Genomic DNA, 72,089 nt, shown 5'->3' on the forward strand with positions numbered 1-72,089 from the left:
TAGTTTAAGCAAAAAAAATTCGTGAAATGGAGGTGTTAGCGCGGAATCCCCTGTAACTGCGAAATCACCCCAACTGGTTGATTCTGGATGGCCCCCTATCAGCACTGCAGGAACCTGTATTTTTGTAACAGGTAATTATGTTAATGAGTGTTCTAATTGACAATCATTTATGCCAATCACAACGTTTCTTCAACTGACCTCTGACCAAGAAGACGTCGGCTGATTGTAGCAGCCGTTTTTTTCAATTCTATGGCTAGTGCGAGTCACGATTTTACACATTGTGATGAATTAGAAACGACGACTACGACAAACTCGAATTTGAACGTGCCGCCATGTTGGGTCTGCAGTGTGACCTTTAGCATGTTGACCTCATTATGCACATATTTCCACGCCCACCTAATTATAATATTTGCATCATGAATATTTAATAGCAATGAATTTCCTGCAGAATAAACCAGTCGGGTTGATTTCGCGCTAACACTTCCATTTCGCGTTTTTTTTCAAAGTACAAAAACAAATTAATCGCCCCAACTGCGCCAGTCTACCATCCCCCATGTATACCAAACACACAATGGAATTGATTCCCGAACCTCCGTGGAGCGAGAAGAATATGCTACTCATGCACCGTTACTTATATATACCACACCTACAATGGAGTTGATCTCTGAACCTTCCTGGTGTGAGGCGAAGACACTACTCACTGCACCGTTGCTCATATGTACCACACCTACAGTAAGATGAATATGTGTAGCATATTTATTATACTTACTAGGCTTGCTTCAGGAGCATCTTCTACAATTTCCTGTAAACGACATAAAAATGCATAAAAACATAAACTACTCTGCTCTATTTTTGTGATTTTTAATATATCAGGTATAAGGTTTTTTTTGACACATTGTTCGGATGTTTCTCATGTGGAAAAAATATACAGAGGACGAAAAGTAAGTTTAATACACTGACAAGGCAGTATTTGGATAGGCTACCTACTGCAACATCGTCCATATATACCACACCTAAAATGGAGTTGATCCCCGTACTTCTCTTGTGCGTGGCGAACATGCTACTCACTGCACCATCGCCCATATATACCACAGCTGCAATGGTATTGATCCCAGAACCTACGTGGGGCGAGGTAAAGACGCTACACGCTGCACCGTCGCCCATATATACCACATCTACAATGGAATTGATCCCTGAAGCTCTGGGGTGTGAGGCGGACATGCTACTCACTGTGTACCATCTCCCTAGACTGGTGCAGTCGGGCGATTATTTTGTTTTTGTAGTTTAAGTAAAAAAAAAATCGTGAAATGGAGGTGTTAGCGCGGAATCCCCTGTAACTGCGAAATCACCCCAACTGGTTGATTCTGGATGGCCCTCTATCAGCACTGCATGAACCTGTAGATTTTTCAACGGGTAATTATGTTAATGTGTGTTCTAATTGACAATCATCTAAACCAATCACAACGTTTCTTCAACTGTCCTCTGACCGAGAAGACGTCGGCTGATTGTAGCAGCCGTTTTTTTTCAATTCTATGACTAGTGCGAGTCACGTTTTTATACATTGTGATGAATTAGAAACAACGACTACGACAAACTCGAATTTGAACGTGCCGCCATGTTGGGTCTGCAGTGTGACCTTTAGCATGTTGACCTCATTATGGACATATTTCCGCGCCCACCTAATTATAATATTTGCATCATGAATATTAAATAGCAATGAATTTCCTGCAGAATAAACCAGTCGGGGTGATTTCGCGCTCACACCTCCATTTCGCGTTTTTTTTTTCAAACTACAAAAACAAATTAATCGTCCCAACTGCGCCAGTCTACCATCCCCCATGTATACCAAACACACAATGGAATTGATTCCCGAACCTCCGTGGAGCGAGACGAATATGCTACTCATGCACCATTACTTATATATACCACACCTACAATGGAGTTGATCTCTGAACCTTCCTGGTGTGAGGCGAAGACACTACTCGCTGCACCGTTGCCCATATGTACCACACCTACAGTAAGATGAATATGTGTAGCAAATTTATTATACTTACCAGGCTTGCTTCAGGAGCATCTTCTACAATTTCCTGTAAACGACATAAAAATGCATAAAAACATAAACTACTCTGCTCTATTTTTATGATTTTTAATATATGAGGTGTAAGGTTTTTTTGAATCATTGTTCGCATGTTTCTCATGTGGAAAAAATATACAGAGGACGAAAAGCAAGTTTAATACACTGGCAAGGCAGTATTTGGATAAGCTACCTACTGCAACATCGTCCATATATACCACACCTAAAATGGAGTTGATCCCCGTACTTCTCTTGTGCGTGGCGAACATGCTACTCACTGCACCATCGCCCATATATACCACAGCTGCAATGGTATTGATCCCAGAACCTACGTGGGGCGAGGTAAAGACGCTACACGCTGCACCGTCGCCCATATATACCACATCTACAATGGAATTGATCCCTGAAGCTCTGGGGTGTGAGGCGGACATGCTACTCACTGTACCATCTCCCTAGACTGGTGCAGTCGGGCGATTATTTTGTTTTTGTAGTTTAAGTAAAAAAAAAATCGTGAAATGGAGGTGTTAGCGCGGAATCCCCTGTAACTGCGAAATCACCCCAAATGGTTGATTCTGGATGGCCCTCTATCAGCACTGCATGAACCTGTAGATTTTTCAACGGGTAATTATGTTAATGTGTGTTCTAATTGACAATCATCTAAACCAATCACAACGTTTCTTCAACTGACCTCTGACCGAGAAGACGTCGGCTGATTGTAGCAGCCGTTTTTTTTCAATTCTATGACTAGTGCGAGTCACGTTTTTATACATTGTGATGAATTAGAAACAACGACTACGACAAACTCGAATTTGAACGTGCCGCCATGTTGGGTCTGCAGTGTGACCTTTAGCATGTTGACCTCATTATGGACATATTTCCGCGCCCACCTAATTATAATATTTGCATCATGAATATTAAATAGCAATGAATTTCCTGCAGAATAAACCAGTCGGGGTGATTTCGCGCTCAAACCTCCATTTCGCGTTTTTTTTTTCAAACTACAAATACAAATTAATCGTCCCAACTGCGCCAGTCTACCATCCCCCATGTATACCAAACACACAATGGAATTGATTCCCGAACCTCCGTGGAGCGAGACGAATATGCTACTCATGCACCATTACTTATATATACCACACCTACAATGGAGTTGATCTCTGAACCTTCCTGGTGTGAGGCGAAGACACTACTCACTGCACCGTTGCCCATATGTACCACACCTACAGTAAGATGAATATGTGTAGCAAATTTATTATACTTACCAGGCTTGCTTCAGGAGCATCTTCTACAATTTCCTGTAAACGACATAAAAATGCATAAAAACATAAACTACTCTGCTCTATTTTTGTGATTTTTAATATATGAGGTGTAAGGTTTTTTTGAATCATTGTTCGCATGTTTCTCATGTGGAAAAAATATACAGAGGACGAAAAGCAAGTTTAATACACTGGCAAGGCAGTATTTGGATAAGCTACCTACTGCAACATCGTCCATATATACCACACCTAAAATGGAGTTGATCCCCGTACTTCTCTTGTGCGTGGCGAACATGCTACTCACTGCACCATCGCCCATATATACCACAGCTGCAATGGTATTGATCCCAGAACCTACGTGGGGCGAGGTAAAGACGCTACACGCTGCACCGTCGCCCATATATACCACATCTACAATGGAATTGATCCCTGAAGCTCTGGGGTGTGAGGCGGACATGCTACTCACTGTACCATCTCCCTAGACTGGTGCAGTCGGGCGATTATTTTGTTTTTGTAGTTTAAGTAAAAAAAAAAATCGTGAAATGGAGGTGTTAGCGCGGAATCCCCTGTAACTGCGAAATCACCCCAACTGGTTGATTCTGGATGGCCCCCTATCAGCACTGCAGGAACCTGTAGATTTTGTAACAGGTAATTATGTTTATGAGTGTTCTAATTGACAATCATTTATGCCAATCACAACGTTTCTTCAACTGACCTCTGACCGAGAAGACGTCGGCTGATTGCAGCAGCCGTTTTTTTCAATTCTATGGCTAGTGCGAGTCACGATTTTACACATTGTGATGAATTAGAAACGACGACTACGACAAACTCGAATTTGAACGTGCCGGCATGTTGGGTCTGCAGTGTGACCTTTAGCATGTTGACCTCATTATGCACATGTTTCCGTGCCCACCTAATTATAACATTTGCATCATGAAAATTAAATAGCAATGAATTTCCTGCAGAATAAACCAGTCGGGGTGATTTCGCGCTAACACCTCCATTTCGCGTTTTTTTTCAAACTACAAAAACAAATTAATCGCCCCAACTGCGCCAGTCTACCATCCCCCATGTATACCAAACACACAATGGAATTGATTCCCGAACCTCCGTGGAGCGAGACGAATATGCTACTCATGCACCGTTACTTATATATACCACACCTACAATGGAGTTGATCTCTGAACCTTCCTGGTGTGAGGCGAAGACACTACTCACTGCACCGTTGCCCATATGTACCACACCTACAGTAAGATGAATATGTGTAGCATATTTATTATACTTACTAGGCTTGCTTCAGGAGCATCTTCTACAATTTCCTGTAAACGACATAAAAATGCATAAAAACATAAACTACTCTGCTCTATTTTTGTGATTTTTAATATATCAGATGTAAGGTTTTTTTGAATCATTGTTCGCATGTTTCTCATGTGGAAAAAATATACAGAGGACGAAAAGCAAGTTTAATACACTGACAAGGCAGTATTTGGATAAGCTACCTACAGCAACATCGTCCATATATACCACACCTAAAATGGAGTTGATCCCCGTACTTCTCTTGTGCGTGGCGAACATGCTACTCACTGCACCATCGCCCATATATACCACAGCTGCAATGGTATTGATCCCAGAACCTACGTGGGGCGAGGTAAAGACGCTACACGCTGCACCGTCGCCCTTATATACCACATCTACAATGGAATTGATCCCTGAAACTCTGGGGTATGAGGCGGACATGCTACTCACTGTACCATCCCCTAGACTGGTGCATACGGGCGATTATTTTGTTTTGTAGTTTAAGCAAAAAAAATTCGTGAAATGGAGGTGTTAGCACGGAATCCCCTGTAACTGCGAAATCACCCCAACTGGTTGATTCTGGATGGCCCCCTATCAGCACTGCAGGAACCTGTAGATTTTGTAACAGGTAATTATGTTAATGAGTGTTCTAATTGACAATCATCTAAGCCAATCACAACGTTTCTTCAACTTGCCTCTGACCGAGAAGACGTCGGCTGATTGTAGCAGCCGTTTTTTCAATTCTATGACTAGTGCGAGTCACGTTTTTACACATTGTGATGAATTAGAAACGACGACTACGACAAACTCGAATTTGAACGTGCCGCCATGTTGGGTCTGCAGTGTGACCTTTAGCATGTTGACCTCATTATGCACATATTTCCGCGCCCACCTAATTATAATATTTGCATCATGAATATTTAATAGCAATGAATTTCCTGCAGAATAAACCAGTCGGGGTGATTTCGCGCTAACACCTCCATTTCGCGTTTTTTTTCAAACTACAAAAACAAATTAATCGTCCCAACTGCGCCAGTCTACCATCCCCCATGTATACCAAACACACAATGGAATTGATTCCCGAACCTCCGTGGAGCGAGACGAATATGCTACTCATGCACCATTACTTATATATACCACACCTACAATGGAGTTGATCTCTGAACCTTCCTGGTGTGAGGCGAAGACACTACTCACTGCACCGTTGCCCATATGTACCACACCTACAGTAAGATGAATATGTGTAGCAAATTTATTATACTTACCAGGCTTGCTTCAGGAGCATCTTCTACAATTTCCTGTAAACGACATAAAAATGCATAAAAACATAAACTACTCTGCTCTATTTTTGTGATTTTTAATATATGAGGTGTAAGGTTTTTTTGAATCATTGTTCGCATGTTTCTCATGTGGAAAAAATATACAGAGGACGAAAAGCAAGTTTAATACACTGGCAAGGCAGTATTTGGATAAGCTACCTACTGCAACATCGTCCATATATACCACACCTAAAATGGAGTTGATCCCCGTACTTCTCTTGTGCGTGGCGAACATGCTACTCACTGCACCATCGCCCATATATACCACAGCTGCAATGGTATTGATCCCAGAACCTACGTGGGGCGAGGTAAAGACGCTACACGCTGCACCGTCGCCCATATATACCACATCTACAATGGAATTGATCCCTGAAGCTCTGGGGTGTGAGGCGGACATGCTACTCACTGTACCATCTCCCTAGACTGGTGCAGTCGGGCGATTATTTTGTTTTTGTAGTTTAAGTAAAAAAAAAAAATCGTGAAATGGAGGTGTTAGCGCGGAATCCCCTGTAACTGCGAAATCACCCCAACTGGTTGATTCTGGATGGCCCCCTATCAGCACTGCAGGAACCTGTAGATTTTGTAACAGGTAATTATTTTAATGAGTGTTCTAATTGACAATCATTTATGCCAATCACAACGTTTCTTCAACTGACCTCTGACCGAGAAGACGTCGGCTGATTGCAGCAGCCGTTTTTTTCAATTCTATGGCTAGTGCGAGTCACGATTTTACACATTGTGATGAATTAGAAACGACGACTACGACAAACTCGAATTTGAACGTGCCGCCATGTTGGGTCTGCAGTGTGACCTTTAGCATGTTGACCTCATTATGCACATGTTTCCGTGCCCACCTAATTATAACATTTGCATCATGAAAATTAAATAGCAATGAATTTCCTGCAGAATAAACCAGTCGGGGTGATTTCGCGCTAACACCTCCATTTCGCGTTTTTTTTCAAACTACAAAAACAAATTAATCGCCCCAACTGCGCCAGTCTACCATCCCCCATGTATACCAAACACACAATGGAATTGATTCCCGAACCTCCGTGGAGCGAGACGAATATGCTACTCATGCACCGTTACTTATATATACCACACCTACAATGGAGTTGATCTCTGAACCTTCCTGGTGTGAGGCGAAGACACTACTCACTGCACCGTTGCCCATATGTACCACACCTACAGTAAGATGAATATGTGTAGCATATTTATTATACTTACTAGGCTTGCTTCAGGAGCATCTTCTACAATTTCCTGTAAACGACATAAAAATGCATAAAAACATAAACTACTCTGCTCTATTTTTGTGATTTTTAATATATCAGATGTAAGGTTTTTTTGAATCATTGTTCGCATGTTTCTCATGTGGAAAAAATATACAGAGGACGAAAAGCAAGTTTAATACACTGACAAGGCAGTATTTGGATAAGCTACCTACAGCAACATCGTCCATATATACCACACCTAAAATGGAGTTGATCCCCGTACTTCTCTTGTGCGTGGCGAACATGCTACTCACTGCACCATCGCCCATATATACCACAGCTGCAATGGTATTGATCCCAGAACCTACGTGGGGCGAGGTAAAGACGCTACACGCTGCACCGTCGCCCTTATATACCACATCTACAATGGAATTGATCCCTGAAACTCTGGGGTATGAGGCGGACATGCTACTCACTGTACCATCCCCTAGACTGGTGCATACGGGCGATTATTTTGTTTTGTAGTTTAAGCAAAAAAAATTCGTGAAATGGAGGTGTTAGCACGGAATCCCCTGTAACTGCGAAATCACCCCAACTGGTTGATTCTGGATGGCCCCCTATCAGCACTGCAGGAACATGTAGATTTTGTAACAGGTAATTATGTTAATGAGTGTTCTAATTGACAATCATCTAAGCCAATCACAACGTTTCTTCAACTTGCCTCTGACCGAGAAGACGTCGGCTGATTGTAGCAGCCGTTTTTTTCAATTCTATGACTAGTGCGAGTCACGTTTTTACACATTGTGATGAATTAGAAACGACGACTACGACAAACTCGAATTTGAACGTGCCGCCATGTTGGGTCTGCAGTGTGACCTTTAGCATGTTGACCTCATTATGCACATATTTCCGCGCCCACCTAATTATAATATTTGCATCATGAATATTTAATAGCAATGAATTTCCTGCAGAATAAACCAGTCGGGGTGATTTCGCGCTAACACCTCCATTTCGCGTTTTTTTTCAAACTACAAAAACAAATTAATCGCCCCAACTGCGCCAGTCTACCATCCCCCATGTATACCAAACACACAATGGAATTGATTCCCGAACCTCCGTGGAGCGAGACGAATATGCTACTCATGCACCGTTACTTATATATACCACACCTACAATGGAGTTGATCTCTGAACCTTCCTGGTGTGAGGCGAAGACACTACTCACTGCACCGTTGCCCATATGTACCACACCTACAGTAAGATGAATATGTGTAGCATATTTATTATACTTACTAGGCTTGCTTCAGGAGCATCTTCTACAATTTCCTGTAAACGACATAAAAATGCATAAAAACATAAACTACTCTGCTCTATTTTTGTGATTTTTAATAAATCAGATGTAAGGTTTTTTTGAATCATTGTTCGCATGTTTCTCATGTGGACAAAATATACAGAGGACGAAAAGCAAGTTTAATACACTGACAAGGCAGTATTTGGATAGGCTACCTACTGCAACATCGTCCATATATACCACACCTAAAATGGAGTTGATCCCCGTACTTCTCTTGTGCGTGGCGAACATGCTACTCACTGCACCATCGCCCATATATACCACAGCTGCAATGGTATTGATCCCAGAACCTACGTGGGGCGAGGTAAAGACGCTACACGCTGCACCGTCGCCCTTATATACCACATCTACAATGGAATTGATCCCTGAAACTCTGGGGTGTGAGGCGGACATGCTACTCACTGTACCATCCCCCTAGACTGGTGCAGTCGGGCGATTATTTTGTTTTTGTAGTTTAAGTAAAAAAAATCGTGAAATGGAGGTGTTAGCGCGGAATCCCCTGTAACTGCGAAATCACCCCAACTGGTTGATTCTGGATGGCCCTCTATCAGCACTGCAGGAACCTGTAGATATTTCAACAGGTAATTATGTTAATGAGTGTTCTAATTGACAATCATCTAAGCCAATCACAACGTTTCTTCAACTTACCTCTGACCGAGAAGACGTCGGCTGATTGTAGCAGCCGTTTTTTTCAATTCTATGACTAGTGCGAGTCACGTTTTTACACATTGTGATGAATTAGAAACGACGACTACGACAAACTCGAATTTGAACGTGCCGCCATGTTGGGTCTGCAGTGTGACCTTTAGCATGTTGACCTCATTATGCACATATTTCCGCGCCCACCTAATTATAATATTTGCATCATGAATATTTAATAGCAATGAATTTCCTGCAGAATAAACCAGTCGGGGTGATTTCGCGCTAACACCTCCATTTCGCGTTTTTTTTTCAAAGTACAAAAACAAATTAATCGTCCCAACTGCGCCAGTCTACCATCCCCCATGTATACCAAACACACAATGGAATTGATTCCCGAACCTCCGTGGAGCGAGACGAATATGCTACTCATGCACCGTTACTTATATATACCACACCTACAATGGAGTTGATCTCTGAACCTTCCTGGTGTGAGGCGAAGACACTACTCACTGCACCGTTGCCCATATGTACCACACCTACAGTAAGATGAATATATGTGTATCATATTTATTATACTTACTAGGCTTGCTTCAGGAGCATCTTCTACAATTTCCTGTAAACGACATAAAAATGCATAAAAATATAAACTACTCTGCTCTATTTTTGTGATTTTTAATATATCAGATGTAAGGTTTTTTTGAATCATTGTTCGCATGTTTCTCATGTGGAAAAAATATACAGAGGACGAAAAGCAAGTTTAATACACTGACAAGGCAGTATTTGGATAAGCTACCTACTGCAACATCGTCCATATATACCACACCTAAAATGGAGTTGATCCCCGTACTTCTCTTGTGCGTGGCGAACATGCTACTCACTGCACCATCGCCCATATATACCACAGCTGCAATGGTATTGATCCCAGAACCTACGTGGGGCGAGGTAAAGACGCTACACGCTGCACCGTCGCCCTTATATACCACATCTACAATGGAATTGATCCCTGAAACTCTGGGGTATGAGGCGGACATGCTACTAACTGTACCATCCCCTAGACTGGTGCATACGGGCGATTATTTTGTTTTGTAGTTTAAGCAAAAAAAAATTCGTGAAATGGAGGTGTTAGCGCGGAATCCCCTGTAACTGCGAAATCACCCCAACTGGTTGATTCTGGATGGCCCCCTATCAGCACTGCAGGAACCTGTAGATTTTGTAACAGGTAATTATGTTAATGAGTGTTCTAATTGACAATCATTTATGCCAATCACAACGTTTCTTCAACTGACCTCTGACCGAGAAGACGTCGGCTGATTGTAGCAACCGTTTTTTTCAATTCTATGGCTAGTGCGAGTCACGATTTTACACATTGTGATGAATTAGAAACGACGACTACGACAAACTCGAATTTGAACGTGCCGCCATGTTAGGTCTGCAGTGTGACCTTTAGCATGTTGACCTCATTATGCACATATTTCCGCGCCCACCTAATTATAATATTTGCATCATGAATATTTAATAGCAATGAATTTCCTGCAGAATAAACCAGTCGGGGTGATTTCGCGCTAACACCTCCATTTCGCGTTTTTTTTTCAAAGTACAAAAACAAATTAATCGCCCCAACTGCGCCAGTCTACCATCCCCCATGTATACCAAACACACAATGGAATTGATTCCCGAACCTCCGTGGAGCGAGACGAATATGCTACTCATGCACCGTTACTTATATATACCACACCTACAATGGAGTTGATCTCTGAACCTTCCTGGTGTGAGGCGAAGACACTACTCACTGCACCGTTGCCCATATGTACCACACCTACAGTAAGATGAATATGTGTAGCATATTTATTATACTTACTAGGCTTGCTTCAGGAGCATCTTCTACAATTTCCTGTAAACGACATAAAAATGCATAAAAACATAAACTACTCTGCTCTATTTTTGTGATTTTTAATAAATCAGATGTAAGGTTTTTTTGAATCATTGTTCGCATGTTTCTCATGTGGACAAAATATACAGAGGACGAAAAGCAAGTTTAATACACTGACAAGGCAGTATTTGGATAGGCTACCTACTGCAACATCGTCCATATATACCACACCTAAAATGGAGTTGATCCCCGTACTTCTCTTGTGCGTGGCGAACATGCTACTCACTGCACCATCGCCCATATATACCACAGCTGCAATGGTATTGATCCCAGAACCTACGTGGGGCGAGGTAAAGACGCTACACGCTGCACCGTCGCCCTTATATACCACATCTACAATGGAATTGATCCCTGAAACTCTGGGGTGTGAGGCGGACATGCTACTCACTGTACCATCCCCCTAGACTGGTGCAGTCGGGCGATTATTTTGTTTTTGTAGTTTAAGTAAAAAAAATCGTGAAATGGAGGTGTTAGCGCGGAATCCCCTGTAACTGCGAAATCACCCCAACTGGTTGATTCTGGATGGCCCTCTATCAGCACTGCAGGAACCTGTAGATATTTCAACAGGTAATTATGTTAATGAGTGTTCTAATTGACAATCATCTAAGCCAATCACAACGTTTCTTCAACTTACCTCTGACCGAGAAGACGTCGGCTGATTGTAGCAGCCGTTTTTTTCAATTCTATGACTAGTGCGAGTCACGTTTTTACACATTGTGATGAATTAGAAACGACGACTACGACAAACTCGAATTTGAACGTGCCGCCATGTTGGGTCTGCAGTGTGACCTTTAGCATGTTGACCTCATTATGCACATATTTCCGCGCCCACCTAATTATAATATTTGCATCATGAATATTTAATAGCAATGAATTTCCTGCAGAATAAACCAGTCGGGGTGATTTCGCGCTAACACCTCCATTTCGCGTTTTTTTTTCAAAGTACAAAAACAAATTAATCGTCCCAACTGCGCCAGTCTACCATCCCCCATGTATACCAAACACACAATGGAATTGATTCCCGAACCTCCGTGGAGCGAGACGAATATGCTACTCATGCACCGTTACTTATATATACCACACCTACAATGGAGTTGATCTCTGAACCTTCCTGGTGTGAGGCGAAGACACTACTCACTGCACCGTTGCCCATATGTACCACACCTACAGTAAGATGAATATATGTGTAGCATATTTATTATACTTACTAGGCTTGCTTCAGGAGCATCTTCTACAATTTCCTGTAAACGACATAAAAATGCATAAAAATATAAACTACTCTGCTCTATTTTTGTGATTTTTAATATATCAGATGTAAGGTTTTTTTGAATCATTGTTCGCATGTTTCTCATGTGGAAAAAATATACAGAGGACGAAAAGCAAGTTTAATACACTGACAAGGCAGTATTTGGATAAGCTACCTACTGCAACATCGTCCATATATACCACACCTAAAATGGAGTTGATCCCCGTACTTCTCTTGTGCGTGGCGAACATGCTACTCACTGCACCATCGCCCATATATACCACAGCTGCAATGGTATTGATCCCAGAACCTACGTGGGGCGAGGTAAAGACGCTACACGCTGCACCGTCGCCCTTATATACCACATCTACAATGGAATTGATCCCTGAAACTCTGGGGTATGAGGCGGACATGCTACTCACTGTACCATCCCCTAGACTGGTGCGTACGGGCGATTATTTTGTTTTGTAGTTTAAGCAAAAAAAAATTCGTGAAATGGAGGTGTTAGCGCGGAATCCCCTGTAACTGCGAAATCACCCCAACTGGTTGATTCTGGATGGCCCCCTATCAGCACTGCAGGAACCTGTAGATTTTGTAACAGGTAATTATGTTAATGAGTGTTCTAATTGACAATCATTTATGCCAATCACAACGTTTCTTCAACTGACCTCTGACCGAGAAGACGTCGGCTGATTGTAGCAACCGTTTTTTTCAATTCTATGGCTAGTGCGAGTCACGATTTTACACATTGTGATGAATTAGAAACGACGACTACGACAAACTCGAATTTGAACGTGCCGCCATGTTAGGTCTGCAGTGTGACCTTTAGCATGTTGACCTCATTATGCACATATTTCCGCGCCCACCTAATTATAATATTTGCATCATGAATATTTAATAGCAATGAATTTCCTGCAGAATAAACCAGTCGGGGTGATTTCGCGCTAACACCTCCATTTCGCGTTTTTTTTTCAAAGTACAAAAACAAATTAATCGCCCCAACTGCGCCAGTCTACCATCCCCCATGTATACCAAACACACAATGGAATTGATTCCCGAACCTCCGTGGAGCGAGACGAATATGCTACTCATGCACCGTTACTTATATATACCACACCTACAATGGAGTTGATCTCTGAACCTTCCTGGTGTGAGGCGAAGACACTACTCACTGCACCGTTGCCCATATGTACCACACCTACAGTAAGATGAATATGTGTAGCATATTTATTATACTTACTAGGCTTGCTTCAGGAGCATCTTCTACAATGTCCTGTAAACGACATCAAAATGCATAAAAAACATAAACTACTCTGCTCTATTTTTGTGATTTTTAATATATCAGGTATAAGGTTTTTTTTGACACATTGTTCGGATGTTTCTCATGTGGAAAAAATATACAGAGGACGAAAAGCAAGTTTAATACACTGACAAGGCAGTATTTGGATAGGCTACCTACTGCAACATCGTCCATATATACCACACCTTAAATGGAGTTGATCCCCGTACTTCTCTTGTGCGTGGCGAACATGCTACTCACTGCACCATCGCCCATATATACCACAGCTGCAATGGTATTGATCCCAGAACCTACGTGGGGCGAGGTAAAGACGCTACACGCTGCACCATCGCCCATATATACCACATCTACAATGGAATTGATCCCTGAAGCTCTGGGGTGTGAGGCGGACATGCTACTCACTGTACCATCCCCCTAGACTGGTGCAGTCGGGCGATTATTTTGTTTTTGTAGTTTAAGTAAAAAAAAAATCGTGAAATGGAGGTGTTAGCGCGGAATCCCCTGTAACTGCGAAATCACCCCAACTGGTTGATTCTGGATGGCCCTCTATCAGCACTGCATGAACCTGTAGATTTTTCAACAGGTAATTATGTTAATGAGTGTTCTAATTGACAATCATCTAAACCAATCACAACGTTTCTTCAACTGACCTCTGACCGAGAAGACGTCGGCTGATTGTAGCAGCCGTTTTTTTTCAATTCTATGACTAGTGCGAGTCACGTTTTTACACATTGTGATGAATTAGAAACGACGATTACGACAAACTCGAATTTGAACGTGTCGCCATGTTGGGTCTGCAGTGTGACCTTTAGCATGTTGACCTCATTATGCACATATTTCCGCGCCCACCTAATTATAATATTTGCATCATGAATATTTAATAGCAATGAATTTCCTGCAGAATAAACCAGTCGGGGTGATTTCGCGCTAACACCTCCATTTCGCGTTTTTTTTCAAAGTACAAAAACAAATTAATCGTCCCAACTGCGCCAGTCTACCATCCCCCATGTATACCAAACACACAATGGAATTGATTCCCGAACCTCCGTGGAGCGGGACGAATATGCTACTCATGCACCGTTACTTATATATACCACACCTACAATGGAGTTGATCTCTGAACCTTCCTGGTGTGAGGCGAAGACACTACTCACTGCACCGTTGCCCATATGTACCACACCTACAGTAAGATGAATATATGTGTAGCATATTTATTATACTTACTAGGCTTGCTTCAGGAGCATCTTCTACAATTTCCTGTAAACGACATAAAAATGCATAAAAACATAAACTACTCTGCTCTATTTTTGTGATTTTTAATATATCAGATGTAAGGTTTTTTTGAATCATTGTTCGCATGTTTCTCATGTGGAAAAAATATACAGAGGACGAAAAGCAAGTTTAATACACTGACAAGGCAGTATTTGGATACGCTACCTACTACAACATCGCCCATATATACCACACCTACAATGGAGTTGATCCCCGTAATTCTCTTTGGCGAGGCGATCATGCAACTGACTGCATCGTCGCCAATATATACCACACTTACAATGGAGTTTATCCTCAATCCTCCCTGGTGCAAGGCGAAAAAGCTAATCACTGCACCGTCGCCCATATATACCACAGCTACAATGGAGTTGATCCTCGAACCTCCATGGTGCAAGGCGAACACTCTACTCACTGCACCATCGCCCATATATACAACACCTACAATGAAATTGATCCCAAACCTCCGAGGGGCGAGGTAACGACGCTACTCGCTGCACATATATATCACGTCTACAATGGAATTGATCCCTGAATCCCCTGGATGTGAGGCGGACACACTACTCAATGTACCATCCCCCATGTATACCAGGCACACAATGGAATTGATCTCCGAACCTCCATTGGGCGAGACAAATATGCTACTCACTACACGGTTGCCCATATATATCACACCTACAATGGAGTTGATCTTCTAACCTCCCTGGTGTTAGGTGAAGACGCTACTTACTGCACTGTTGCCCATATATACCACACCTACTTACTTTGCTTGCTTCAAGAACCTTTTGTTCAATATCCTTCAAATAAGAAACAAACATGTATAAAGCATAAGCTACTTGATTCCATTGTGTTGACTTTAAATTCAATGATGAAACAGTCTTTAACCGGTAAAAGAACTTGATTTTTATGATATTTTAGCTTTCAAATTTGGACATCTTGAATTGGACCATGAAACAAATTCGTGGGAAAAGGTGTATGGTGCATGCGTGAAGTTTCAACATGATTACTCAAGGCATGTCAGAAATATTGCTGTGGTACAGCATTCATTGAACCTAATGTTCAATGTATGGACCAAGTGTTAACTAAATCCAATGAGTGATACATAGCTAATATTCAGTTCAAAAATGGCAGAAATGCTGATGTTAAAACGGCTGCCTTATTGCCAGGTTGAATCAGACCACAAGATGAATGCACGTGCTTATGTATCTTAAGAGGTAAGGCACATGACAGAATTCAGTTTAAATGAGGTATGCCTGGCATATCCGCGATTCTACAAAAATTGTCCTTTTTGTATCCGATCTGTAATCATCATGTTGATGCACCATGTTTAATGACCAAGGCATGCGCATACAGTTGCTACGTTTTGAACTTCGTTCTAAGGAGACCTACAGATTTAAAGAAGTGATATACATGTGTAAAATAGAATACCAATGTGATAACAACTTACATCAATACGACGTATTATATATGTTCTGTCTAGAGGACTGACGCCCAAATAAGACAAATATGACTTCATTTCTTTACGCCCATCTTGCCGTAACATTGTGATGAATTCTTCGACCGTTGTGCCATCATTGACCAGATTATCTGCATACATGTCTATGTCGTCTAAATCCAAACCATTCAGGGCACATTCCCAATTATCAATTTCCCTTTGAAATTTGGTTCTGTGATACACAATATATAAGCATATGTAATGAAAGAGGTAAGGGTGGAGGGGTGTTGGAGTAGGGAGGGAGGGAGGGAGAGAGAAAAGGAAGGAGGTAGAGGGAGGGAGAGAAGAAGAGGGAAAGAGGGGGGGGGAGGGATGCGATTTGTGATTGGAACGTTTTGTGGAGAAGCTCAAAATCTGCTTAGATGAGTTTTGGTGGAATTGTTCCACAAGTCAGGTATATTTCGTGAAGGACGGGTGTTTAGTATAGTAGTTTTCAACCACAGTCAGCTGGCGCACACGTGATAATAAAATAAATACGATATTTACTATACGGGGCCCACCATCTTGAATGACGCATACAACTAAATAAGAGACAAGTTGTGAAACGCGTTTTTCAGATTCCTACAAATCAGGACAAAAATACCAATCTTTCACAAAAATACGGTCCGTTGGGGTTCGGCCTAATTCGTCGTTTTTGTGTGGAAAAATCCCTTGCATACGAACACCTAATTACGCGAAGAACCTAGAACACTTCCTTGGGGTATTTAAAACTAAAAATTGGCATTCCAGCTCAGCAGCCAATCAGCGACGGCCTAACGCTTAGATGACAATTTCGGTTTCAAATACCCCGGCTTAGTGTTCTACGTTCTTATCACAGCCTTTTTTTATGTTTTTCACTCCCCCATAAAAAGTTGAAAAACATAACATCAATCTCTTTCAGGGAATTATAACTATAATCCAGAATGGATAAAATATATGTTAATTGTGACAGAGCGAAAGTCTTCAGAATTGTCATTTTACCATACAGGGTAATATTTTGTTTTCTCCAGGGCATAAGATTCTTTTCTATCTGGGCTATCTTAACTACCCAAATCTTATTTTTGCAAAGTGTTAAGTCTGTATGGAAGTACACCCCAAAGATTTAATCGGCTCGTTAGGCCATTTGATACACTTTTTCCTGTTTTCTCATTTCCCGATCCACATCCCATATGTTTTAGTGTTATTTAAAAGTGTCCCAGCCACATTGTTGAATCATTTGACCGTTTCAATAGCTTCATAAAAACTATTATCATTTGCTAGAAAACATGGTGGTGTCATCAGCTACTTGGCTAATTTTAATTTGACTTGCCACATGGTATTGATGATATTAATCCCTTCGATTTTTGGATTATTGTAATAGCTAGGATTTCAACCACTAAAAGAAAAAGTAGGGCTGACAGAGGACAGCCCTGTCTGATACCTCTAGTGGGCTTGAAATTTCTAGATATATGGCCATTATTAATTATGACGGAGTTTATGTTTGTGTACATAGTTTTGACATAATTAATACAACTTTGGCCGACATTGAATTTTTCAAGAGTCTTGAATAGAAAAGGTAGTTCGACAGTATCGAATGCCTTTCTAAAATCTAAGCAAAGGATGATTCCTGGCGAATCTTCGATTTCAGTATGCCATATAATGTCATAAATAAGTCTAATGTTTTGTCCAATGAATCGACCAGGAATATATGCAGTTTGGTCCGGATTAATAATTTTATGGACAAATTTCTTCATTCTGTGTGCTAAAACAAAGGCTAGAATGAACTGGGTTATTCAGACCGAGAATTGACAACATATGTACACCCTCTTTTAAAAGCCAATAACTATAACTGATGTTGTTGTAGATAATATAAAGTTTCGAACTACCTGGCTAATGTTTGGTTTTTATGCCAAAATAAGTATAACACGAACTGACGGTCAGTGGGAGGCAGAGGTACTTTGGGAAAAGTCTGAAAAATTTCTGTCCTATATATATTGTATAATTAAATCTTTTTGCAATAATTTGCTTTTATATCTTTTATTATACAAATTTTGCTAACATTGTTTGTGTTGATATTTGTTGACTTTTCACAGATGAATGAAAAACCTAGTCCTGGACAATGAATTTTATTTTGTCAATGTACTAATCACAGAACCAGTGGTTTCCTATTCAAAAGCCTGGTTTTACAAATTTCATGTGTTGACAAAATGAAACCATTTCCTCATACTTCGCCTGATTTGTGTTGAATACAACAGGTTGTTAATTGTCCTGTATATCAAATTTTCTGGTTGTGCAGTTCAGTTGCTCCCACAAGTTACACCTTGAACACCTCTTGTAATATTCCTGGAAGTGTACCCAACTTGCTGACTATTGTTTGAGTGGTGGTGAAAGGATTAATGAATATTTGATTAAAATATCACTCAAATTTTGCACATTTTTTCAATGAAATGATACATTATGTTTAATGTCTCCTGTATACATAAATAGACTTTACACAAATAATACAACTACATGTTTTCATGAATATGCCCCAATTTTCCAGGGCCACAGGTAGTAATGTTTTAAAAAATACAACAAGCAGCCTCTCGGCTGACATAGCTACACTGTTAGCAATGCACATTTCAATTAAAGATATCAATTAGAAAATTAATAATATGTTTAGTATCAAAGCAATCAGAATTGCTGTTTTCAACAAGAAATTAGATAATTGAAGATATCACTCTGATGTACCAATATGCATAGTATCAAAGCAATCAAAAATGACAAAAATATTCATCACAATTAGAGAATTAAAGATATCACGAAATGAACAAATATGAGAGAGGTCCACATGTAGTACCGCTATATATAATACTAGTATCTAAACAACCAGACGGTTTTCAACAAGTTGAACACAAGCTGTCACTTTTTACCAGATAGGTGTACAGACACCTTACTTCTTTTCACCTGCCTAGGCGTCGGCGTGTTAGACCCACGCGGTCTCGACATGATTCTATAAAAAAATGAACAATTGTAATTAATTTGTCGGAGGTATCTCTTATTTTGCGTGCAGGTCAAAGTTGTAATGTCCTCCAACAATAGGTCTCAAAGAATGAGCGTAAATACCAACTTAAAAAGGGGCGCCTTGGGGGGCCTTCGCATTTTTGGACAGCAAGTATACTAAAGACAACAGAAATAAAAAAATAACATGAAAAGCGGTTATTTTTTTCGTAAACGGCTATTAAACGAACGGTAGTGATTTGGTAAATACTGCCATTCGCGTGAAGTTGCTATTTACATTTTGAAAATGCCATTGACAAAAAAACACAGTCATGAAAGTATTAAACTAGTTTCACATCGGTATGCGGAAGCTAGCTATATATTCTTCCAGAAATTATACGAAAAAAGATGATGAAAAAGTTTACCTTTACAGTAGCACCACATAAACGGACTTAATGCTCTCGTGAAAAAACTCTGCTCGAGGCCGCCATTATACACGCAAAGTAGGAAGTAAACAGGAAGTGACGTCGTGACCCACACCACTTTGAATGCGCGCTATTCTCATGCTGCCCTGTCAAGACTAGAAATGTTGAAAGTTACAGTGCTGAACACCCTTTTCCACATCGCGGCCGACGAAACTCACTCACACTTATTAGACAATACCCATCCTATATCAGCACACCAACACCAGTTGGTGCATCTGAAACACTAAAATGACAAAACGGAAGGCCAAACAAACTCATTGAATCATGCCCGCGACGTCTGTATCGCATTTAAATTAAAGCTGTAAGTGTATACTGAACACCAGACCGAACATGCCCGTGTCCCGTGCCTGGCTAATGTATGGCGACAGATTTAATATAACCACATTTTATGACTACACTGAGTAGTCTTTATGCTTCGCTTAGGTGTTAACGGCAGTATATACACCGGCTATCAATCAAGTTTGGCAGGTAGCTAGACAAGGCCGATCCGTATTATATATATATTTCTATTCTGTTCTGACACCAAGAGTAGACCTAATGTATACGCCTTATACTTATACAGCTAGTTGTAAGATTAGACAGCCACGAGCTAAACTATATTTAAGGTTGATGACCTCATTTCATGTGAAAAGCAAATACATGCATGCGTAGGTGTATTTTATACAAATCAATACAATGACTGGGGTAAAGCTTACATTATAGTAATGGACCTCACATACATCCAGAATAACTGACCAGTATGTTTTATATTTATGTCTAGAAAATGTATTATAAACAATTTAATGGCACCAGGACACATTTCACAATTTAATGAACTAATAATCGTATGCATGAAAAATATTTAATCAAACTTACAAATAATGTTCACTTGAAACTAAAATAACATATCATACATTTGGAATACTAGTACTAGAATGCCCTGGTGGAACCACCACCATCACCACCCTCCAACAACATCAACTTTCTCCAAGCAGCACTAAGCCCCATGTCTAGTTGTTCTTACAAATTAATTTGTAAGGCTCAATCTTTCACAACGCGATGTTTGGGATGGTACGCACAAGGTGCCGAATTTCACGGTGATTATGTTTATGAATCTGGCAAATCATAAAATACCATAAAATGGCATATAAACCTTACCTTTGGGGTTCATGTTCCTGGTTGTCCGATTTATCTTCACTCAATGTGTTTGCTGGTGGCATAATGTTTGCTGCATTAATACATAAAAGTTATATAAATAAAAACAATTGATCAAACGTGTATGTAATGTATTTTCGGCAAAATATTTTATGTAGTTATATACACGACTGAAATGTGAATATACTCGTCCGAAGCTTCGTTCGACAGTTGTGAATATTGTACGTGTAGGAAACTTGTTTTGCTGATTACAGATTTCCGATTATCTGTTATTAGCGAAACGAGCCATTTATTAATAAAAATATTGCTTACAATTTGTTTGTTATAATGTTTGTCATCCCGTTTCGTTTCGTTTTCGTTTCGTTTCTTTTCGTTTTTTCGATTACAATAAGCCTTTGTTTAGGACAATATTACCGCCATTACGAGTCTGTCAAATGTTTACCAAAGGCAAATGAAACCCATAATGTCTTGCTTTTGTGCCAAATTTTAACAAAATCTAGAAAAGGGTGTCTCAAAAACGACCAGAAAATTTGGAAACAATGATGTCAATGCTAAGTTTAAGTGAAATCGACCCTGGCATACCAATGAAATGGTCGATGACATGCTTAAAGTCATTATTTGGGACTACGTAGCATGGGGTCTAAACAGTTTGATTTTTTTCATTTAGCGAATTTATATGCAATATATATTTATTAAGTGTGGAAAAATATTACTTCAATTACCCAAATAAATGAAATGAGTAAATCTTATTGCACTAGAACTTACCTTATTTAGATGTTGCTTCCTCTGTGGCCTGTATGTACTAGTATATGTAGCAACGCTTCTTGTTACTAATAGGTGGTCGACACTTCCGTGTAATTTTACAGTCATCACTTCGTGGAAAATTCCACCTATAAGTACCATCATCATTTTAAAGTCTTGGCAGGGTTCCAGAAGACGTACTTACTTACGTACTGTACCATGCAGATTGTTCACAATTATGCTAATTTATTCATGACGTGCAGTTTCTGTGCTCATGAATATTCATTAATTAGTGGGTCAATACATTCTAAAATGAGCGATATATTATTGGGGGGAAGTTAGAAAGGGGGAATTAGCAATTCTTAGGGGGTCAATACAAAGGAAGTAACGCATTTGGAGAGCAGAAATTATCCTCGCGTCTGTTGTTGTTGTTGCATGTGATTTGCAGCTGTCAACTGTGTTCGTACTTCGACGATACGTCGGCTTTGACTGGCTTCCATGTACGGTAGTATTATTGTGTCCTGTTTTACTGACTTGAGTTCTTGATATATTGAAGCTGCTGTTTATGTTTTTAATGTCTTTCATTCCTCAGCTCCTGAGAGCGAGGTTTTTTGTATTTGTGTTGGTAATCGTCGCTGTGTATGTGTATTTTACAAGTACTATGGGGGATTGCATGATGGGAGTGACAAGTCTTTTGATCAGTATAATAATTTTAGAAAACTGAAAACAAAACATTCATCATGGCAACTGCAAAGTGTCAACGACTATGGATGCGGTATTAGCCTTGATTTGCAGTTTTCGTGAACGACCGGGGGAAAATACATGCAAATTTTGTGCTTCAATAACAGTATTTGCTGCTTTTTTGTGCACTGGAAATTAATACAAGACATTCTGTCAAAAGACATTTCCTTTTAGTAAACAAAATAACGGTGGGAGGTTTATCGTGAGAAGACAAAAATCCTTTGGGTCAGTCGTTCTTGTGAAACAATGTCCAGGGTATCAAGGGTATTATTTGAAGTGGGAAACCGCTGCTTACTCGAGTAGCAAAGTTCAATATCATTGGCCAGAGTACTAGTAATTACCCAGCACATTAATGATTGGCCTAGGTTGGTTGAAGACGTTTTAGATCGATTAACTTGCTAAAAGGATTCATCATTTGTCGAGACATTGTTTTTGAATATGTACAACAGTGAAGATACATCATTGAGCATGAACTGGTAAATAGAATCATCCCCTGCGTCGAAATTTTGAATCTACGCCCCCTGAAACGCCATTTCTTGCATTGTGAGAGGCACGTTGTGCTGACATATACAGCTGAGTTTAATGTCGTCTCTAGGGAAAACCTAGTGACCCACGTTTGATTTTTGATTGGGGGGGGGGGCTCTTTTTTGTTTTGGTCGACTTTTTTTGGCTGTACGAACATTGCCGAGGAATGTGTATTGACTTATGAGATTGTAAACAGTATTCCAAAATTGGGTGTAAGTAAGCCGATAATCACTATGGTGAGACGATGCGCTTTTGGAGGCTGTAACAACACGACCAAAGATGCAACCTTTTTTTCATTCACCAGCCGATGAAATGTCAATGGATACGAGCCGTATGATCAATACGGAAAAATTTGGACGAAAGATAGCTTCGTGAACCCACTGTCTGACTGTCTTTAAGAACAGATGGGTGTTGGTAACAAAAAAAAGTTGAAGCCAGACGCTGTTCCGACCTTCACAAGCTCCTGCTACAGAGCACGTTACAATATTAGGTTTAGTTTCCGTGTTTCATAAGTAGACAACTGACCCACAAGAGTAGACCATGATGGATTGACTGGTTGTGTTTTCAACAAAAACATATATAAGGTACCTGGAGTACCTCACTCATCAGGAGTTAAGACTTTATTTAATAAACCACCGAAACAGACTACGTTATAAGCGTTACAGATTTGCATAATAATGGAGTGAGTTTACGATATTGAAACTAGTTGTTGAATAGCAACGATTTGGCTGTGTCTACAGGAAGAAAAAAGTTAATTTCTTTTATTTAAACTACAGTAATGTTGTTTACTGTTATAATATATTTCTCTCTAATGCATAAGTTGCAACGTTTGCTTGAATTATAATATGGTGTAGCACGCGATAATACTCTCATAATCGATGTTATTGTCTTTTAATGACCAAGCGTATTTACTGAGCTCTGTTGCAGTTCTTAATGATTGGTTGCGTAGCGATGCTGTGTGGTTTCCGTACTGGGTTTTAAATTCATTTCCTGTTAGTCCCACATTTGTTTCACACTTGTTGTTGTCTTGCCGTCTGATATTAGCTTGGTAAACCAAGGCTGATTGTAAACAATTTCCGTTTAAGGTAGCGAGAAGGTTTTGTGACGTTTTTAAATAAAACATTCTCTGTCTGTTGTCTCGTTCAGAACAGTAATTTAGGTTATATATATCAAAAGACTAAGTATAGAGGTGCAAGTTCGCACAAACTGGACAGACATTGTTTACATAATTATCACGTGACATCAAAAATGGCGAACCTTGTAAAAATGACTAAGTACGCGATTGCGAGAGCACACTGCGGAATTTCCTGGTGAAATTTAAGTTATGCATTGTCCGTAATCAAGTCCATTGAAATGCGTCTCCGATAATCAAAAGACCTATTATTCCGATTTCTATGCAGGTTTGTTTTTTTGTCCCCAAATTATTTCATACTTGGCACCTTTAACAGACTATTATTCTGTGACAAAGCATTTTCTTTAAAAACCCAGACATATTTCGCATCATCATTATCTTTTGAACGATAACTGCGAGTTTGAATGTCCTAGTCCGAACGCACTTGATTTGGCGGCGGTCCCAATGAGTCGTTCTCGATCAAAACTTCAACTCGAGAAAAAACGCGAAAAACAGTTTTGGTTAATAAAACACTGTAGATTTGCTGCATTATTATAAATATACACTAAAAATGGCCAAACATATTAACCACTGATATCATAGAACTCATAAAGAGTGTCAGATAATGAATAATTTCAAGCTCGAGCGCGAAAAATGAAGAAAACTGCTGGCATTTGAGTCCGTACTCATCAACGTTCGGGTTTTCCATTGTTATGCAAACGAACAACGAGGGATAATCCTCTGACAATCATTACTGTCCCATTGTACACGCTGACAGTTTACAAACAAGCTAATCCTTCAAGTGTCTCAGATAAGACATCTAATAAAACGGTTTTCATGGTGAAACAAAATGGCCGATGTTTGAAAAAAAAATTGCTGTGTCAGAGTGCGACACTGAGTGGCAGATTTTTCTTTGCCTCGTCTGTCAACGCTTTCTTTCTTTTCTTCGCCATTGCGTTAGAAAAAAAATGTATTAGTAAAATAGAATATTGACTTGGAAAATAAAACGATTTAAAAGAAAGTTGTGCAAAGTTACAGTACTCCTTTCGCACAACCTCCCGCCCGCTTCCGCTTTCCAATCACCTTTTTCTCTCGCTTTTGCGACCGCTTGTTGAATTCGACCAGACAATTTCCGCTTTAATTTCGACCGCGCAAACCCCGAAATGTCACCGCCCACCTGCTCGCTCGCGCGCATTTAAAATTCGGACTAACAGAATAATTTCCGAGGTTCACATTGTCTTATAATTGTCTTTCTGGTTTTTATAGATGTTGAACAGCTGACAAAAGTTCAAATACTTTTTGTTTTAACTATATATAATTATATGCACGCAACCTGACCCTTTGACCTCGATTTGGCTTGGACTGAATATTTTATTTTAAACAATATTCTGACGTGAAATACAAAATGTATTTCAACACAAGTACGACAGGGTTGTCTGGGGTTTCTTTCCTGATTGTTGATTCTTCGCAATGTGTTTTGTATAATTATTGTTGTTTTCCCCCCGATGCTGAAGGACCGTAAAGCTAAATGGCAGTTACATGCATGGGCTGAGTGAAAGAAAATATTTCTAAGCCTAAAATAAAACCTAATATTACACCTCTTTGTGTATTTGTTAATTTTACATATGTTTGTCATGACAGTATGTTTGTAAATATCTAGAAAAATCTCGTCTTTCGTTGATAATTTCGATTGTTTGTTTGGAATGTCGATCCCCGTTGGTTTCTCCATACTGAGTTTAGGAAGGGCGTCGATCAACACCGTGACAATCAGCCGAGGGAAGACAAACATTGACCGTAATTCATGGAGATCATGTCCGTAATTTGTGGGCTGAAACCCCAAATAATTAATCAAATATTATTATTTTAATATATATTTTATTTTTACATCGCAAAACTAAACCATGCCCAAAACAGAGCTAGAGTTGTTCGCGGTGAAACAACCGCATTGAAGACGATGCAACTTCAGCTAGCCATTTCTTACCTTGAAATAAAAAAAATAAAAATTCGAAGAGCATCGGGGAAAATATTAATAATCATCCTTATCAATCGCTTGCTTTATTTTATTCGAATCCATGAAATTCACGATTTTTTTTACATTTGTTGGCAACTTCCGCGTTAAAAATGATTGAAAATGTGGGTGTGGTTATTTTGCGAAGTCCTGTTGATAATACGGACAAATATGGTTCTGTGACCCATTTCGTGCTCCGATCAGGTGACTCTCAGCCAATCAATGATGTTGTAACAAAGCATATTTGACGCTAATTGAAGGGTCGTCGTACAATCCAATCACCGGCGTCGATTCACATAGTTGTTTGTGCTGTGACAGGCTTCAAAATTATTCGCTGAAAAACATCTATTTTGACTAACTGATGGAATTTGACCTTAGTTCAAAAAGAAAATACTAGGCTAAGATACATTAGAGCTCACGCGAATCAGTTTTCTCTGCAAGTTGTGAAATAAAGTAAACCAGAGTAGCGTCGATGATTTTCAGCCCTGAAGGACTTTGAATTGTTCATCGACTGGCCACCAAATAGTTATGGCTATAACTAAATTTGACACGTTTTTCATTTAAGCCCAATAAATTATTCATACATGTCAAGCTCTGTTCGATTTTTTCAGGGCATGTGGCCGTTTTTAGTCGAAAATATTTTTTGTGGGAATACTTTTGCGGTACGTATACGGTATAGACAGAGCTCATTCAATGATCGTGACTTAATTTTAAAAAATGAATGTCAAATTTTACCAGACGTGGACCGATGTGGATTCGATATCGTTATTTTTGGAATTAATCACTAACATTTCCTCGTTTCTCTGCTCTGTCAAAAGGAGTTACCTAGGCTTTTTACCACGTAACTGTCTCATTAAAATAAAAATAAAAATATTACATCTAGAACAAGCACCCAAAACACGTAACAAGAAGTCTCAGTTCAGTTGCTTTCACGATACAAGTGTAATACAGCTATTAGATTTGAAGTGTCGTTCAGAATGTAATAATAGTTAATACTAGTTGTATGTTCACACTTTACTATCAAAACCACCATTTCGACCACCCATGTGCCAGTTTTCAGTGTTTGGGCGAGCGGTCAATGTTTTCAATGAGCGAGCGAGCGAAAAAAAAAAACCGCGATTAAAATGCGGTCGGTTTCCGGTCGGACAAGACCGCGTGGTCGGAAATTAAGCGATAAGCGGTCGATGTAAAAGCGGAAGGTTGGGCGAAATGAGTACTGTATGACCATGTTTCTCCGACGAAGTCTCGACTGACAATAATGCTGACAATGGACGTTAGATAAACACGCATTGTTTGCAACTGGAAGCTTATCACCCGTTATATCAGAATCGTCAACAACAGAGTATACAGATAAGATGTTATTATTTAATTCCTTCCAAAGATAAACACTATGCAAATATCCACGAAACGGCAGTTGTAGTCTTTTCTGCTAGTGTTTTAAAACACTAATTTGAGCAACGTTATTTCGCAATTTCGATCTTTTGTAAACCTGGGGTGATGTATCAAGGTCTAAAGTAACCGTTTTATCATTTTTTAAAAAATCAAGAAAAAAGTGAAAATTTCCCTTCTCGCTACCTTAAAGGCCCAATTCACTTGCCCCGGGCAAGTGTGAATTGGAGGTGTGGCTATTCTAATGCATGGTGTTAATCACTTGCGTAGCCTATGATGCATCCTGTTTCAGCGGTCCAACATCACATGACTTTGATTGACAGTAGTAATTATTCAAGATTAGTCGCGCATCCCTTTCCCCGGTTCATGTTCTTTACTTTTATCCGCCAAAATCTCAGCTCGTACACAATTTATTGTCATAAATATTACACACAGTCACTACTGTGATATTCATAGTCACATGCATCCACTTTGGCACGACATAATCGACCTGTAAGTTCGAGAAAACACGTTTTTACCGGAGCTTGGCTGGAGCTGTTTACTACAGCGTGACAAGCAAGGAAATGACCCCTATTGTTTAGGAGCGTATTTATAGTATACCTGGGCCTTTAAGGGACATGCAGATTTCTTACAGCAGTTACATAATCTGTTAATCTCGGTACTGGGTGTATTGGTGTTGGCCGCTGTAAGTTGTTGTTTGTTTTGGTTGCAGATTATTTGTTTTACGTTGTTCGTACAGCTGTAGCTCAATGTGATGGTGTTACAGCTGAAAATTTTGGAAACCAGGACGAGGAATCTTCTCCCGACGCTGTTAGTGACATTTTTACTGAATTGGGGGGGGGGGGGGGGTTAAACCGAGGATGTTGTTACGGGGTCTGTTTGCCCTTTGTGGCGTCTCGTTTTTTTCCCGCAAGTATCATGTAGCTGTGAAAATAAAAAGCATCCAACTAATTCACACGTGTATATTTCCAATATTGAGTTACAATTGTCAAAAAAATGCCAATTTTGTGTTTTTACTTGTGTAAACTATATGCATGCCATAACCCGTTAATGTACATTTTGCCAATTGGGTGTTTGCCATTTGCGTTGCCCATACCTGACCCGACCCTAACCCTAATGCCAAGACACGTTCCTGTTAATAATTCCGTTGCCCATACCTGACCCAACCCTAACCCTAATGTCAAGACACGTTCCTGTTAATAATTCCGTTGCCCATACCTGACCCAACCCTAACCCTAATGTCAAGACACGTTCCTGTTAATAATTCCGTTGCCCATACCTGACCCAACCCTAACTCTAATGCCAAGACACGTTCCTGTTAATAATTCCGTTGCCCATACCTGACCCGACCCAAATGTACCAAATGTGGAAATGTACTACCGGATGTAAACAGCAACCTTGCAATTCCGCGACTGATGAATATTCAACTTTCACTTTTACAAGGGGTAAAATCATTCTTTAATAATTATCGATCTAAAACTTTGATAGTTAGGCTATCGGGCGATTTAAGGTTGGAAACACTTCCAACACACATGGATATTGTCAAATAATTGTATTATACTTGACACAATGGGCATCATGGTTTGATAATTCTTTGATAATTATCCGATAAAAATATGCAAGATCCCGCCTTCATGGATATTTGAGCATCATGGCCGGACGCTGGTTCACTACAGTTTCCCAGATTCCCAGCATTAGCCCACAGGACATCCTGGTTACAGGTCAAAGGTCATGCGGGGTATCATGTGTATTATAATTACTTGTGGCCACATGAGAGCTAGTCAGATTAAGTTTTACACAAGTATACTGTGTGTCGGAACATAGGGGTGTCGGAACATAGAGATGTCGGAACATAGGGCAGTCCCCAGCCACAGCTAAAGGAGTTCACGAATTGAAGCATCAAATTCTACATTTACAACCATAGCACCTGTCTTCCTTCTCAGTTTGACTTCAGACTTCTCAAACTTTGATGATAACTCCGGGTTCATGGTAGTACGTCAATACGTGGATCAGCTCGCCAGATTTCAGGGTAATGACAAAGTTTGGTCATGCAAAACAGTCCATAGAACCACGTTGTCTCAGTGTTAAATACCAAGACGTTACACAGTTAATTGTGTAAATCATTAATTGGCTCCCCTGCTCAATCATCACCCGCATACTTATCCAGTGAAGTCCAATGCTGACATCTGTGGCACGTAACAGGATTCACTTTTAAATACATGTTCGTGTAGTGTCAAATGCGCCTAACTGTGAGCTATGAAACCTACGCATGATTGCAGGCTGTTATCAGTTTATACTACGCTAATGGGCAGTGGACAAGCTCCTTGAGCTTGTACAGGCAGTTCAACGTTCCCGCCCCAACGAGTCTGCTGGCTTGCGAGCATGCCGCAAGAATAGCTGGTGTGTTGCTGGGTCTTCGATCCTCAGTTCTAGAGTTTGTCTCCCTGCATGTGGAGACTGGACTCGGCAGACTGCGTGGAGGAAACCAGCAGGTTCAACGTGCAGAAAGGTGATTCCCAGCAACAGGTTGTGGAGTGCAGAGAGTGTGGTGAGACACGTAAGGGCCATAGTCATCCACTGCACCCAACTCCATCTATAGTCGTCTCAAACATGACTTGCTGCCCGACCAAGATGGTTTTGGGGAAAGAAAGTGAAGTCGATGAGATGCGCAACTCTTTCTCACTTTAATCCAAGTCATCGTGCAAGTCATATTATTATCATCCTTCATCCCATCCCTTCATCTCAAAGTCCTGTGGCGACTGGCGAGCGACAGGTGTGGGTACACTGGCAGTCATAGCTGCAAACTTGCACACAGGTGGCTCAGGCCATAGAGTCGCTATTCACTCAACTGGAGCAGCAGTGGATTTCGGCAGCCATCTGAGTGACTGAGCAGCAGTGTTCCAAACATTGCCTGCTCTACCTACCCTGGCCAGTTACCGTGACTTCAAAAAGGAAAACCAGGTATACACTACTGAACCTTGCTGCTTGGAACGTTTGCACACTTCTTGACAGAGATGAGTCAGAGAAACCCCAGAGACGGACAGCGCTCATTGCAAGTGAACTCGCCAGGTACAACATATACCTTCTTTTGGAGTAGACGTGGACCTGAAAAAAGAAGAGAGGTGGGAGTTGGCTTTGCAGTCAAGACGGTGTTGGTTGACAAGTTGACTCGACTCCCAAAGGGTGTGAATGATCGCCTTATGACGATGAGACTCCCCCTTTCTCGTAGACAGAAGTACGTCACTATTGTCAGCGCCTATGCCCCCACCATGACCAACCCAGATGAGACCAAAGACAGGTTTTATGAAGATCTGAACACTTTCATCACTGCTGTTTAACATGCAGACAAACTCATCAATCATTTTAATGTGAGAGTTGGTTGTGACAGCGTCTCCTGGGAAGGTGTGATCGGGCAGCATGGAGTCGCAACTGCAACAGCAACGGTCTACTACTCATCCAGACCTGCGCTGAGCATGACCTTCTGATCACCAACACCATCATCAACAGAATGTCATGGATGCATCCCCGCTCAAAGCACTGGCATCTCATTGACTACGTCATCGTAAGGAAGAGGGAAAGACAAGATGTACAAGTCATGAAGACCATATGTGGTGCAGAGTGCTGGACAAACTGCGCCTTGTTGTCTCCAAGCTCAACCTTCACATCCAGCCCAAAAGACGGCGGCAGGGAGTGAAGCACCAAAACGACTGAACATCAGCAAGCTGAAGGTCAGTGACATCAAGCAGACTTTTGCCGACACCTTGGAGCAATGCTTATACTCCACTGTGCTGGAAGGCCAGAATGTTGAGACAGCATGGGCAACGTTCTGTGAAACGGTGTACAACACAGCCATGGAGTGCCTTAGGCCAGCTACAAGGAGACACAAGAACTAGTTTTATGAGAACTGCGCAGAGATCAGCTTCTAGAGGAAAAGCGTTGTGCCTACAAAGCTCATCTCTACAATCCAAAGTCAGTATCTAAAAAAAGACACGCTGAGGAATGTACAAAGCAATATTCAAGGGAAGTTGCACCAGATGCAAAATTCCTTGTTGAGCAACAAAGTGGATGAGAACCAGGGCTTTGCAGACAGGAATGACATGAAGCACTTCTATGACAGCTTGAATGAAGTCTACGGCCCTACCACCTCAGTATCACTGTCTCCCGTCCTCAGTGCTGACGGGTCAACCCTTATCACCAACAAGAAGACGATTTTGGAGAGATGGGCAGAACACTTCAACAGCGTTCTGAATAGGCCTTCCACCATCAACGATGATGCCATCGACAGGCTACCCTTAGTCCCTGTTAAAGAGACCATGGACTCTCTGCCCACATTGGATGAGATTCAGAAAGCAGTCCGACTACTTTCCAGTGGCAACACACCTGGTTCGGATTTCATCCCAGCTGAAACCTACAAGGAGGGTGGCAGCACGAGTGCCACAGGACTTCAAGGATGCCTCCATCATCCACCTCTAAAAGCGCATAGGAAACTGCAAAGTCTGAGACAATCAATCATCGCTAGCACGATCCTGGCTGGAGTTCTTCTCAACCGCCTCATCACACACTTGGAGCAAGGTCTCCTACGTGAGAGCCAGTGTGGTTTCCGGAAAGAGCATGATTATTGACATGGTGTTTGCTGCCAGACAGCTACAGGAGAAGTGTCAAAAACAGAACACTGACCTCTACTCAACTTATGCCGATCTGACCAAGGCTTTCGACATTCTTAGTAGAGAGGGTCTTTGGAGAATAATGGCGAAGTACGGGTGCCCCAGAAAGTTCATCACCTTCATACGACAGCTACACGACGGCATGCTGGCCAGAGTCCAGGACAACAGGGAGATGACTGCTCCATTCCCTGTCTCCAATGGAGTGAAACAAGGCTGCGCCCTTGCTCCCACCTTGTTCAGCCTCATGTTTTCAGCCATGCTGACAGATGCATTCATAGACGTTGACTTGGGCATCGGCGTCAACTACCGGACGGACAGTTCAGTGTTTAACCTCAGGAGGCTTCAAGCAAAAACCGACTGACACCATCAATGACTTCCTGTTTGCTGATGACTGCGCCTTCAATGCAACACAGCGTTGACTTGTTCTCTGACGCCTTCAACAACTTTGACCTCACCATCAGCACAAAAAAGCCGGAGGTGATGCATCAGCCAGCTCCAGGCAAGCCATATGTTGAACCGAACATTACCATCAACGGGGAGCGACTGAAGTGCTGGTCTGCCTAGCACATGCTGATCTGCCTAGCACCCACACCATCCTGATGCAGTCTCAGCTTCGCTGGACAGGTCATGTAGCTTGCATGTCAGACGAGCGTCTCCCCAAGAAACTTCTGTTTGGCGAGTTACAGCAAGATAAATGCTCCAAAAGTGGCCAGAAGAAGCGTTTCAAGGACACGCTGAAAGTCTCACTGAATGCTTTCAACATTGGCCAGGGCATGTGGGAGCAGGCAGCCCAAGACAGATGAGCATGGCGATCAGCTGTACACAAGGGTGCCAAAGCATGCAAGGCCAACAGGATCGTTGTTCAGTTGCTGAAGATTGCAATCAAGCAAGGAAGAACAGAGCCATCAACTCTGCAACAGATGCCACCATTCCCTGTTCGTACTGCCAGAGACTCCTCCGGGCCCACATTGGCCTCACCAACCCCATGATGACTAGATGGTTCTCGTCGCATTGGCGTACGAAGAACATGCTACGCTAATAATTAAATACATACTCTCTTGTTTACAACATGTAATTGTTTCTCATAATACAATCCATAAGCCTTGTTACAGTCATAGTACTTGTATTTGAAACTCACGGTTTTATGCAATACTTATTTTCTGGTGCTGCTGGGCGCAGCAAACACTAACTTGAGTGGGCCAGATTGTAAGGACGTCATGAAAACTGGTAGGATATCAAATGGTGTAAGCCATCCTGAATAAAGTAAACATTGTTATGTCACTGTAAATAAAAAGAAAGAACACTTGTTTTGTTTATGCATAAAGTGATTATTGGTAGCGTGGTGGTTGTGGCATCGGTGTCCTTGTCAGAACACTTGATTCCATATCCTGCACGGAGTTGAATGTTTTAATGGTCGATCACTGTTGAACCCCTGGGTGCAATAGTGAAATGATTAAAAATGCTAATTTTAGGGAAATCTTGCCTATAGACAGATGGTATTTCTGTTCACCAGGTAACGCAGAATTGTGCATTACAATTACCATAAAGCCAATATGATATGAAAATTATCACAAAATCAGGTGAGGCAATAATGTCAATGATATATCGCCTGGTGCAAACACTTTTATTTTCGTTGTCACAGAAACATTCACTGATGAGAAGCTTCACCAGTTACAGCAACATTTTATCAGTTCACGGTAAAACTAACTGGGACTCGGCAATACTTGTGATGTTTGTTTGTGTAAAACTTAGTTTATCACAGCGTTGGCTTGCAATATAGTCCCCCTAACGCGAAGCCCTGCATTTTAGCTTGACGAATCAGTCATTTAAGACCAACATAACTATATATTAAATATTTTGTCCTCCATGATTACAGCTTTGTAGATAAGTTAAAAGCCCAGCTGTAGCTTACAGTACTTGTATCTTAACTAATAACCTGATTAGATAACTACTAAATATGCTGCAAAATACCGTCCATGCGCTCATTCATTCGGGTAGTCATGTATGAATTATACTGTGTGTCTTTGGGACAACACTTGTTTAGACATCCGCAATTAACCTTAAAACAGTGACCGTGTTCTATTTAAGTGTTGATAAGCCGTTAGTCTAGAAAAAAACATCCCACACGCAAAATTGTCAGACAAAATCCTGATAATTTAGCAGCTTGTCAAATTATCGAGTCAAAATTCCAATACTGTTTTTTTATTTTATTTACGTTAACAACATTTATATAAAATTAACCCGTCAAAAGAGTACAATTTCTACACAAAACCATGGTAACGTGATAACTATAAGAATACAAATATAAAGTAAAAAGAAAAGAGGTATGTCAACGCAATAGCATATGATTCCAATTTCACTAATTTGCCTCCCCCTATCACTATCTCTTTTTCAATATTATAAACTTGCCTGATGAGATATAGACATCCATGGAAAGAAGGTTTTTCGCTTCTCATTTTAGAAAAGTACATATGGTGTTTAGCTAGAAGAATAATGTGATTTTTTATATTCGAAATATCCTTGTTCCCTAGAATAATATCTTGGTTGGACATATTCCTAAGGGCGGGCAAATGAGCGATACTTTTGCGTTCTGAAAGTTTGGTACACCAGTTCACAACAAGGATTATCAATATTGAAAAATTCAGACCATTTCATTCCGAGGTTTTTGCAAATGGCTTAGTGGGAAAAAACGGGGGGAAAAAGCAGATGATGTGTTTATTATACCTTTATTTATCACGTCGTATCATCGTTTAATTACATTCACTATATTAAATTGGCCATTCAAATTGATTACATTCAATTTGATAATTTAGAATGTATGCTTGTAAAGTAAAGGTGAAGATGAGGGTAAAAATCAAAGTTAAACATTTAGTTGTGGACAAACTATATGGCAGCAATGTTTCTAGGTTGCGTCTTTGCTGTTCATTCATCACGTCTGCTGATATGTTTTGTAGCTGCTGTTTTGCAATGTTCGATCAAAGCACTCATGAGAAACAAATTATACACTTTTGTGCACATATTTGTGCAGACAATCCAACATGGCAGCAACATTACGTGACCAGAATTCTGTTTTCTGCTGAAAGAGTTCAGTAAAAAGATGCAACAATAGAACAAAGGTGCCATCACTATTCCAAGTTACAACTATTCCAAGGACACGTGGTTGCTAAAGACTTTATGTCATAAGAATTCAACCCCTCTATACCATCAGAAAGGGTCACCACTTCAGGTTTAGTCTGAATCCAAGATGGTGGTCAAATTTTTGGGCCAATCGGAATACTAGAAGCAGATTTTTGAAGGTCATGTAAACAACCACTTGCTCGACATAACTTTAGCTATAATTCTAAAGTTAAATACCCACAATGCACCATCATTGAATCCTTAATTGAATCCTGTTTTTGAGACAAAATTAGCTGAAACTTCGCATGTGTATAGCACATGACATGCGTGGGCCCCTACAAGTGGGGGTCTGTGGTGTCACAGACCCATTTTGTAAATGAGCTTGATGCAAAATTTGGATCACTGAAGGATCCACTCTAGCTAATCACTAGTTGTTTATGTCGACCAATTAAATGCTTCCATTCTCCTCCAATCAGTGGCAAGGTAAGTGTCAAGTTGCACACACCGCTTAGCTTTGTTGCCAAATTTCTTTGTTTCATTGCTGTAGTGGTTACAGATCTGCTGCGTTCACAGGGAATTCCATCTGAGCTAATTTGTGCAACATTAAGAACAATAATTCCAGCAGTGCTAGTAGATAACAACGGACGGAAACAGTAACAATTCAAGGCAAAGAAATTTGCAATAACAGCAGTACCATTATTTCAATTATAACAATTCAAATAATAGCTGTCGCAACTTATCTCTGATCATCACTCAATTCAAGAAAAATGTTTGCCTAAGGACTGTGCTAATCAAGCTTTACTGACAAATAAACCATCAACATTAATTAACATTGACATACTCAACAAATAAATGTCTTGTCATCCATCTTTGCGAGGGTTTTGATACAAAGGCCAGTGACCTTCCCACATCTCCATTGATTCATTGTATTTTACTCTCATCAAGTAACCAATCAAACAATTATTGTATCAGAACTAATTGCAGCAGAAGTAAACGACGGTTACTTAATTGAATCTTTCACTATACCACCTTTCAATATTATAATTATCACTGTAGTACAATTGGTGTTGTAGAGTAAAAGTGCTTCACTAAAACACTTGACTGTTGACCTGTCTTCACCACGTAATAAGTCCCAAAATTGCCGACAAGTTGTCAGAGGCTGCTGGGCCGCATATAACAATTATGGTACTCACACCATTTCCCACTTACTAGATGACTTTTTGACCTTTGATGCACCCTCGTTTGATGCAGATCGAATCATGGCCACCATGACAATGATATTCTGATGTTTAGGAGTACATATTGCACCACATAAAACAGTTGATCCAACTACCTGCCTGGAGTGTCTTGGAATAGGCATTGATAACATCAAGATGGAAGCATGGATACCTCAGGACAAATTGTGCAGAATCCATGCACTTCTGGCTTCATTTCTATCCCGCACAAAACGTGAGCCGCTGAGTCTGCTGGGTCTCCTTAATTTTGCATGCAGGGTTGTCGTTTCTGGACACTTGTATCTAGCGTTTGATCAAGCTGTCAAAAAGTGTTAAGAAACTCAACCATCATATTACAATCAATACAGAGAGTAAACAAGATCTACACATGTGGCACCACTTCCATGCTGGTTGAAACGGTGTCAATGATTCTTGGTAATCATCAAAGAGTAATGCAGATATTCACCAATAGCAGGGGTATTGGTCAGGGAGGTTATGGCCTGTGGTTTCACGAGAAATAAGCAGATGGTCTCACTCTTGACAAGGACCCAACATTGTCTATCGCATTCCAAGAGCTGTATCTAATTGTTGTAGCGTCGAATATCCCTGTTATGTGGAAATATTTGGCATTCTTACCATCTTGTCTTCAACTGTGACAACATGGCAACCATTCAGATTATCAACAAAGGTCAATCCAAGTCCCCAATCATCATGATTTTTAGTGTGTCGCTTGATTTTCTTGCTAATTCATTCATGCAGAAAATATTGCAGGCATGTTATTGCTGACTCTATCTCTCATTTCCAGATACAGCTGTTCAAGGAAGTGGCCCCCGAAGCAGATGCGGTTCTTTGCCAGATTTCCTCTAACATAATGTTCGGTTAAACACAGCAGTGGCCATAAGCCTCACTTAGTACTGCAGGTTCAATTTTACTGGAGTGCATGCATGGCTGCACATTAAATATTTTTTACCTAAAACATTCAATACTTTTAGGCACTTGTGTTGTCGCCTGTGAGAAGGTGTCAAAGGACCATACATTGACCTCTTACTCAAATTGGCATTCTTGCTGGCTTCCTTCATTTTCCTTCCCTATAGCGATTTACCAGTATGGCAATTGCTTCCAACTCCAATTACAACCGGTGATGTATTAAACTGACCAGTTTGATTTCTGTTTGTTTGCTACTAATTCATTGTTGTGCCCGGTCACCAGTTCTTTGAAGTACATTAAATATGAGTCACAATGAACAAATCATTCTTCCTGCTTCAAGAAACCACATTTCTCCACAGACTCACTTCGCACACTACTGACAAGTTGAAACCACATCTCTTTGGTGGGCACTCCTTCCGCATTGAAACACCAACTACTGCAGCCGATGTTCATCTCCCAGATCATCTCATTCAAACGTTGGGGGAGATTGCTACCGCATTTACATTCATACATTCAGACCACGATGTTGTGATTGCAGTCATTTCAATGTTTTCCATGGAGCAAAACACTTATATGATTTCATCCTTCGAACATTCCAAAATTTTGTTGTTGCCATGTCTTTAATTTCCTAAATCATTCAAGCCTCCAATGTGCTTTCATTTGTCGATCATTACTGTTTTGTACATTTTCATATATCTAACACACTTCTCTTCTGCTGTCTGATCTTCCACTCTCCCTCACCTGGGCCACACAGTAGCCACCCAATACACCACTCCTCATTTTGCCAAAACTTGCTTCTCAAGGTCATTGACCTTGAACTTGGCCCAAGTCAGACAGATCGAAGGAGCCCCTCTCCTAACGTTTCTTGATTTTGTAGTTCTGTATTTGCTAGTTTTATTTTTGTAGTAATGTATTAAATATTTTTGATCTCAAATACAACTTGCAACGTGTTTTTACAAATGTGAATGTGTTGTAGCACAGAGAATGAATGGCAGTGAAACATTTTTCACATGGCTTCAATTTTGCCCTTTTTTATTGTTTTTTTGTATGCCATTCTGTGCCACATTTGGACTGAGCAAATATGTCATACGTCTTGGGATACATTAGCACTCGCAATGTGTTTTTCGGACTCAAAATCATCAAACGAATCCAGTTCATGCATCACACATATTTAGATACATTTGCATTTTGCATACATTTTCACATCCAATTGTAAAATACAGTATATCAAACACTGTTGTCTTTCTAAATTAAGATGTCGGTTATGCATGAACATATTTTGTTCCAATTACGTACAAGCTTTAATCATCATAGGACCTTGATGCACGTAACTTTGATCGGAAACAAAATGGCCGACTGGTGGACATGTTCTTTTAACGAATGTTGTTCTCTGCCACATATCTGACAATGACATTCGTTGACTGACTACGTTCACACTTCACTCATATACAACACGTCATGTGGCATATGCGCACGTGAGTTAATCTCACGTTTCAATCAAGATGGCCGACGAGGGACTATTTAATGCTACAAATGTATGACGATCCTGCATTCGTGAAAACGATGTACATACATTCGAATTTTCTGTGGAAAAACACAATTTTCTATCACGCTACGCGTTGCTACGTGGTATACTCCGATAGAGGGCGCAATTTCAGATACAATGCCGGAATACTTTGATTTGAGTATGTATGTAATTTTAATATGTATGTAAACAAACACATATCATGTTTTACTTGTCATTTTTCTTAGCATTCCTTTATACTGAATTAATAGGAGAAATGTTCTATGGTTATAAATTATGTTTATGTTAGCTCATTAGAATTTAATAAATAGAACACAATTATCATAATATGTTAACGATTTAAGAATGCATTTTAGTTATTTACTACTGTCGGTTAGCTCGATTCAACTGCCATAATTAAAGCCAAAATGAGTTTATGTTTTTTTGTTTTTGTTTTCTGCAATAACAATGTTCCCATTATATGATGAATTAAACTCTCTAATGTTCATCAATACAAGATGAATGTGAATGAACATTTTACAGAACAGTGGAGATAAATATGTGAATACTTTAGAGGAACACGTTTATATATTTCATCTTAGATGTGAAACCTACTTGTTATTTTATAATGGAACTGTGATGGTCAAAACTGTAACAGATTACAGTGTCGATCATCGATAGCTTTGTTGAACATTTGCATTTCGCCCAAATACAAATAAAGCTTATATAGCTACACACAAGCGTTTATAGTTCACAATGTGTCTAGCTAGCTGCCAGGGCTTTTTATGACAAATGTTATACCTCTTCCGGCAAACGCTTATTCTAAAATGATACAAAACGTACTTTGTCAATACAAATAAAAAGCATTAGTCTTGAAATAATAACATTTATATTTTGCAAATAGTTTCAACTCTAGTATTTCATATCAATACATATCTATTACATTGAGCACCGGCTAATTATGACAGTAATGAATATTTCCGAGTCGAGTAAAAGTGTAAATTTGGTAGCAGGGCAGAGTCGACAAAAAAAGCTGCTGACAAAAACAATTATCGCTACAAAAACGGCTAGTGACCTAAACGTATTACGGAAACCGAAGAGGGCTACGGCTTCGTATTTTCATTATTGTCACTTTATCCATGTTGTAATTGATGTATTAAAATAATTAAAACTTTTCGTTGTAAATAAATTGTGATTTACATTTTTAATAATCATTCAGATTTTAAATCCACTTTTTTGATCTGATCAAATATTGCGGACTGGTGATCATTTTAATAATACAGCTTTAAATACAAACACTTACACGTGTTCGCAACTGGTTCTTGGAGAAGATTATTGGACCGATTACACTTCAACTTCGTGTGATGTCATTAATAATATATAGATATATCTTAGCATGTATGTGTACCGTATACGGGGGGGGGGTATTGTCTATTTCAACTGTTGCACATTTCAGTGACATTTTCACCTCTACTGTTCACACGTATTTATAAGAAATATGATTAGTGAAATATGAATACTGTAATTGATAGACTCCATTATTATAAATATTGTGAACGGTTTTTTGCTGATCTTTGATTTTTTGATCAGAGGATAAGACTATTTTAGTTTTCCACAGCCACATTTTGCCACAATTTTCCTACTTGCCAAAAATGATGGTTATTTTTCACTTTTTTAGCAAAAGTCTGTCCTCACTTATCTGCTACATCAGACAATCTACTTTAAGGTTATGAAGAGTATGTTAGGTGCCAAAATGCACACAGACCCATCAGCACAACAATCTAGATTGCCGTGTCAAAAACTCTGAACTAAAAGCGCATTATGCATGTATTTGTGTTTAAATGTATGTGGACAATTATAGACCTAGAATTAATGAACATTTGAGAACAGATTATGACTTCAGTTACAGGACAGTGTCACCTATATTTTGATGTTTGATTTCTACATGTTCAAGATATCTTCTTTGTCTTTCGGTATCAACGTAAATGTTAGCAATGCACATTACAATTAAAGAACTGAAGATATCTTTGCAAAATGAACACCTCTGAGAGAGGTCCACCTGTAGTACATATGTTTAAAATATCAAACTAACCGGACAAGAAGAAATTGAAAATGTAAAAAGTTGATGAGGACGGCAAACGACGACGACGACGGTCAATCGTCCATATAATAAGCTCTAAACTAATTTCTCACTGCTTTCTTTGCATGTTATCCTCTATATGTGCCAGTTTAAATTTCCCTATCCCAAGTATTATAACCTATAACACTATTATTTTTTAGCAAATTTATCAATATATCCAGCCCATGACTATCAATTTAACAATTCGTCGGACATGTCTTATAAAATCCAAGAACTGATACAATTGCAAAACTAATGACATATAGTAAATTGTATTTCATAGTAGATGTACATACCATATAGTCTGATTTATTTTTATTTGTGGACTCGTATTTGATGACGAGGTAAATAGAAAAATCGCAACTTGAATAGACTCATGTTGCATATACAATTTTATAATTTTTTCGAGTAAACAATTTTCAGATTGCACCAAGTTTTGCCCAATCTAGTGATTAACTTGCTTGTCATTTGCTAGCATCAATACACATCAATACATTGTTTCGTGTTCATCCTCGTGTTGAAAAAGTTTAATTAAGTTAGAGCAAATAGTTTTTAAGTTACGCTTTGGAACAAAAAAACAAACCCAACAAACTTCAATAGGTAGCGCTGTTTTGTTGCCGATAGTGCTGATATTTTTCATATTTCATCATAACTGTACGTCTACAATTCTCTAATATAATAAAGGTACAATGCCTAGAGTTGACAAGTTTTCAACTATGGCGTCAATGAAAACTTAATGAGATATCTGGAAATTGACCAATTTGTGCAAATTAGGTAATTAATATGCGTGCATTGTAATCCTTATGACACATGATTCTGTGCCGTCTACGTATTTACGTAGCGATTCACCAGGCCATTCTTGAGTACATTCAGAAGGGAGCACAAAAAAACTCATTCAAAGACAACGCCCGCACCGGTGTAATTAGCTTTTTTCTTTCAGAGACTATCAGACACACAATTTATAAAACACGAACACCATACAATCAAATACACATCATTTTTTAAAACACACACCATTTTTAAACACGTATAACATTTTACACAAACACAGCATTTTTGAATACATTCATTAGTCGTGAACACACAATTAAAACAATCATTTCTTTTTTAAATGAAATCGTCGTTTTAAACTTTTATAAACAACATTAAAACACACGATTAAAATGCATAGTCACGTCGTTTTTTCAATCTGACTAAAATTAGTGTACAGGCTTTAATTATTTTGGCTATAAACTCATTTTAATTTTATTACTTTTGTTATTAATGCCTTTTTATTTTACTTTGATTTTGACTTTGTGATTTTTTTTAATTCGCCCTACACACATCTAACCCGATGCCTATGTAACGAGATTTCAACGAGACCCAATATCGTAGATTTTAGTCAACGAATCACAGACCTCCTTCTATAGCGCACATGATGACGTCACCGGGCAGAGTCAGGTGACAAACACACTCAAATAAAATGGCGGATTATACCGACGCTAGTGACCGAGAAAAACACGGCTTTTCGGTAAGTTTATCATTGTCAAATGCAACGAAAGTAATTTTTTTATGTTTATATTGTGACTCGAATGGTTCGAGTTTAGATCGTTATTTTGCGTAGTTATTCTGGGAGTGACAATTTTGTTTCCACCGGCTCAACCGAACACCGAACACTGGTGTCTTTTTCCAGTCGCTTGCCCTGCAGACGGGTGATGTTTTGTTGACGATCAGGCCAAAATCGTCTACGGTATTGAAGCCGTAGCTGGAAATATTCATCAAAATGTATTACATTTTGTAAATTATAATACAATAACTCTTTATTAAAGTAATTGAGCTGATTTGGACTGGAATAAAATATATTTTATTTGGAACACATCGCAATTGATCAGGCAATATTTTTTTGCTCCAATTTTCTGCGTCGATGCCGTTGGCCGGTGACCGTTATACAATTTAAAATCAGTTTGCATTGTTTACTATAGCTGTTTACAGTGTTCTAATCATTACGATTTACTTATTTTTTTGCTTCTATTCTAGATAATTTTGCTCAGTGTTTGATGTAAAATTGAAGCGATGACTGATTGAACGAACCTTGGCTGGCAAAGATGCATCAGGAAGTGTACACATTTGTTAGAAGTGAAAAAAATATTTAATGTAATGACAAAAATTGTAAAATGCTGTTGAATTTCTTTTGTAAATAAAAATATACTAGCAATTTTCTATTAATTGTTTATTAAAGTGGGCAAAATATAATGTACAGAAAGATTGCCCATAGAGTATCGTTACACTGAAAAGTAAGCAACCTGTATAATAGGGAGCTGTGATTGGCTGTTACTTACGCGAGATTTGAACGGGATTGTAGTTGAATGAACAGTTGGAATTAACTGATATTTATTATTATACTTACTTTAGAAGCATCTTGTACACTTTCCTGTAAATATGACATAAACATGTATAAAAACATAAACTACTCCACTCAGGCTGAGCAAAGGTTTATTCAAGGTGAGACATGGTGTGTATCGTTTTTAACTTTTGGTTGAATGAAAAGTCGGAATTGATCGATGTTTATTATGCTTACTTCGCTTACTTCAGAAGCATCTTGTACAATGTCCTGTGAATAAGATATAAACATGTATAAAAACATTGTCAGATTGTGAAATCCTTTGTATGCGTAAATTTAACAACAATAACTGACCTCATATTGTTCATATATATATATATATATATATATATATATATATATATATATATATATATATATATATATATATATATATATCTGTGAATAAGACATCTGTTCTATTTTTATAGAAGAACCTTCCCAAATAAAAGAAATTCTAAAATTTAAAAACATAAGAGGTAGTCACTAAACCATGTACTTTCACACTCAAGCAAGGGAATAGACATGCTGGTGAACCAGCCTTGCACTGTGAGTGTTGTATTGTTTGCAGTCTGTAAAATACAAGTTTTTTTTCACAAATAACAAAAAAAAAAAAAAAAAAAAACTGCAGACCTCACTTCTTTATATTTTTGAGTGGACCAGCGAAGTTTCCACATACAAAAATACACATAATATTTCTATTTAATTTATTTATTTTATTTCATAATATTGTCACTGAATTTTTAAAAATAAATTTAATGTGTTGGACACTATATAATCTTAATATTTTACAATCCATATCCTTATATTTGAATATATTTCAAGACATTTGAAAAATTTATTTTAGAAGCATAACAATACAACTACTAGATTTGGTGTCACAGTTTGCTCCCAATTCATATTGGAATATTGCCAGCAATAATTTATAAAGCTTGTTCAGAATACCATTTATTCCCGACATCATATTCAGTGGCTAGTTCTCAGGATCTACAACAGTAAATAAATAAACAGAAATCATTTTGATGCCATGTTTTTAGACGACATCGCCATATCGCACAGATATTCAAAACCGCAATATCGAATTTGGATCATACTATTTCAAGCTGCAGGGTGTCTAAACAATTACTCAACAAACAATAAACACGTATACCACCCACCACAAAAATTTTAGCCATAAATGTACAACCAAGAAAGCCACAAATATCAGGCTGTATTCTGAAAACAACGAGATAGCACATTACGACCAGTCATAACAAACATGAAGTCCTCCACCTCCCTCAGTACATCCTACAGCATTAATGGTTCCTATACTCATGTGCATCTATGCACAACAAGCTTAGCCAATAGATGCACCTGACTCATCAAACCTTTGACCAACCACTCATTCTAAATATTGTTGAGTGAGGGCGCTATTTACTAATGAGAGGAATCTTGTAAACGAATTAAACATATATATATATATATATTTCAGACGAACGTTTAAAATCGTTTCTATCGTCATTGAATGAAGTAATGGCCTTTTAGCAAAAACATTATGAACCAGTCCCTGTTTTGAAGAACATATTTGGTTGTGTTACCTCACAGTGTAGTGCCAACGGAAATTTCAAAGAAAAGGGCAAATAGATAAAATGGGGACTATGAGGACATTACCTGTAACGGGCCAGGTACCTAGACATTCAGTTATCATCTAACAACCAACATGTTCATGATGATTAGGATGAGGTATCCATTCTGAGTTAGGTCGGTGATTATCAGGTTCTAGTATTTCAGGTCCTTCTCCTGTCGTGGAGTTGCTCATTACTGTGGTTGATGCAATCGTGTAGTTTTGAGTACAAATTCTGATATAGTCGTCTCCTAATATATACAGTCATGGTCACAATTGCATACCAGTTTACTAGGGAAAGTAACTACTTCAAACTGTCCACATCGTGTCCCATTCTTTATGGAGCTAGTATCTAAATATTCGCCACCACCTAAGCACTTGTCTTTCAACAATTGTATTATACCTGGCGCCGATATACCAGACAGTCGAGTCGTGACTGATGAGCTCAGACAAATAAGGAAGAACAATGAGTAAAATATATATCCTATGAATACCATTTCTGTGGTCAAATCAACAAAGAAAATGTGAAAAAATTAACTTTACTGATATTATCACGTTCTTATTCACTATAATCAGGTATAGGAAATCGGATTGGGAAAACTGATTTGCTAAAGTCAACAACTGTATAACTTCAGGCATTTCCAATGAAACGGGTAAGTTTTCCGTACGGCACATATAACACAGTTTTAATATAAAGAGAATCATTTAATAAGGTGGGTGACCTACAGAAATAATGTTGGGTTGTTCTTTTTACAAGACACAGCTTATGAGTGAAAGTGCCGTGAGGATTAGGCATTTATAAAGGTTTTTAAATTTCAATTAAAATAATTCTAAATAGCTATGCATCAGTCAGAATGTTTCACAAATAACGACTTTTTAAATAACTAATTCAGCATGGTGTAAATCACTCTTATCATAACCAATCATAACTCAGAGACGTAGTAAAAACCTGCGTGATCTATTAGATCACAGTAGTTTAGGTACACCACCAAGTCACGGTATTCTGTACGTGTCGATTACCTGCACTGTAAATTTTGAAAACACACTTCTGAAAATGGATGCATTGGCCCGACTATATGGAAACTAAGCCTAAAATCACGATTTTCAATAAATCTGGCTAAACTATAACAAAACATCAATTTGTAATCAATAGAAAATGTATCTTCTTAAACTTACCTAGGTTTGAAATTAAACACAATTGGTAAACTTATCAGAACTCAAGAAGATATCAGCCATAAATCGATGAAAGCTATCTTCAAAATAAAATAATTGTTTTAATCTGAAAACAATATTCCAGTCAAAACATACCTAAAACTATTTGTTAGTATGGTTAAATTTATCCCGATCTATTGCAGCAAAATTTGGACGAGCTACTTCATACTACAAATAAAAGATATTTTTGATAGTGGGCTACCTATTGAACAAATTCATAACAAATTGTGCAAATACATGTTAAGGTAAACAGTAAAGCCAGTGACTTGGCATGTGTTTTGAATTAGGTAGACACCCTAATTTACTGACTAGTATATAACAAATGATAAAAGATTGGCTGAAAATAAAGACAAAAATGAAAACACACTAGTCCATGGAGCGTTCAGACTCGGCATTGATATGTATGGTAAAGGTCTACTTAATTGGGTATCTAGTTTCAAAAAGTCATGATCCAAATTATAACACCAATCTAATCAACACAATTTGCATTAAGCTAAAAAAAAGTATTCGAAAAAAAGAGTCAAGAACAAATGCATGATGATAATAAAAAGAAAACAAAAATAATAAGCTGCGCCCATGTAGACTGCAAAAGAAGAATTGCCAGTATGAAAATTATCTAACAACAGTAACAAATGCAAAAACATTGTTTCAGAGCCGGAGAAAATCATTTAAAACAACTACCAGCTTCCCCTAAATAAATAAACAATTTCTTTTTTTTACTCTTTTCAATTGTAGCGCTTCCCTTTTATTACTTCCTCAGTTTTTTCGTTTTTATTGTAATTTTCTTTTTCTGAGTAAATATCCAAATAAGGATACGATTATCAACGAATGGAGAGATGGTGGGACATAGAGCACACTCAGTGTGTGTGTGTGTGCAGTTCTGGGTGGGTAGAAAGATAATGATCTTTTTAGTGGTGACTTGCTGGATAAAAATCTTCTTCAGTTTTGTTTTCTGAAAATGATTCAGGTAATCACATGACTTTGTTTTGTTTTAGCAGCTCCATGTTGGTTTTGGTGACTCAATGTTGTTGGTGGTGGCAGTGGTGCAATTCTTGAACGGCTTGTAGTAGAAAACCAACAAGAAATGGTGTTATCACCTAACTATTGTTTCCCGGGCAGATGATTGATGAAGTGGGGGGGGGGGGGTGCCGGCTTTCTTAAAAAGTATGTTAGATACATGGACTACACAACACTGAGCAACATTTTGAGATATTGTACAATATATAACTGCATTTCGAACGTACTTTGGCTGTTATGACCATATCGATACTGTGTCTTAGAATAGAAATTATAGTCGGGCTCATTTGCATTACCCAACCAGAACACATGATAGAAACCACACATTACTTGATAAAATTAGAATCTTGGAATATAGAAATCAACGTGTTGTTTTTTGCTCTGTGGACGAGCTTGCTGACTATCAAAAATGGCGCTAAGTGCTGTATCTCAGGGAAATGATGCGTTTGATGTGAAACACAACGAAACCGGATCGATATGTAATCAGTTTACTAAAACACAGTTTTCACAAATATTCAGACATTCCAGCATCTTCATTCACTTGTCCACAAACAATTTTCAACGTTGAAAAAATAAAATTTGGAAACCTGTCAACAAATATAAACATTGTATACACTTTCATTCATAATTTATTATGTCATATGACCTTTCCCACATACATATTCCCATGTTATCCACTCACAATTGATTATTTCTATGACGGAAACGTGAAGTTATGGATTGACTTTAGTGAGTGCGTGCGTGCACATCAATTTGTTTCACGATCAGATTCAAGATGGCCGAATGGCAGACATTTTATTTTGTGCTGAGCAATCATCGAAATCAAGCAATCGTGAATCACAATCGCAATCACAATCGTGAATCACACACAAGTTAAGTTTGTAATCTTTGAGTTGTATTCGTAAAGCCTGAAATAGACATAGCTTGTCATATGATTGTAAGTTCTATACGTCTTTCTGTATACATGAGTATGATAATAAAATAAACGGTCTATAATTCGTCTTTGTCAAATTTATTCAGGAATATTGTATGAATTCACTAGAAAGTGCTCCTTTAATGTTGACCGACACCTTGCTGGCGTAATTATGGAGCGTGTTTTTTGTCTTTTAACCATTTGTGTTCAAGAAATGGGTAACTGTGACGTAGAATATGATCAAAACCCGTGATAGTATCGCGTGATCTCGTCGCGTTATATTGTCTTGTGATCTCGTGAGTGTCTCGGGATCTCGTGAGTGTCTCGTAATAGTGTATCGTGATAGTTTATCCTGATAATATATTGTGATTTCGTGATAATATCTCGTGATAATACTTTTTTCCCTGATGTGATATGGTTCTAATATGAAAACTAATATTGAACATTAATTTATGTTGCTACATCTGTTGTCAAATACTTTTTTTAATCGACAGTTTTTCACGACGAACACTAGTATAGGTAACGTATGCAAACCCAAATTCTAATTCTAATTACGCGTTAGCTCACATACATGTAATAGCAAATTATTATCTGGTGGCCAATCAGCAATTAAACCTTTCAGAGTTCCCTTAAACGTTCCATTTATGCTGTGTGAGGGTGTTGCAAATACTTCATTATCGTCTGTTCGGAGTTCGTGAACCGTAGGGTCATACAATTGATGTATGTGAATTAACTGACTCCATTGATTGAACTCGTACATATGACAAATTTTGCATAGAACTGTACAATTTGAAAAATATCACAAAACATTGAAGTATAGTTTTAACGGGCATTGATAGTTCAGTCTAAAAATTAACATGTTTCAGTACGTAGCCATGACTCTACATGAATGTTTCCCGGGCTGCGGACAGACTGATTTTCCAACACACTGAGTTGTATTTAATCACTGTTTATTAAATAACGTATTCTATTACATTAGTGGTACAGTTTGTACATGAAAATTCTCATCAAAACGTGCAAGAAATACCTTTCCACACACTGAAGGGGAAAACGTATTTTAATCCCCGCATTCAAGAAGACTGATTTATTTGATTGTGAGGCCAGCTAATTGTTGAAACATCGCATGGTATAGATCAGGTCGCAAATGTTTAATTTTTATGCGTGATAATGCAAAACTATGCTATTTACTGAGAAGGATAGGTAATTCCGTCTTATAATGGTAAAAAGTTGGGTTATAGAAACTGCATAAAAAAATAAGTGAAAACACAGGAATTCAACATTTTAGGAACAATATCAGATATCTATGACAGGGATTGCATCCTGACATCGGTGGACCAGCAGTGGAGGCCACTGTTTCACTGAACTTGCTACAAATTGTCGGAATTGTAAGTATATGGTAGTATCAATTTCTGTTAACAAAAACTTCATATTGAAGTTTGTATTTTATAGAGCGTTCATGGGATTAAATCTCCTTATGCTAGTAGCAGTTTGTTGTTTGTAATATTTACTTCATGTTGGAATACAACATCATGATCAAATGATTGGATGTTATTTGTGAAAACGCATTTTAGCTGATATAATAGTTTCAGTTTCCCATTTAGCTGCATCATGTAGATTTATTTTATTGGAGCTGAATGCAAACACATGATTAAGCGTATTATCAACAATCATACTAACATAACATTGTTTTTAAATGTTCTATGATTCAGCTATAGGTACAGCCTAATATGCAGGAAATACTTATTAAAGAATAACTTTATTGCTCAGATACTCCATACAAGTACTTAACTAAAGTCTCTTGGCCTGCGTATCGTGGTGACGCTATGCTTTCAACCGATTATGAACATAGGTTTTGTCGTTTGTCTACAGAATTAGCTAGTGCTATGAACACTAATGCATTGGACGCCATTACACGACTAAGAGAGCTACGTTTTATAATTGTGTTACCTTACTAATACAAAGATATGGTCTTCTGTAAAGAGAATAATATAATAATTTATACATTAGTGTTTTGTTGCATCCACTTCAAAATGGTTTTCTAGGAAAATCTATAGTATTAATCAGTGTAGTTCTGCCTATGTCTCGGCTCATCAGCATTCAGTGGCAGACACAATACAATGCCCAAAACACAACTGCTTAGATCCATCCATGTGCACAATGTCCAGTTATAACTAAATGTGTGCGTCGCTGTCACTGCAGTGTCAAACTTATTATTAACACACATATCGAGCAGCATGGTAGACTTCTGTATACTAGAAATATTTTCATCGTATTTATATATTTACCTGTCAAAAACACTACTATGTTGTTTTAAATCAATTAAGAGAAGCTGTATTTGTGCACCATACTAAACTTTCTCTGTCGGCCATAAATCTTTGACCTTATTATGGCTTAGGTAAAGCAATAATTCTGACACACACACACTCATCTCAAATAGTGAAGCTGTACAACCAGGCATTTACATAATATTTATTAACAATTTATAAATTGAAAATGACGTCATTCGAAAATGACGATTACTTCGTTATACGCCTAGCTGAAAGCAAATAAATTATCCAAGGAATGGAACAAATAAATATACACAATAACAACAATTAAATACCGGAACCGATAAATTACAAGCCGTACAGGTGAAATTACATGTTCAAGACAATCAAATCAAAATCAGATAAATCAAAATACATTTTATATACTATTATTTCATACACAAAAATTTAAATGTTAAATTCCAGCATGAATGAAGATATGATTGGAGATTCACCCAAAAGACATTAAAAATAATTAAAAGTTATGCTATTTCAGTTGCTACTGTTCAGGATAAATACATTCTCTGATACACAGTCATAAAAACAAATTCAATATAGATTACAAAGTAAAGTAACACCTTAATTGTATGAATTTGTGATTTAGCACAATACCTAATCACATCATACCATAATTATAATATATACTTTTATGACAATATAAACTCTCATCTATTTATTTAAAGAGTAATAATTTACTATTATTTATCTTGAAATGGTGTTCTTCTCATGTAGACCGAAACTATGAGAACGCCATTTCATGTAACGATTTGAATCTATATGCAACATAATCTATATCTATTCAATATTACAGTTTTGACTGTACAATTTTCGTCGAATTTCTTTTTCTTTTTATGGTGTTTGAGGTGGTCGATGCAAGCATAACTGGCCCTTGACAAGCACTGGCAATCGCAAAAATAAATGACAACACATATGAGGTAATAAAAGTTTCTAATAATCCTAAAATCCATGTGAAACCAAATGTAATTGACATTTTGAACACCATGCAAATCTGTTGGCCATTCCATGAATGAGATTGTCCCACAAAATATCGTTTGGTTTCTAATATCGAACTTCTAATGCGGTAGACTGACGTTGTGAAGAACATAACGTTCAACAATAGAACCAGTGAGACTGGTGCAACAAAAAATACAAGTAGAGCATTCCGATTCCCAATCCAACAACTTCCGAACTGCCCATATCCAATAGTAAGCTCAGTATATTCGCAAAAATCGATAAAAGCTGCAACTGAGACTACCACAGCAGGTACAAACCACCCTATAAGAATATACCGAACTAAAGTAGAGTGAGTCGCATGACTAGAATTAGCAAATGAGGACATTCCAAATGTACGAAAAATATCAAATGCAATGATGCCCATCCATGAAAACGTGACCAACCATGCATAATGAGATATGACCGCTACAGTGATGCATATAATTGCATTTCGCGTAACAAACCAGCTCACAACAAAAACAGTCTGAGCAGCTAATAAAGAGATAATAAAATTAAGAGTTATCTTTTGGGGGAAATTTAATAAGTCTGGAGACCTACAATACAATAAAATAGAGACTATAAGTGATACTATAGATACTAAATAAGATACGAGTGTTAACCACTCTAAAACAAGTTGGTAATTATTTTCAAGACATATGTAGGCAACTAACCAGTCAGAACTAAGAACAAATTCTTTCTCAACAATGTTGAGATATAACATTCTGTATACTAATTTGTCATGGTGGACTTCAAAATTAAATGACTGTAATGTTGTCAGTAATCCTTTATCGCATTGTAGGCTATCACATACCTCAAATACACATATACAATGATTGATATTATTTGATTGATCTGAATACTCAACATCACAAGAAAAGTGTTTGCAGTATGAAATGTACATATACATAACAGTGTCATTAGAAGATGCAGTGTAATAATTTGACATATCTTTTAATAAAACAAGTTTAATGTAGCATTTCTGTGCAAATTGTTCAAATATTGACGGATTTGAACCTTCAACAGTATTTAAATCGAACACAATACTATCACACTTAATGCCATTGACCTTAATTTTCTCAACAATCCACAAACCTTGTAGTAAATCATATTCGAATATAATTAAGTGAACTTTGATTTCGTTTGCATTGGCGATGATGGAAATATTGATTGCATCAATACTGAAGTTTTGTATTGAAGTATAAATGCATGAAGAGAGGTTTCTCTGTATTGTTTGCGAGAGTTGAAGTACAGGATTACCATTATCTAAAGCGGCAAATGATAGAGAAAGGTATATCACACTGTCATTGGATTCACTATTTGACATTATTTTGATCTCGTTACATTGCTGTCCAATCTGGTTAGTTTTGATACCCTGGTGACACTGGACCCTACTGACAACTTTATATTCCTCTGAACCAAAGAGCAATCCATTTGGTCCATGACGATTACCGATTGGATACCTAATACCGCATTCACGAATTTCACCAGAATTGCAATAAACGCAAAATGCATTTTTATAAACATCAAAAACATTGCTGTAAACTGCCAAATCATCATTTAAGCATCTGCTTTCGACACTTTGATAAAGTTGCATTGACCCATTCCACTTTGATTGGTCACAATAATCAATGTAGGATGAAACACATGCTCTGATATTTCTGATGCTGTTTTTAGGAGGAATGAGAGACACGTTACACATGTGGATATCTTCCTCCGTGTTCAAACAGTCTGTCCAATACTCTAAATCTGAATGATCTTCCCCATTGCAAATGGCACAGTAAATGTTGTTATACACCACTCCTATTAGTGACGTCACATGAATTGGCGTTTCATCTAAAAGTTACAGAAACAACAATATAATAACATGATTCAGTTTGTCTGAAAATTGATTGTATATGATAATAAAAACAAATTTAAACTGCCTATAAACAGTGAGAATCAAGTGTAAATGAAACAATAATACTAAACATCCTTTATATTGTAATAAACAACAACTAGTAACTCCCTCAAATCGTCACCTTTTCATAGTTTGTATATCGTTGTTAATTTTCTTATTAGAATTTCAGAAAGCAAAGCTGTCTGGTGAGCCTATTGTTTTGGTTAAAATTATCATTATTATAATTGTCTCTCATTCGTTATTACAGTAAATAAACAGACAACCTGTTTTAATTATGTAAACTGGTGTATATTGATGAGAAGTTTAACCCACGACATCAATTACATCAATTTTTACATCACATCTAATACATACATCCTTGTCGCAGAGTAGATTCTAAATTCTGCCAGATTATTATATCACTTAGTTATTTTCATTCAAATATATTTTTGAATTATTTATGTGAGAGACCCAATTTTAAAATCCTTGTTCCTCTTAAACGATGTAAGTTACCTGGCTGGTATTCATAGTAAACATTTACATTTATGTAATAAATGTGTTATATTTTCCCCAAAATAAGTTATTGATTCTAAGCCATCATATTATTTCACCATATATTTGTGTACAAACAAATTCAGAAAAAACAGGAACTATGAGGACATTACCTGTAACCTTAAGGCTATCTTCACATAGTGCACGAATTTGTGAATCGGACCAGGTACCTGGACATTCAGTTATCATCCACCATCCAACACGACGATTAGGATGAGCTATGCATTCTGATTTAGGTCGGCGATTATCAGCTTCTGTTATTCCAGGACCATTTCCTGTCATGGAATTGCTCATTACTGTGGTTGATGCAATCGTTTCGTTTTGAGTACAAATTCTAATATAGTCGTGGCAGCAGTCTCCATAGTATATACAGTTTTGGTCACAATTGCATACCAGTCTACCTTTTGAATATACTTCAAATTGTTCGCATTTTCTCCCATCCTTTGTGGAGCAGCTATCCAAATAGTTACCATTAAACAAGCACAACTCTTTTAGCCACTTGATTGAGCCTGGCACTGATATACCTGGCAGTGGAGTAGTGACTGATGAGCTCAGACAAATAGGGACAAACAGTGAGTAATATAGATACCTTCTGAAAAGCATTTCTGTGGTGAAAATCAGCAACAAAGCAAATTAATTCAATATTCACATTACTTATTTTACCAGGACCAACATAAATATTAACATAGAAGGTAGTGTAAACTTGCCAATAATAAGATATGTCTTCAGTTACAGCATTTATAAAGTATGCTCTCAGTCGCATAATGTCACACTACACAGCAGTGTTTATAGTACTTTTTTGTAGAGCAATGACATAACATATGTTAATCTTTTGCTTGAAGGCAAATACGTCACTACGATATTAGAACCACGGGCACTTTAGGTCATTGCTGGTGTTGATAGTTTCACAAAATTTTCAATAAGTTCTCTTATAAGTAGTTGCTGCATCTTTACTGTACTATAACGAAATAAAATGACAGGTAAAATACCTCTTGTTGTTTCTGTAGATCGTTCACTATAACGCGTATGAAACACCGGCTTTGATAAAATAATAAACTAAAATCAACAGCTGTATAACTTTAGGCATTTCTTGGAAAACAGTGAAACCTATTAGTTCACAGTAGTTAAGATTCACAACTACGTCACGGTTTACTTTACATATGGATCTCCTGCACTGTAAATTTTAGGAAACCTTTCAAGTTTTCAATAAAACACACTGTTTAAAAAAACATTGTTTAAGGATGTAGTAAACTTTGGTGGTAATTTTTTTCTTCATTTTTGTTTCTTTCATTAAATGGTGACTTATACCTATAGGTAGCCATATGACCTTGTTTTTTTTATTAAATCACGTTTTTATTTCAAGAAAAAACGGCTTTTTAAAAAATAAAAAAATAATTTACAATTAACGGAAACCCCGGGAATGTGCACTTCGGCTAAGCCCCCCCCGAGCCAAAACAATAACATTTTTAATTAGCTTAATCCCGCAAATAAACATCGAGTGTACGCTGCCGGTCAAATGACCGGATACACTCACTCGTTGCTGATAGTTCATCGCATCGCTTTTCTCTACTATATATTACTGTTCATTTATTTTGTTTTGACCAAGTTTATTTTGAAAAAAATGGCACAGGGAAAATATTGGAAAAAGAGTGTTCCAATGACAGGCGAAACCTGCAAATTTCTGAATAGCAGAAACCGTATTTTTTTACTACGAAACACAGTTCCTCAACGAATTAAAGTCGGACGAGTCGATAACAGACAAGTTGAGTGAAAACCAAAGTGATATCTGCTCCACCGCACTGGAGACTGAAGACACCACCGTAACTACCTCGAATGTGTCACCACTATACTGTCACTGGAGGCTGACGACACAACATCAACATACAGGATGAGCATGATGTCGAAACGAAAAATATCGCCAGCGAAGTCTGCAGTATCTGGTAACGCTTGCGGTGAAGCGAATAACACGAGACTCGTCGACCTGGATATATTAATTTCGAATCTGGCTGACCACTGTAAATGTTCTCGGTGTAAAAAGGGAAAAATAAATATCCATGAATCTTGTTATGGCTGGGAATCTCACTTTAGTCTCCGGTGCACATGCGGCCTTTCGAACATAGCACATGCACGCGTATTGGCTAAGAACTTACGAGGTAGTCAAAATAGACTAATCAGGTCCATTGTGTCATGTGGGACGGCAGACTGACTTTCAAATTTCAGTGACGCATCGGTGGTGTATAGACAAAGCAGTTAGTTACACGTACATTCTTAGCTCTTGGAAATGAAATCTGTTTTGTGCTGGTAATAATTTTATAACAATCGTACTTCAAGTCGACAAAACTAAACTAAACGAGACTCCGATTGTAACGAGTTATAGAGCAAAAACGACGACCTGTAATTCACGGCAGTACTGTCGGCAAGCTTGACTGACTTGCTTCCAAGCGGATTCGGTCAGCAAATAGTAGGCCCCTTTTTTACTTCAATTACGATTTTTAATTGATATTCAACAACAAAAGTGTCATTGCCGATATTTAGTAAAAAATAAAAAGCGTAGCTTTACCGAGTACTCGCATCTCATTATGTAGTTCTGCTCTGATGACATTTTCGCTTGGTTCAGATGCCGTGGCTTACGAGAAAATTGCGAGAAAGAGAGTTAGACACGACAGTGTTCAAGTTTAACGGTCACATACCACGTTTTGTACATAAACAATTGCCAAGTTTGTTGTGATATGGTGTAACACTCGAAACTAAGCTTGTCAAGCAAATAAACTTAAATTGATAACGGGATTACACTGTTTATTCAAGGGCGGCCATACTTAGTTTTCACGTTGCTTTTTTCAAATTATCGATTTTTCATAACTTTATCGGCCATGTACCAAACGGGTTGTTTTGATTTTCATAAAACCAACACAATAGCTATCTTAAACATCAAAAAATAACTGAATACGATGCGCTGAACAGAAAATATTCTCTCGACTGTGCTACTTTTGGTTTTTGAGTCTTTTCAGCCATTTGAAACGTAACGTGTCTAAAACCACAAAAATCACGATTACGCGAACAGTTCTTGTCCGATTTTATTGATTTTTTCAGAGATTGAACTTAAGAGAAAACAAAATGTAAAATAGTTTTCAAGTATCAGTGATAGTTCATTGCCAATTGACCTGTGAAAAGAGAGCACTCTAATTTATTACAGAATTCTTCTCAACCACTTTGTAAAAGAACCAAACAATTCAGAAACTATTTCTTTTAAATTATTGTTAAGAACATTGTAGTCTTCCTTTTCTCATAAAAATATGTTGGCTAACTGTTTTCGTTTTCTAGTAAAAATAGCAGAACAATCGATTTTGTTTATTTAGCAGTCACGTGACGTAATTAATGTTGACATAGGTGTTATCATATTTTTGGATAGTGTTGCAAGGGCTACAATAACATGTAAAAATTGTTAGTCATTAACCATTATTATTATTTTTATCAAGCTTTTTCTGTTTTGCCCAACGAAAGTCTACTACATCCTTAAATGAAATTAATAATTAAAAGTGATTTTACTAGAAATACATTTTTAAACGTGTTTCCACTAGGTACCTGTATAAAAAGTGATTTTAATACTTTCAAAGGTGATTTCACTAAACACTTTTTCAAGTGTTTCCGCCAGAAATATGTATAGAAATAGTGTTTCTCATTGTTTATCATTTGAAAAGTGCTTTAGCGCAAAACACAATGTGAATATTGACAATGCTTGTAGCAGAGGCACATTTTGAAATGTATTTCTACTGATAAAATGTTACAAATATAGTTGTCATTTTGAAAAGTATTAATGAGCAAAATATATTAAATGATGCGTTTCATGATCAGACACTTTGCACTATTGTACAGTAATCATAACATACGATAAACATATCACATAATCAAGTAATTATTTAAAACATTAATCAAGTACAAACATGTGTAATGATATCAATCGTATGAAGAACTGTTCTCTGCTTGTGTGCAGCTGAATAAATGTATTTATTGAAAATCAACACTTTCGTGAAAGTGTAGATACAATACCCAATTATTGTAAACACATTGACACTTCAAAACAAATCAGCAATGAACTGAAACGAACAAAAATATCTTTAAACCCCTTTGACATAAATGAAGTTGCCAATTCTAATCCCATGTGTTATTGCTGTCTCCAATGCAGTTTCTCCTGGCAAATCAAATACCTGGCAAACAATAAAAAAATACTGGAACAAAAAAAATCATTAATTTCAGAGAAACATGCTCTCTAGAATTAAAATTTACAATCTCATTCTCACTTGATCAAATCTGCATTTATGCACTACATCCATACCATTTTATTCGTTTTTCACTTTTCTATCAATCAAATGGTTAGTTTATTTTCACCACCTACTTTGAAATCACCCCAACACGGGAAGTGTGGTATTTTAAAAGTATTTACCTATCTGGTCTAGCAAAGGCTTGAATTAAATCAGTTAGGCCAGACTTTTTTTATCCCTTGTTTTGCGAACCCGCCGTGTGAAACAGGAGCCGAAAATGAAATAAAAATAAAATTTTATTTCAGCGTAATTTGTCGGCAGCCTGGTTTGTGGTGACACGCCGTGAAACTCTGTTGTCAAAAACTGAGAAATCCCTCATTAATGCTGAAAATTGTGCCGCAATTACAGACATTGTCAACCTAGATGTTCCTAAGGAGTGGAAAGATCGACCTATTGTACGCATTGATGGGCTGCAGTCGCCTCAATCTGACAAAACGGTGCTCGCCACTAGCGCACCGATCACGATAGCCCAGGACTTCGGCATGAAATACATCGATGTTGTTTACGGGACTAAGTAGTCTGTCAACGTACATAGCCCTGATGAACAGGAGCCAACCGCCCTGGATTTTCTTATGAAAGCAGCGAAAAGTTACTCGCATTAGCCACAGAAGAGGCGAGTTTTAATTACATTCACGCAAATTGACATCAAATAGCGGTAGCCCTGCGGTGTGTCGCTAAGCAACAATATACTTTCATTATTCACGCCCTTGAAGCCGCAAAGTTGTCGCCTGTGCATATGTGGGTTAGACTTTTTATTCAGTTGGTGGAAACACTCTAAACAAGCTTGTGTACTTTGAGTACGCATACATTATACTTTAAACTATTTTAAATTTCAAAAATCTATTTGTAAAACTGGATATTCGAGTGAGTGGTTGTAATTTTAATGACAAAACATTTCAGTGTGAAATTCACAAGAACTGCTAATTTGGGGTTTTCTTGCAGATTTAGGCAACCCACAGAAATGTCCAGTTATACAAGTCAGATGAGCTTTGCATGGATTAATGTGAGAAACAAGGTTATACATGGAATAACATTGTATTTCCTTTCTTCTCTCCGATCAATGATCTCACTTACAATTCTTTGAGAAACACACAAATCTAATGGAAAAAAAGAATTAATTTTATTTGTTTCCGTCCTCCTCCAAAAAATGCCTCATAAAAACTCGAGAAACAAGGAATAAAAAAAGTCTGGCCTTATCATAACAACATTCCTATAATGAAATGAAATGAAAGGAGGCCGCTGCAAATAGCAATGCAGTATACAGTTACCGACGCTGGCTCTATTAGTTACACTTTCTACTAGAGAAGAATTGAAATAAAATGTTATTCCATGTATAACTTTGTTTATCACATTAATCCATGCAAAGGTCATCTGACTTGTAAAACTGGACATTTTTGTGGGTTGCCTAAATTTGCACAAGCGACAACTTTGCGGCTTCAAGGGCGTGAATAATGAAAATAGGTTATGATTAGCGACACACCGCAGGGCTACGACCGCTATTTGATGTCAATTTGCGTGAATATAATTATAACTCGATTCTTCTGCGGCTAATGCGAGTAACTTCTCGCTGCTTTCATGAGGGTTATGCACGTTTACAGAATACTTAGTCCCGTAAACAACATCGATGTATTTCAGGCCGAAGTCCTGGGCTATCGTGATCGGTGCGCTAGTGGGGAGCACCGTTTTGTCTGGTTGAGGCGACTGCATCTAAACAATGCGTACAATAGGTCGATCTTCCCACTCCTTAGAACCATCTAGGTTGGCAATGTCGCCAATTGTGGCACAATTTTCAGCATTAATGAAGGATTTATCAGTTTTTGACAACGGAGTTTCACGGCGTGTCACCACAATCCACGCTGCCGCCATGTTCGCCAAGTAGTCTCAAGCAGCAAGCCGAGATTCACTGTCAACCAATGCCCATGAAGTATAGATCTGCGCGAGACTTCGGTACTATGATCATGATACTCCCATGAAAATGCAACTTGGATTTGTTATGTTTTTTAAACAGTATGTTTTATTGCAAAACTTGAAAGGTTTCCTAAAATTTACAGTGCAGTTGATCCATTTGTAAAGTAATCCGTGACGTAGCTGTGAATCTTAAGTACTGTGAACTAATAGGTTTCAAGAAATGCCTGAAGTTATACAGCTGTTGATTTTAGTTAATTATTATATCAAAACCGGTGCTTCATACGCGTTATAGTGAACGATCTACAGAAACAACAAGAGGTATTTTACCTTTCATTTTATTTCGTTATAGATGCAGTAAAGATGCAGCAACTACTTATAAGAGAACTTATTGAACATTTTGTGAAATTATCAACACAAGCAAGGACCTAAAGTGCCAGGGGCTCTATCATGGTAGTGACAATCTGCCTTCAAGCAAAAGAGTAACATATGGTATGTCATTGCTCTACAAAAAAAGTACTATAAACACTGCTGTGTAGTGTGACATTATGCGACTGAGAGCATACTTTATAAATGCTGTAACTGAAGACGTATCTTATTATTGGCAAGTTTAGACTACCTTCTATGTTAATATTTATGATAATCCTGGTAAAATTAGTAATGTGAATATTGTATTAATTTTGTTTTTTGCTGATTTTCACCAGAGAAATGCTTTTCAGAAGATATCTATATTACTCACTGTTTGTCCATATTTGTCTGAGCTCATCAGTCACTACTCCACTGCCAGGTATATCAGTGCCAGGCTCAATCAGGTGGCTAAAAGAGAGGTGCTTGGTTAATGGTAACTTTTTGGATAGCTGCTCAACAAAGAGTGGGAGAAGATGCGGACAATTTGAAGGATATTTAAAAGGTAACGGATTGGTATGCAATTGTGACCAAGACTGTATATACTATGGAGACTGCTGTCACGACTATATCAGAATTTGTACTCAAAACGAAACGATTGCATCAACCACAGTAATGAGCAATTCCATGACAAGAATTGAGCCTGAAATAATAGAAGCTGACAATCACCGACCTAAATCAGAATGCATAGTTCATCCTCTTAGTGACGAACGTATTGGATGGTGGATGATAACTGAATGTCCAGGTACCTGGTCCGATTCACAAATTCGTGCACTATGTGAAGATAGCCTTAACGTTACAGGTAATGTCCTCATAGTTCCTGTTTTTCTGAATTTGTTTGTACACAAATATATGGTGAAATAATATGATGGCTTAGAATAAATAACATATTTTTAGATGGCTTAGAATAAATAACACACTCTTTTACTTAAATGTAAATGTTTACTATGAATACCAGCCAGGTAACTTACATCGTTTAAGAGGAACAAGGATTTTAAAATTGGTTCTCTCACCTAAATAATTCAAAAATATATTTGAATGAAACTAACTAAATGATATAATAAACTGGCAGAATTTAGGATCTACTCTGCGACAAGAATATATGTATTAGATGTGATGTAAAAAATAATTGATGTCGTGTATTTAGATCATAATTTAAACTTCTCATCAATATACACCAGTTTACACAATTGAAACAGGTTGCCTGTTTGACTGTAATAACGAATGAGAGACAATTATAATAATGATAATTTTAACCAAAACAATAGGCTCACCAGACAGCTTTGCTTTCTGAAATTCTAACAAGAAAATTAGCAACGATAACAGGCTTGTCAGCATACAGCTGCAAACATATGTTGGCATGCGATATACAAACTATAAAAAGGTGGCGACTTACTAGTTGTAGGTCATTACCATGTGCAGGATGTTTAGTATTATTGTTTTATTTACACTCGATTCTCACTGTTTATAGGCAGTTTAAAATATGCTTTTATTATCATATACAATCAAATTTAAGACAAACTGAATCATGTTATTAAATTGTTGTTTCTGTAACTTTTAGATGAAATGCCAATTCATGTGACGTCACTAATAGGAGTGGTGTATAACAACATTTACTGTGCCATTTGCAATGGGGAAGATCATTCAGATTTAGAGTATTGGACAGACTGTTTGAACCAAGAAGAAGATATCCAGATGTGTAACGTGTCTCTCATTCCTCCTGAAAACAGCATTAGAAATATCAGAGCATGTGTTTCATCCTACATTGATTATTGTGACCAATCAAAGTGGAATGGGTCAATGCAGCTTTATCAGAGTGTCGAAAGCAGATGTTTAAATGATGATTTGGCAGTTTACAGCAATTTTAATGATGTTTATAAAAATGCATTTTGCGTTTATTGCAATTCTGGTGAAATTCGTGAATGCAGTATTAGGTATTCACTCGGTAATCGTCATAGTCTAATTGGATTACACTTTGGTTCAGAGGAATATAAAGTTGTCAGTAGGGTTCAGTGTCACCAGGGTATCAAAATTAACCAGATCGGACAGCAGTGTAACGAGATCAAAATAATGTCAAATAGTGAATCCAATCACAGTGTGATACACCTTTCTCTATTATTTGTCGCTTTAGATAATGGTAATCATGTACTTCAATTCTCGCAAACATTACAGACAAACCTCTCTTCATGCATTTATACTTCAATACAAAACTTCAGTATAGATGCAATCAATATTTCCACCATCGCCAATGCAAACGAAATCATAGTTCACTTAATTATATTCGAATATGATTTACAACAAGGTTTGTGGATTGTTGAGAATACTAAGGTCAATGGCATTAAGTGTGATAGTATAGTGTTAGATTTAAAATTTGTTGAAGGATCAAATCCGTCAATATTTGAACAATTTGCACAGAAATGTTACATAAAACTTGTTTTATTAAAAGATATGTCAAATTATTACACGGTATCTTCTAATGACAATGATATGTATATGTACATTTCATACTGGAAACACTTTTCTTGTGATCTTGAGTATTCAGTTCAACCAAATAATATGAATCAATATTTATGTGTATTTGAGGTGTGCGATAGCCTACAATGCGATAAAGGATTACTGACAACATTACAGTCATTTAATTTTGAAGTCCATCAAGACAAATTTGTATACAGAATGTTATATCTCAACATTGTTGAGAAAGAATTTGTTCTTAGTTCTGACTGGTTAGTTGCCTACATATGTCTTGAAAATAATTACCAACTTGTTTTAGAGTGGTTAACACTCGTATCTTATTTAGTATCTATAGTATCACTTATAGTCTCTATTTTATTGTATTGTAGGTCTCCAGACTTATTAAATTTCCCCCAAAAGACAACTCTTAATTTTATTATCTCTTTATTAGCTGCTCAGACTGTCTTCCTTCTAAGCTGGTTTGTTACGCGAAATGCAATTATATGCATCACTGTAGCGGTCATATCTCATTATGCATGGCTGGTCACGTTTTCATGGATGGGCATCATTGCATTTGATATTTTTCGTACATTTGGAATGTCCTCATTTGCCAATTCAAGTCATGCGACTCACTCTGCTTTAGTTCTGTATATTCTTATAGGGTGGTTTGTACCTGCTGTGGTAGTCTCAGTTGCAGCTTTTATCGATTTTTGCGAATATACTGAGCTTACTATTGGATATGGGCAGTTCGGAAGTTGTTGGATTGGGAATCGAAATGCTCTGCTTGTATTATTTGTTGCACCAGTCTCACTGGTTCTATTCTTGAACGTTGTGTTCTTCATCACGCCAGTCTACCGCATTAGAAGTTCGATAGTAGAAACCAAACGATATTTTGTGGGACAATCTCATTCATGGAATGGCCAACAAATACGCATGGTGTTGAAAATGTCAATTACATTTGGTTTTACATGGATTTTAGGATTATTAGATACGTTTATTAGCTCATATGTGTTGTCATTTATTTTCGCAATTGGGACTGCTTGTCAGGGGCCAGTTATCCTTGCATCGGTTACCTCAAACACCGTTAAAAGAAAAAGAAATTCGACGAAAACTGCTCAGTCAAAACTGTAATAATTTAATTCATATAGATTATGTTGCATATAGATTTAAATCTTTATATAATAATTGTGTATGCATACGTTCTCTATCATACAGTTTTGATCTACATATCAGAACACCATTTCAAGATAAATAATAGTAAATTATTATCTTTTAAATAAACAGATGAGCGCTGATATTGTCATAAAATGATATATTATAATTGTATTACGATTAAGTAATAGGTATTGTATTTGAAATATAATTAACAAATTCATAATATTTAGGTAACATACGAATGTGTTTTTGAGAATCTCATGCTGGAATTTAAAATTTTATTATCTATTTTTTTAGTATATAAATTCTATTTTTATTTCTCTGATACGTACGGTTTGTAATTTATTGTTGCCGGTATTTTATTGTTGTTATTGTGTATATTTATTTGTTCCATTCCTTGGATAATTTATTTGCTTTCAGCTAGGCGTATAACGAAGTAATCGTCATTTTCGAAAGACGTCATTTTCAATTTATAAATTGTTAATAAATATTATGTAAATGCCTGGTTGTACAGCTTTACTATTTGAGATGAGTGTGTGTGTGTCAGAATTATTGCTTTACCTAAGCCATAATAAGGTCAAAGATTTATGGCCGACAGAGAAAGTTTAGTATGGTGCACAAATACAGCTTCTCTTAATTGATTTAAAACAACATAGTAGTGTTTTTGACAGGTAAATATATAAATACGATGAAAATATTTCTAGTACACAGAAGTCTACCATGCTGCTCGATATGTGTGTTAATAATAAGTATGACACTGCAGTGACAGCGACGCACACATTTAGTTATAACTGGACATTGTGCACATGGATGGATCTAAGCAGTTGTGTTTTGGGCATTGTATTGTGTCTGGCACTGAATGCTGATGAGCCGAGACATAGGCAGAACTACACTGATTAATATTATAGATTTTCCTAGAAAACCATTTTGAAGTGGATGCAATAAAACACTAATGTATAAATTATTATATTATTCTCTTTACAGAAGACCATATCTTTGCAGTACATCCTACAGCATTAATGGTTCCTATACTCATTTGCATCTATGTACAACAACAACAAGCTTAGCCAATAGATGCACCTGACTCATCAAACTTTTGACCAACCACTCATTCTAAATATTGTTGAGTGAGAACGCTATTTACTAATAAGAGGAATCTTTTAAAAGAACTAAACATATATATATATATATATATATATATATATATATATATATATATATATATATATATATATATATATATATATATATATATATATATATATATATTCAGACGAACGTTTAAAATCGTTTCTATCTTCATTGTATGAAGTAATGGCCTTTTAGCAAAAACATTACGAACCAGTCCCTGTTTTGTAGAACATAGATAAATAGATAAAATAGGGACTATGAGGACATTACCTGTAATTGACCAGGTACCTAAACATTCAGTTATCATCAAACATCCAACATGATTAGAATGAGCTATGCATTCTGAGTTAGGTCGGTGATTATCATCTTCTAGTGTTTCAGGTCATTCTTCTGTCTTGGAATTGCTCATTATCGTTGTTGATGCAGTCGTGTAGTTTTGAGTACAAATTCTGATATAGTCGTCTCCTAATATATACAGTCATGGTCACAATTGCATACCAGATACTAGGGAAAGTAACTACTTCAAACTGTCCACATCGTGTCCCATTCTTTATGGAGCTAGTATCTATTCGTCATCACCTAAACACTTGTCTTTCAACAATTTTATTATACCTTGCTCCGATATACCAGACAGTCGAGTCGTGACTGATGAGCTCAGATAAATAAGGAAGAACAATGAGTAAAATATATATTCTCTGAAAACCATTTCTGTGGTCAAATCAACAAAAGAAAATGTACAGTAACTTTACTGATATTACCAAGTTCTTATTCACTATAATCAGGTATAGGAAATCGGAATGGGAAAACTGATTTACTAAAGTTATACAAACTTCAGGCATTTCCGATGAAACGGGGAAGTATTACGTACGGCGCATATAACACAGTTTTAATACAAAAAGAAACCCTTAATAAGGTGGGTGAGCTACAGAAATAATGTTAGGTTATTCTTTTTACACAACACAGCTTATGAGTGAAAGTGCCGTGACGATTAGGTATTTTAGAAAGGTTAAAATAATTCTAAATAGCTATGCATCAGTTAGACTGTTTCACGAATAACGACTTTTTAAATAACTAATTCAGCATGGTGTAAATCATTCTTATCATAACAAATCATAACTTAGAGACGTAGTAAAAACCTGCGTGATCTATTAGATCACAGTAGTTTAGGTACACCACCAAGTCACGGTGTTCTGTACGTGTCGATTACCTACACTGGAAATTTTGAAAACACTTCAGAAAATGGATGCATTGGCCCGACTATATGGAAACTAAGTCTAAAATCATGATTTTCAATAAATCTGGCTAAACTATAACAAAACATCAATTTGTACAATATTCCAGTCAAACCATACCTAATATGTTAGTATGGTTAAATTTATCCCGATCTATTGCAGCGAAATTTGGACGAGCGCCTTCATACTACAAATAAAATATATTTTTGATAGTGGGCTACCTATTGAACAAATTCATAACAAATTTTGCAAATACATGTTAAGGTAAACTGTAAAGCCAGTATACTTGGCATGTATTTTGAATTAGGTAGACACCCTAATTTACTGACTAGTATATAACAAATGATAAAATAGTGGCTAAAAATAAAAACAAACATGAAAACACACTAGTCCATGAAGCATTCAGACTTGACATTGATATGTATGGTAAAGGTATACTTAATTGGGTATCTGGTTTCAAAAAGTCATGATCCAAATTATAACACCAATCTAATCAACACAATTTGCATTAAGCTCAAAAAAAGTATTCGAAAAAAAAGAGTCAAGAACAAATGCATGATGATAATAAAAACAAAAACAAAAAGAATAAGCTGCGCCCATGTAGACTGCTAACGAAGAATTGCCAGTATGAAAATTATCTAACAACAGTAACAAATGGAAAACATTGTTTCAGTGCCAGAGAAAATCATTTAAAAAACTACCAGCTTCCCCTAAATACATAAACAATTTCTTTTTTCATTCTTTTCAATTGTAGCGCTTCCATTTTGTTACTACATCAGTTTTTCGTCTTTATTGTAATTTTCTTTTTCTGAGTCAATATCCAAATAAGGATACGATTATCAACGAATGGAGAGATGGTGGGACATAGAGCACACTCAGTGTGTGTGTGCAGTTCTGGATGGGTAGAAAGATAATGATCTTTTTAGTGGTGACACGCTGGATAAAAATCTTCTTCAGTTTTGTTTTCTGAAAATGATTCAGGTACATGACTTTGTTTTGTTTTAGCAGCTCCATGTTGGTTTTAGTGACTCAATGTTGTTGGTGGTGGCAGTGGTGCAATTCTTGAACCACTTGGAGTAGAAAACCAACAACAAATGGTGTTATCACCCAACTATTGTTTCCTGGGCAGATGATTGATGAAGAGTGGGGGGGTTGCCGGCTTACTTAAACAGTATATTAGATACATGGACTACACAACACTGAGCAACATTTTGAGATATTGTACAAGATATAACTGCATTTAGAACGTACTTTGGCTGTTATGACCATATCGATATTGTGTCTTAGAATATAAATTATAGTCGAAACAAATGACAAAGAAGGCTTAATTTGGTTGTGTATTTATTGCCTGGTTCATTATATTCGCCAGCCAAGGACCATTTATCCGGCCGAAGCCTCAACATTAACCCTTGGCAGATTTCACCATGATTTACTGTATGTCGCACGCCCTCAATCGATTATAAGATTCCCTTGGGCTCATTTGCATTACCCAATCAGAACACATGATAGAAACCACACATTACTTGATAAAATTAGAATCTTGGAATATAGAAATCAACGTGTTGTTTTTGCTCTGTGAACGAGCTTGCTGCCCATCAAAAAAAGGCGCTAAGTGCTGTATCTCAGGGCACTGATGCGTTTGATGTGAAACATAACGAAACCGGATCGATATGTTATCAGTTTACTAAAACACAGTTTGCACAAATATTCAGACATTCCACCGTCTTCATTCACTTGCCCACAAACATTTTTTAACGTTGAAAAAATAAAATTTGGAAATCTGTCAACGAATATAAACATTGTATTCACTTTCATTCATAAATTATTATGTCATATGACCTTTCCCACATACATATTCCCATGTTATCCCCTCACAATTGATTATTTCTATGACGGAAACGTGAAGTTATGGATTGACTTTAGTGAGTGCGTGCGTGCACATCAATTTGTTTCACGATCTGATTCAAGATGGCCGAATAGTAGACATTTTTGTGCTGAGCAATCATCGAAATTAAGCAATCGTGAATCACAATCGCAATCACAATCGTGAATAACACACAAGTTAAGTTTGTAATCTTTGAGTTGTATTCGCAAAGCCGCAAGAACTCTCCTTTTGAATAATTAACCCTGGAATAGACATAGCTTGTCATATGATTGTAAGTTATATACGTCAATCTGTCTAAATGAGTACGATAATAAAATAAACGGTCTATAATTCGTCTTTGGCAAATTTATTCAGGAATATAAATTCACTAGACAGTGCTCCCTTAATGTAGATCGACACCTTGCTGGCGTAATTATGGCGCGTGTTTTTTGTCTTTTAACCATTTGTGTTAGGTTCAAGAAATGGGTAACTGTGACGTAAATTTTGATCAAAACCCGTGATAGTATCGCGTGATCTCGTGATAGTATCGCGTGATCTCGTGATATTGTCGCGTTATATTGTCTCGTGATCTCGTGAGTGTCTCGTGACCTCGTGAGTGTCTAGTGATAGTGTATCGTGATCTCGTGATAGTGTATCCTGATAATATCTCGTGATTTCGTGATAATATCTCGTGATAATAGTTTTTTCCCTGATGTGATATGGTTCTAACAGACTTTCGTAAACATGAAAACTAATATTGAACATTAATTTATGTTGCTACATCTGTTGTCAAATACTTTTCTTAATCGACAGTTTTTTCACGACGAACACTAGTATAGGTTACGTGTTCGAGCGACTGGTAACTTGTGCCGTGTTCAAGCTCATTTAACTATTGTAGTATACTATAAGGAGCATATGAACAGGTGGCATGCTCCTTAAAAAGCAGCAACAATTGCCTTTCAGAATTTCTAAAGGAATACATACGGGTGCCGGAGTCTATCGTAAATATACTTGAAGTTATGGTGCTATTATTACCCCTTTCTGTCGCCCTCCGTGCTGCTCTGCAGGATACTGCCATAGAGGGCGCGATTTCACATTGGTTCGATTTCCATTTGTGTGAACGTATTTCAAAAGTTATTGTTTATTTATTCTAAAAGTGTAACATATACAAACCAAAAACCATTTATTCTGTTTACGCGTTAGCTCACATACATGTAATAGCAAATTCTTTGTGTTGTGCCAACATTTTAGGGATGTATTTATCTATATGTAAAAATTGTATGTATATGTAATTTTTTTGACTAAGATATTTATACACAATTATATAATCAAGTGAACATCTATGGTACATCTAAGAATTGTGAATAAATGTACTATCAAAACGAAAATGTATTGACCCAACCATTATGTGGTGACCAATCAGCAATTAAACCTTTCAGAGTTCCCTTAAACGTTCCATTTATGCTGTGTGAGGGCGTTGCAAATACTTCATTATCGTCTGTTCGGAGTTCGTGAACCGTAGGGTCATACAATTGATGTATGTGAATTAACTGACTCCATTGATTGAACTCGTACATATGACAAATTTTGCATAGAATTGTACAATTTGAAAATATCACAAAACATTGAAGTATAGTTTTAACGGGCATTGATAGTTCAATCTAAAAATTAACATGTTTCAGTACGTAGCCATGACTCTACATGAATGTTTCCCGGGCTGCGGACAGAGTGATTTTCCAACACACTGAATTGCATTTAATCACTGTTTATTAAATAACGTATTCTATTACATTAGTGGTACAGTTTGTACATGAAAATTCTCATCAAAACGTGCAAGAAATACCTTTCCACACACTGAAGGGGAAAACGTATTTTAATCCCCGCATTCAAGAAGACTGGTTTATTTGATTGTGAGACCAGCTAATTGTTGAAACATCGCATGGCATAGATCAGGTCGCAAATGTTTAATTTTTATGCGTGATAATGCAAAACTATGCTATTTACTGAGAAGGATAGTTAATTCCGTCTTATAATGGTAAAAAGTGGGGTTATACAAACTGCATAAAAAAAATAAGTGAAAACACAGGAATTCAAAATTTTAGGAACAATAATCGATGGACATTTCGAAAACGTGTGGACATATGTCTGTAATCTTAGTGTTAATTTTTAACAGTCGCTGATCAGGTATCTATGACAAGGTTTGCGTCCTGACATCGGTGGACCAGCAGTGGAGGCCACTGTCTCACTGAACTTGCTACAAATTGTCGGAATTGTAAGTATATGGTAGTATCAGTTTCTGTTTGTTCATATTGAAGTTTGTTTTTTATAGAACGTTCATGGGATTAAATCTCCTCATGCTAGTAGCAGTTTGTTGTTTGTAACATTTTCTTCATGTTGGAATACAACATCATGATCAAATGATTGGATGTTATTTGTGAAAACGCATTTTAGCTGATATAATAGTTTCAGTTTCGCATTTAGCTGCATCATGTAGATTTATTTTATTGGAGCTGAATGCCAACACATTATTAAGTGTATTAGCAACAATCATACTAACATAACATTGTCTTTAAATGTTCTATGATACAGGTACAGCCTAATATGCAGGAATAACTTTATTGCTCAGATACTCCATACAAGTACTAAACTAAAGTCTCTTGGCCTGCGTACCGTGGTGACGCTATGCTTTCAACCGATTATGAACATAGGTTTTGTCGTTTGTCTACAGAATTAGCTAGTGCTATGAACACTAATGCATTGGACGCCATTACACGACTAAGAGAGCTACGTTTTATAATTGTGTTACCTTACTAATACAAAGATATGGTCTTCTGTAAAGAGAATAATATAATAATTTATACATTAGTGTTTTATTGCATCCACTTCAAAATGGTTTTCTAGGAAAATCTATAATATTAATCAGTGTAGTTCTGCCTATGTCTCGGCTCATCAGCATTCAGTGCCAGACACATTACAATGCCAAAAACACATCTGCTTAGATCCATCCATGTGCACAGTGTCCAGTTAAAACTGAATGTGTGCGTCGCTGTCACTGCAGTGTCAAACTTATATCGGGCAGCATGGTAGACTTCTGTATACAAGAAATATTTTCATCGTATTTATATATTTACCTGTCAAAAACACTACTATGTTGTTTTAAATCAATTAAGAGAAGCTGTATTTGTGCACCATACTAAACTTTCTCTGTCGGCCATAAATCTTTGACCTTATTATGGCTTAGGTAAAGCAATAATTCTGACACACACACACTCATCTCAAATAGTAAAGCTGTACAACCAGGCATTTACAGAATATTTATTAACAATTTATAAATTGAAAATGACGTCACTCGAAAATGACGATTACTTCGTTATACGCCTAGCTGAAAGCAAATAAATTATCCAAGGAATGGAACAAATAAATATACACAATAACAACAATTAAATACCGGAACCGATAAATTACAAGCCGTACAGGTGAAATTACATGTTCAAGACAATCAAATCAAAATCAGAAAAATCAAAATACATTTTATATACTATTATTTCATACACAAAAATTGAAATGTTAAATTCCAGCATGAATGAAGATATGATTGGAGATTCACCCAAAACACATATTAAAAATAATGTTTATGCTACTTCAGTTGCTACTGTTCAGAATAAATACATTCTCTGATACACAGTCATAAAAACAAATTCAATATAGATTACAAAGTAAAGTAACACCTTAATTGTATGAATTTGTGATTTAGCACAATACCTATTCACATCATAACATATAATATATACT

The 72,089-nt window shown here is 37.5% G+C and overlaps 2 protein-coding genes across 2 annotated transcripts; one reads left to right on the forward strand and one right to left on the reverse strand.

Moving 5' to 3' along the window:
• Positions 1–12,132: 12,132 nt before the first annotated feature.
• On the reverse strand, positions 12,133–21,845 carry LOC144347252 (uncharacterized). The gene is made up of 8 exons (XM_085504591.1): positions 21,710–21,845; positions 20,948–21,017; positions 16,341–16,560; positions 15,658–15,690; positions 14,849–14,881; positions 13,565–13,597; positions 12,862–12,907; positions 12,133–12,242 (listed from the first exon to the last, which is right to left on the reverse strand). The coding sequence occupies exons 2-8, from the start codon at positions 21,007–21,009 to the stop codon at positions 12,133–12,135; spliced, it is 537 nt and encodes a 178-aa protein (XP_085360717.1). The 5' UTR covers positions 21,010–21,017; positions 21,710–21,845.
• Positions 21,846–32,082: 10,237 nt separating this feature from the next.
• LOC144347249 (uncharacterized) lies at positions 32,083–32,484 on the forward strand. Its single transcript, XM_078007375.1, has one exon. It carries the CDS (start codon positions 32,083–32,085, stop codon positions 32,482–32,484), a length of 402 nt encoding a protein of 133 aa, XP_077863501.1.
• Positions 32,485–72,089: the final 39,605 nt, after the last annotated feature.

This window comes from Saccoglossus kowalevskii, chromosome 10 (assembly GCF_978046115.1).
Source record: "Saccoglossus kowalevskii chromosome 10, keSacKowa6.1, whole genome shotgun sequence".
NCBI lineage: Eukaryota > Metazoa > Hemichordata > Enteropneusta > Harrimaniidae > Saccoglossus > Saccoglossus kowalevskii.

Bases quoted from the DNA above. Each gene is read 5' to 3' on its own strand.
- LOC144347252 (XM_085504591.1), bottom strand. From the start codon at position 21,009: ATGCCACCAGCAAACACATTGAGTGAAGATAAATCGGACAACCAGGAA. The intron at 14,882-15,657 runs GTAAGTAGGTGT...TGTCGTTTACAG, and splicing joins AGGTTCTTGAAGCAAGCAAA to GAAATTGTAGAAGATGCTCC. The intron at 12,243-12,861 runs GTGATTTCGCAG...ATCTTACTGTAG, and splicing joins TCCAGAATCAACCAGTTGGG to GTGTGGTACATATGGGCAAC.
- LOC144347249 (XM_078007375.1), top strand. From the start codon at position 32,083: ATGGTGTTTGCTGCCAGACAGCTACAGGAGAAGTGTCAAAAACAGAAC.